The sequence below is a fragment of the Cannabis sativa genome, chromosome 5 (genome assembly GCF_029168945.1).
Source record: "Cannabis sativa cultivar Pink pepper isolate KNU-18-1 chromosome 5, ASM2916894v1, whole genome shotgun sequence".
Lineage (NCBI taxonomy): Eukaryota > Viridiplantae > Streptophyta > Magnoliopsida > Rosales > Cannabaceae > Cannabis > Cannabis sativa.
In genome coordinates, this window is record NC_083605.1 from 51,402,067 (window position 1) to 51,463,014 (window position 60,948).

General features: G+C 36.4%; 2 protein-coding genes across 2 annotated transcripts; one reads left to right on the forward strand and one right to left on the reverse strand.

Annotated features, from left to right (window-relative positions):
- Positions 1 to 23,441: 23,441 nt before the first annotated feature.
- LOC115716542 (heat shock factor protein HSF8) lies at positions 23,442 to 29,042 on the forward strand. Its single transcript, XM_030645354.2, has 4 exons — positions 23,442 to 23,535; positions 23,781 to 24,096; positions 26,830 to 28,095; positions 28,790 to 29,042. The coding sequence occupies exons 1-3, from the start codon at positions 23,471 to 23,473 to the stop codon at positions 28,060 to 28,062; spliced, it is 1,614 nt and encodes a 537-aa protein (XP_030501214.1). The 5' UTR covers positions 23,442 to 23,470; the 3' UTR covers positions 28,063 to 28,095; positions 28,790 to 29,042.
- Positions 29,043 to 57,484: 28,442 nt separating this feature from the next.
- Positions 57,485 to 59,629, reverse strand: LOC115715612 (mitochondrial inner membrane protease ATP23). The gene is made up of 5 exons (XM_030644256.2): positions 59,417 to 59,629; positions 59,154 to 59,275; positions 58,803 to 58,940; positions 58,619 to 58,702; positions 57,485 to 57,933 (listed from the first exon to the last, which is right to left on the reverse strand). Exons 1-5 carry the CDS (start codon positions 59,532 to 59,534, stop codon positions 57,799 to 57,801), a joined length of 597 nt encoding a protein of 198 aa, XP_030500116.1. The 5' UTR covers positions 59,535 to 59,629; the 3' UTR covers positions 57,485 to 57,798.
- Between the last annotated feature and the right edge of the window lie 1,319 nt (positions 59,630 to 60,948).

The following is a 60,948-nucleotide window of genomic DNA, read 5'->3' on the forward strand; positions in this document are numbered from 1 at the left end:
AGGAGTTTGACAAAGATGGAAACAAGAGGGACGGGCCGCTTATTGAATCAGATTGGGAGAATGCAAAGGTCTTTGTGCGATTCTTAGGAGCTTTCCACAAAATCACTATGAAGTTTAGTGGCTCAACATATGTCACTTCAAATAAGTACTTCATTACGATTAGTGGAATACAACAACAGTTGTATAAGTTGTCACTTGCAGAAAATGAAGACCTATTATTAGTGAGCATGGCTAAGAGCATGAAGGAGAAGTATGATAAGTTTTGGGGAAGCATTGATAAATGTAACGAGACACTCTTGATTGCCTTAGTACTTGACCCAAGATACAAGTTGAAGTATCTCCACCATTGCTTCCGTAAATTGCATGACCCAATCACGTCAAATTTGATGGTGAACAAGATTGAAACAACTTTGAGAACTTTGTTCGAGGCGTATGGTGGGTATGAGCAATTACAACAACCATCATCAGTTCCAGCGAGTCAAGGTGAAGACATTACTAGTGTTGATACTACTACTACATTCTCATCAGATTCTTATTCATTTCTTTCGGATGACATGCATGTTGAGTTTCTGCAAGAGAGGAACGAGCAATATGGTGAAGTGTCAAAAGATGAATTAGATAAGTATTTCATCTCTCATGACGTTGAACCTATAAAAGTGGGTCAACCTGACCGCTTTGATATACTGAAATGGTGGTGTCTAAATTCATCCAAATATCCAACCTTGGCAAAAATTGCTCGTGATGTCTTAGCTGTTCCAGTTACCACTGTTGCTTCTGAGGCGGCTTTCTCCACTGGAGGTCGTATTTTAGATCCTTTTAGGAGCTCATTGAATCCAACAACTGTGGAAGTTTTGATTGTTGGAAATTATTTTACCAGGATCTTAGATCTACTCACAAGTATGTTGATTAACACCCTAAATATGAACTTTCTGAAACGATGAAATAAACACATATAAAGTTTAGTAAACCTTACATTGGGTGCAGCGGAATATAATGACTCCTTCCGTTTAGATATCTAGCCCTTGATTCCTTTCTGTAGCAGAGCATTATCAATATCTGAACCTGGATCTCTTTCTCTCCTTCTTTAGTGTTGAAACTCCTTCTTGTTGAAAGTCTTTCTTCACGATCTTCCTCACTATGATTGAGGTATCACTTGTTGTGTGTGGGCACTACTCTAATCACTAAGTATTTCGAAATCTTAAGAAAGAAGAGAGAGAGAGAGTGGGCGGCCAGGTATAGAGAGAGAAGGCTCAGGTTTTTCTGAATGAGAAGTGTAATTTTCCTGAAGCCTTCACTATCTATTTATAGCATTCCACTAGGGTTAGGTTTGAATTATTTGGCATTAAAATAATGAAAATATCAGTTTGAAAAACCATCCCAAGTGGCCGACCATAGAGTGTAATGGGCCTTACTTGGATTTTGTAGTTTTCACAAATTTTATTTCTATTTTCTCAAAAACGCCAATTTTCAAATTCAACCATTTAAATGCCAATTCTAACTAATTAATAACTATAAATAATTATTAAATAATATTGTCATTTATCATATTTATTAATTGAACCATACAAAGTATCATAATTAACAAATATGCCCCTAAAACTCTTTCTTTACAATTTCGCCCTTACTTAGTGAAAAATTCACAAATAGACATAGTCTAATTTGAGAATTATAATTGATTAATCAAAACCAATTATATGAGTCTTACAAGCAATATTATCTCAACTAGTGGGGGGACCATGGGTCTATATAACCGAGCTTCCAATAACCAGATCAAGAATTTATAACCTAAATTCACTGACTTATTAATTCTTCGTTGAATCCACGCATAGAACTTAGAATTGCACTCTCAGTATATAGAATGCTCTATATGTTCCACCATATAGACACATCATTAGTTATCCATTGTTATAATCCTAATTTGATCAATGATCCTCTATATGAATGATCTACACTGTAAAGGGATTAGATTACCGTTACACCGTACAATGTATTTTATCCTTAAAACACTTAACCCCGTATAAATGATATTTCAGCTTATGTGAAATGAGATCTCCACCATTTATTTTTGTTTGGTCAAGCTCGAAGGAGATCATCCTTTACTTACTATTCGCCAGATAGAAGCTATAAATTCCATGTTTATGTTAGCGCTCCCACTCAATTTCACTACCGTGTTCCCAAAATGTATGTATCACCCTGAACCAAAAGTAGGCTTAACTAACAAATCAAAGAACACGAATAGCCTCTTGAGATTGAGCCTAATCATAACAGGATTAAGATCATTTGATCTAGGATCAACTAGGCGATATTGACTTGAATAGATATTACGGTAAGTTTAATAAATCTAAGTCAAAGTTCAATATCGGTCCCTTCCGATGCATACTCCATGCATCCAACCTGAGCTTTACTTTAACCAATGCTCTGGAAAGAACATAGCATTTCTCCAAATGTAAGTAAACTCTGTTGTAGATTATCATATCAGTAAAACCCTGTGTCTGATAAATTTAGGGAACTTTGTCCACATAGTCATGTTTACTTTCCAATATGTTGACAACACAACAAACAGGATCAAGTATGTGAAAAGGGTTTCAGATGAATTCAGAGGCAGTGGGATCATCATATGTCAAATACTTGATCATGTTTATTGTGTTGTCATCACATTGGAAAGTAAACATGACTATGTGAATAAAGCTTCCTAGATTTATCAAACACAGGGTTTTACTGATATGATAATCTACAACAAGAGTTTACTTGCATTTGGAGAAATGCTATGTTCTTTCCAGAACATTGGTTAAAGTAAAGCTCAGGTTGACCAAATGAACATAAATGGTGGAGTACTCATTTCACATAAGCTGAAATATCATTTATACGGGGTCAAGTGTTTTAAGGATAAAATACATAGTAGGGTGTTACGGTAATCTAATCCCTTTATAGTGTAGATCATTCATATAGAGGATCATTGATCACATTAGGATTATAACAATGGATAACTAATGATGCGTCTATATGGTGGAACATATAGAGCATTCTATATACCAAGAGTGCAATTCTAAGTTCTATGCGTGGATTCAACGAAGAATTAACAAGTTAGTGAATTTTAGTGCTAAATTCTTGATCTACTTATTGGAAGCTCGGTTATATAGACCCATGGTCCCCGCATTAGTTGAGATAATATTGTTTGTAAGACTCATGTAATTTGTTTTGATTAATCAATTATAATTCACATATTAGACTATGTCTATTTGTGAAATTTTCACTAAGTAAGGACGAAATTGTAAAGAAAGAGTTTGTTGTCGAGTGAATTTTGCAACACCAAATTATATAATAGTATTAGTAGTGACAAGAAGCAATTTACGTGGAAAGAAAAATGCGAGTATTCAACCTAGAATGGCGAGTACTCAACTGGGAATGAGAAATAATTAACAAAAGCTGGAAAATAACAATAAGACAGAGAATTATAGTGGTTCAGTCAGATTATGGTCTGCTTAGTCCACTGTAGCCAAAGATTCGTAGGTGCCATTTCGCGGGAGATCACCCCTTTATATACAAACCAGGTGTCCAATCAGTTATACAAGGATTGCATTCATTGTTAATCCGTTATTTACACATTGAATTAAATCAAGCAACGTTAACATTAATAAATGAATGACAGTTACTAAGTTCACCAACGTATGCGTCTTTCGTATCTGCGAGTTGTCTGTTCATGTTCCGATGTTAAGCTCGCAGGGTTATCATTACGTTTGGGATGTCTGCATCCTTTAGGTAGTCGCTTCTTGTAGACATCGCATGTCGAGCTGATAGAACCTAGACATGAGAGTCTATATTGCATTATAAAGGCTGCAGGGTTCTTAAGATCAACTCGTATATACAGAGAATCATTCTCCTGGTTTATACAAGGACAAGAGGGGAGTATGCTCGCATATATTCGATATACGCAATCTACTCTCTTGTCTCGGATGCGATTAGACTCCGGTCATGCTCGCTATCTCTCGCTGGTTATATCTTAAGCGAGGTTTAAAACTTCGAGGAGTCCCTCAGGGACATCTCAGCTTTCTGTGGAAAATCTGAGTATACGTGTCCTTTAAGTAGGGGTCTGGTCTCGAGTTTCTAGGTGAGAGAAATCTCACTATAACACATGCCCCTAGTTTCGCGATGTGACAGGTGCGGTCACAAGGGAAACTATATTCGAGAGACAGGTGAAAGGTTGTCACGAGGAGGTGACCTTTGGTTGTCCCTTCGAGGGTTTTCAAAAAATGACGGCTATAATCATTACTTTTATTGCATTTATGGTGCCACGTCACAAAACTCTTCGGAGTCTGTGTAGGCGTGGCCATCTCTGGCCGCTGGATTGGGCGACTCTAGGTATTCCAACTGCCACGTGTCGTGATCCCAATTAATGAGGGATTTGGGTATTTAAACCTCCTGATTCGAACCAAAAATCCCCATTTTCCCTCATTTTCCTTCAACTCCCTTAAACTTCCTTGTTTCTTCTCTTTCAGAGAAACCACCAAAAATACTTCCATAAATTGCCCAGTTTTTTTTTCTCCTCTCTCCGTGGACTTTTCGTTGATTCTACAGTGCTGTCAAGGGCGAATCGTGGGAACAATTTCATTAGAAACAAAAGGTCAGTTTTCGAATCTCCTCTGTGTTTCGTTTTCGGTTTGAGTGGGAACACTGTTTTCTGGGTTTCTGATACGCATGAGGGGGTTTAAGAATGAATGTTTGTAGGGGGTATGTATGAGGCTACGTTTTTTAGGTAAAAAAACTGGGTAATTTCATAAAAAATGACCTGTAAATTGGCATAACCGCATACTGTATAAGAAATACTTGAATGGGCACTGTTTCATGCTTTGAATACTAGCGAGTATTCGGACGAACACTTTGAATACTCGCACATTGACAAAATTTACTTACTTCTGATTATTGGCTAGATCTTTAGGATTTTGTATACTGTGAATTTAGTCGCGAGAACATTAACCGAGTTTCCAAATGGTGGGTGTGTCACAGTATTCTAATGGTCATATACGCGGTTATATGCCCCTTGAGATACTGTGATACACCCAGCCATTTGCGACATGCGTTAATATTCAAATGAGCGTACTCCTTGGCTGGTAGATATTCTCGGAACGGTGGGAGTACCTCAGTAACTTCAGGGTCATGCTTGAGAACGCATGCCCCTTGAGTCACTGAGTTTCTCCCAGCCGTTTCTGGAGGTATATCGCTTGGCCCAGGATGCGGGACTTATTCGCATTTTTAGTATTATCTCTATTCGCATATTGGTGGGGTGGTCAGCATTCGCAAGGATGCTGACCATTCTATCAAGTGCGACTTTATAGTTTTAATGCGGGTGAGATCTCTTATTTTGCTTTCACACATTCACCACGCTGAAAAGAACTTCTATCTTTCAGATGAGCGACCTGTCGGATAGTCAACTGCTCGGCTCGGGAGGCCACGCATTCGATGGTGACGAGGACCAAGAGGAAGATAGTTTTCTCCCAGCTTCGATTTCAGAAGAGGAGATCGCACCTACTGTAGGTATAGAGCTAGGTCCGATGTCTTCTGCGGACATCGAGAGAATGGTGCAGGAGCTCGCTGAACCTGGGACCATCGATATTCGAGACAGCGAGTCTACGGTGTCAGCCCGCGACTACCTTATTCATTCGAGGCATGCTCCTGACGTCGAGGTCGAGGAGATGGATGACGACTGGGCGGCCCCAGCTCACGAATCAGGCGAGGATGAAGAAGAGGCAGAAGGGAACGGAACTGACTCGGTCGATGACGCCCAGCTGAACGAGCCTTTCTCGTGCGAGGATTTGATTTCGAGAGTTACCAAATCAGACCTCACTACCTTTACGAGGCTAAACCTGCTGCGACTTGCTTCTTTGCGACCTAAACCGACTCAGAGGGCGCACCTTCCTTTTACCAATCTTGTGATTATTCCCACAGAGGATGTGGTAATCTCAATACCCATTCTCCGATGTGGGGTATCAGTCCCTTTCCATCCCTTTATCACGGCTTTCCTCAAACGATATGATGTATCACCTTTCCAGCTAACTCCCAATAGTTATCGTACCACCCTGGCTTTTTACGCGATGTATATGGAGTACGTTCATAGGGCTCCCTCGGTAGAAGAGTTCAGCTACTTCTACGATATAAAAAGCGTAGGCCTTCACAATGGTTTCTACTGCTTTAGCAAATGGGTGACTTCTGAAATTAATGGGGTAGAAGGAATGGTATCTAATATGGGAGATTGGAAATCAAAGTGGTTCTACATCTTCAAAGTCCCAGGGATTAGAACTGATTTTAATCGTAGACCTAGTACGTCGCATGTTTTCTAACTTAGATATTTTTTGAATTATTTGGAGATCTCATGCTAACTCGCTCTTTTTGTTTTCGCAGATAGACCAGCTCGACCTGCACTCGACGCAACTCGTAGAGAGACAGCTGAAGTTCTCGGGAGACTTCCGGTACAGGATCGCGACTGGCGATTATTGTGTACGACTGCTAAGCTGCGAGAACACAAGCTGATTCCAGAGAACGCAAGTCTTCAAAGAGAGCCAGTATACAAGGAACCATCTGAGAAACAACAAGAGCGGATAGACAAACGCCTCTCCAAGCAAACTTCTCGACCAGCCTCAGGTAACATATCCCACGTTATAAACTAGTGCCTTGAAATTTATTCATACTTATCTTTTATTTGTCCTCGCAGAGATGACTTTCTTGAAGTCCGCGCCCGTCCTCAACCGCAAGCCAAAAAGTGGAACAGCGACGACATCGCCCGTCATTGCCCAGAAGAGGAAGAGCGACGTTATAACTATTCTTCCCGCGGATTCCTCCAAGAAACTGGCTAAGATCGCGCAAGACAAAGGGAAGAAAGTCATGATCGAGCCAACTATCTGAGCCTGCGATTTTCTGGCTATGCAGGAGAAGTTCGTGGGCGAGGAGTTCATATCCAAGGCAGAGAGGATCCCTACTGAAGAACTTGTTCCGCGCTCTGTGGAGTTGGCTTCGCAGTCGATGACTCTGTTCATGAAAGCCGTTGCCGCTGGTTCTAAGGAAGCTGAACTGCTGAAGAGGCAAAATGCTCAACTCTAGGAGAGCATAAAGAAACTAAAACAAGACGCTGCTGATAAGGACAGGGAGCTTGAAGACCTTCGCAAGTCTAAGGAGCAGGTCGAGCTCGAGGCCAAGAACTCTCAGATGAAGATCGAGGAGATGTCTCGCGACTTAGAGGTCGAGAAGGAGAATGGGAAGAAACAGTATGACCAGGCAGTTTCTGACTATATTTACACCACTCTTTCCAAAATTCCAGATTTTGACTTCTCAATCCTCGGAGCAGAAGCCGCTGAAATGGCTGAGGCTTTTCGCGCCATGTCGCCCACACAAACTCAAGGCGGTGGAGGGAATCTTCTCGAGGAGGCTGAGGTTGCGGATGCTGAAGAAGTCGAGAATGAAGCCGTCAGCAAAGCCGCGGATGGATCTGCTCCTGCTGCTCCCAATGCTTGACTTTTCTCTTCTATGTTTGAACTATTTTTTGAATTTGCTAGTTACTTTTTAATGCGGTACAGGGGTACTCGCACTCTGTACTTAGACATATTTGCAATCTATTTTGGACAAATTCATATCCTCGCGGGGATAATTAATGTTTAACATTTTCGCAGTACACGGGTACTCGCGTTTTTTAATATATATATATATATTCGACTTTAATTACAGCCTGGTGTAATAAGTAGAAAATCTTACAAGACTTGACAAAATTTGTTTAAACTTGAAGAATTAACAAATATGAGGCATTTCCTTTATATAATCAATAGTACATTATGGCATATATACTCCCCTATACTTAGGATTTTTTTTTTTATAAAAAATTTCTAAGTATAAGTACAAAGCGAACATAATTTAATAATGCGAGTACTATTGATAATATAATTTTAAGCTTTCGCCATTCTAAGCTCGTGGAATCGCAGTACCATCGAGTCTGCGAGTCGGTATGTGGCGTCACCTATTTTTTCCGCGATGAGATATGGTCCTTCCCAATTATCTCCAAAGACCCCATGCGTTGGGTTCTTGGTATTTGGCATTACTCTTCTAAGGACCAAGTCTCCTGCTCGCAGGACTTTTACTTTTACCTTAGAGTTAAAGTATCTTGCAGTTCGTCGCTGGTAAGCCGCATTTTTTAAGTGCGCTTGATCGCGTTTTTCTTCCAGAAGATCAAGGTAGAGTGACTGCTTCTCTTCGTTCTGCGAGATGTTGAAAACATCTCTGCGTAGGGAACCTGCCCCAATCTCGACTGGCACCATGGCCTCGCACCCGTAGGAAAGCGAGAAGGGTGTTTCGCCAGTTGTGGATCGAGGAGTTGTATTATAAGACCACAGGACTTGCAGTAACTCGTCTGGACAAGTCCCTTTGCGTTCTTCTAGTCTCCCTTTAATGGTGTGTTTTATTATTTTGTTAACAGCTTCAGTCTGTCCGTTGCTTTGCAGGTAAGCAACTGCGAAGAACGCCTTTTTGATTCCTAGATCGTCACATAGTTGTCGCATCTCTTTACAATCGAACTGTTTTCCATTGTCTGAAATGAGTTTGTATGGAATACCAAATCGACAAATTATGGAGTTATAGACAAACTCGCGCAATTTAATTGCTGTGATGGTTGCGAGTGCTTTGGCTTCGGCCCATTTCGTGAAGTAATCTACTACGACTTCTGCATATTTGACTCCACCTTTCCCTTTAGGTAGCTCGCCTATTAAGTCAATCCCCCATACTGCAAAGGGTCATGGACTTGTGATAGAATGGAGGTTACTCGGAGGTTGGTGGGTATATGTGGCTATTCGCTGGCACCTGTCACACTTCTTCGCAAATGCGAGAGCATCTTGTCGCAAGGTTGGCCAGTAATACCCTTGTCGCATGATTTTTAATGCAAGGGAGTTACCTCCGGCATGATTGCCATAAATCCCCCTGTGTACCTCACGAAGTATATAATCACAATCTTCCCCGCTGATGCATTTGAGTAGGGGTTGACTAAAACTTCTGCGATACAACCTTTGATCATATATTACATAACGGGCGGCTCGCTGTCGCAGCTTTCTTGCTTCTACTTTGTCATCGGGCAAGAGACCCTTTTCCAGATATGCGACGATAGGAGTAATCCAGGTGACCTCCTGAAGGGTATCTATCTCCATGATCATTTCACGATTTATAGTCGGGTGAGCTAACACATCTACCGGAATTACATCGAGCAATTCGGCTTCTCTGGTTGAGGCCAAACGGGCCAATGCGTCTGCGTGTGAATTTTGAGCACGCGGTATTCGAGACACAATTACTTTTTTGAATTTCTGCATTAGCTCGCATACAATGGCTAAATATTTAACCAATCTCCCGCCTCTTGCCAGATATTCTCCATTAACCTGACACACCACGATTTGGGAGTCGCTAAAAGCCTGAAGATACTCGACTTTCATCTCGAGAGCGAGTTTCAATCCTCCAATTAATGCCTCGTACTCGGCTTCATTGTTAGATGCAGAAAATTCAAAACGTAAAGCAGCATGTACCTTAAAATTACTGGGACTGATTAATAAAACTCCGCTGCCAGAACCCTCGCTATTTGAGGCTCCGTCGACGTACAGTGTCCACAGTTCTCTATTTGCTATAGCGATGTCACTTTTGTCCTCTATGAGCGCTACCTCGGTGCTGGGGAATTCAAGGATAAAATCTGCTAGGGCTTGCCCCTTGATCGCAGTTCTTGGTTTATACTTGATGTCGAATTGACTCAACTCCATCGCCCACTTCAATAACCTCCCCGATGTTTCTGGTTTTGCCAGAACTTGCCTTAAGGGGTAGTTTGTCAAAACTTCAATACTGTGAGCCTGGAAATAAGGTCGCAATTTTCTTGACGATGTTATCAAGGCAAACGTGAACTTTTCCATTTGGGGATAGCGCATCTCAGCATCCAGTAATCGCTTACTAACATAATACACCGGGTATTGCCGTCCTTGATCCTCGCGTACTAGTACTGAACTAATCGCATATTCCGACACTGCTAAATAGATGGACAAGACTTCACCGGTCATTGGCTTTGACAAGATCGGAGGTTGCCCCCAGTGCGTTTTTAAGGTTTGAAAAGCCTGCTCGCATTTTTCGGTCCACTGGAACCTTTTGTTGCGTTTTAAAATCTGAAAAAACTCCTTGCACTTATCAGAAGATCGTGATATAAAGCGGTTTAAGGCTGCGACTTTACCTGTGAGGCTTTGAGCTTCTTTTGGCTTGGTTTGGTGATGGCATTTCCACCAATGCCCTGATCTTCGCAGGATTGGCCTCTATTCCTCGCTGATTAACCATGAACCCAAGGAATTTCCCGGAGCCAACTCCAAAGACACATTTTAGAGGGTTTAGCCGCATCTTATACCGTCGTAATATATCGAACATGGCCTGTAAGTGGGCAATATGATCCTTCGCATGTTGAGATTTTACGAGCATATCGTCAACATATACCTCCATGGTTTTTCCAATGAGATCTGCGAACATCATGTTCACTAGCCTCTGATAAGTCGCACCTGCGTTTATTAAACCAAAAGGCATCACTTTGTAACAGTATAGTCCTCGATCAGTAATGAACGAGTTGTGTTCCTGGTCGGGTTCATACATCGGGATTTGATTATATCCCGAGTATGCGTCCATAAAACTCAGGAGTTCGTGACCTGCAGTGGCATCAACAAGCTGGTCAATGCTAGGAAGGGGAAAGCTGTCTTTGGGACAAGCTTTGTTTAGGTCTGTAAAGTCAACGCATGTGCGCCATGAGCCATTAGGCTTAGGCACGAGTACGGGGTTCGCTAACCAGTTGGGGTAAAACGACTCCCGTATAAAGCCGCAGGCAAGGAGGCGGTCGACTTCTTCTTTTAGCGCTTGGTACCTCGCAGGGTCCATTTTGCGGCGCTTTTGTCGGACACCTCGCACCTCGGGGTCAATGTTCAAGCGATGACACATGACTTGCGGAGATATCCCGACCATATCTCAATAGTGTACTCCGCGGTTTGGGCTGCGGTGGTGTGATCGAGGATTCTTGGATCCAAGTCTGGTTCATCTATGTGCGGCACCTCCTCGATTCTGAGGATCTCCTGGCGAGGAGGTGGCGCCTCCAACAGGTAGATAACATTTACCGTCTTTTTCTCGGCGAGTTTAACTGCTGTGTTGTAGCATTCCCGCGAATCTGCTTGGACTCCCCGCACAGAACCTACTCCAGCGGGAGTAGGGAACTTCATTGTCAGATGATAGATCGAGGTTATGATCTTCATCTCCTTCAGGATCGGTCGACCAATCACGGCGTTATATGCAGAGTACTGGTCGATTACTGCGAAGTCAGCCATTGACTTGGCTGTCACCGGGGCAGTTCCCAAAGTGATTGGGAGTTTGATCATTCCTTTTATTGTTATGACGTCGCCTGTAAAACCATAGAAGCTCGACGTCACAGGCCGCAGGTCCTTCTCCTCCAATCCCATTTGTTTGAATGCTTGGAAGTTCAACAGATTCACTGAACTCCCATTGTCGACGAGTATGCGGTGGACATTATCCTCGCCAATATTGGCGATTATAACTAGTGCATCGGAATGTGGGTGATGGACCCATCTCGCATCACTCTCCATAAAAGTGATGTCGTCGCATTCCTTCTTAAATAGTTTCTCGGGCCGCTCACTAAGATTGTTGACATTGGTGAACGACTTTTCTTTAGCTTCTCTGGCATACCGCTCTTGTGACTTGCGAGAGTCTCCTGCGATATGGGGTCCTCCAATGATGGTTAGGATGTTGCGAGGCGTTCTGGAACCACTCGCATTTTGGTTTTCTCCTTTGTCATCCGCTTGGGGATGACTTTCCTCGCCCTTCTTATACTTGTCGAACTTTCCTCTCCGAATCAGCTCCTCGATTTCATCCTGCAAGACCCAACATTCTAAGGTAGTATGACCAATGTCTTTGTGGTACTTACAGAATTTTTTGGGGTCTCTTCTGTCGCGATTTCCCCTGATGGGGGGCGGCTTCTTGAAGACTCCGTTTCTTTCTTCGATTGCATAGATATGGTCTCGGGGTACCGCGAGTTCAGTATAGTTGACGAAACGAGGTCCACCCTTCCTCTTCGGCGAGGATTCCTTCTTTGGAGGAGACTTGGCCAACTTCGGACTTCACTGTCTCCGCGGGCTACGTCTCCTTAGGCTTTGGCCCCTGGAGTTCTTCCCTCGGGGACTGCAAGATCGCGAACGCGGTATTGGTGATTTGCGCTTGTCTTTGCCCTTCTCTAACTCTGCCAGAGAATTCTCGATTCTCTTGTGGGGTTCGGCCATGGCGAAGAATTTGACTAAGGATTCTGGCCTTCGAGCTTGTAACTCCTTCCAGAAGTCGGTCCTCGGCAAAATACCTGTTATCAGCATACAAACAAGCGAAGACTTGGGAGCCTTCTTGACTTTTGTTACCTCTGCATTAAACCGTTTAAAATAGTCTTGTAAAGACTCACCAGGTTCTTGTTTGATGTTGGCCAAAGTCGTATAAGGCGGCCTATAGGTCATTGTAGCCTGGAAATGTGTGAGGAATAAGTCGACGAAAGTTTCCCATGTCCATATTGATGCCTCAGGCAATTGGGTAAACCAATCGTGGGTGTTCTCCTCGAGTGTTGCCGCAAGAATGCGGCATTTTGCAAGCTGTGGTACCTGATCCACCTCCATTATAGTATTGAATTTTTCAAGATAATCTATAGGGTTAGAAGTACCTTTATACTTTAGGGATTCGGATAGACGAAACCCCTTGGGAAGTTGAGCTTGTCGCACTTCTGTAGTGAAGGGCGAGGTACCATGCAACTATGGGCTTCCTTGCTGCTCGAGCATTTTCAAAGCCTGCAGAAGCATGCTCTGGTCAATCCCTCCAGTCGCAGGAGTCGGGGCTGCTACGACTGCGGGAGTTGCAACTACTGCGGCGAGATTTGCTGGGACATTGATCCCAGTGGTCGCGATCGGTGCGGTAGGCGGGTTATTGTAAGTGTTGACACCCTGATCGTCCGCATGGGGATCACGGAGTGTCTCCGTATTATGAGGGGCGCGAGAACGCGCTCTAAAAACTGCGTTGAGGTGATCACCCAGATCACCCCGATGTACCTGGTAATGTCCTCCCTGTTGCGTCTGTACAGAGCCGGACCTTGTATATCTGCTTGGTGTATGACCATGCGATGACGAAGAGGTTGATTCTGCGTCGTTGTCTCTTGATGGTCGACTGTGAGGATTGCGTCGTTTAGGATCTTCATCAACCTGTGTGCTTTGGTTTGGATACCTTGCGGATTGATCCCTCGATGTTGGATGGTTCAGGTCCAAACCTTCAGGGTTGGTTCTTCGTTCCCTGCGTACACGATTAGTATGACGTCTAGAATTTGTTACCTGAGGGTTGTCCGTGCGAGTAGCAGGAACTCGAGGGGGGCGTCGGGCCCGGTTTTGTCCATCTACTTCGGCCTGTAGTGCACGCAGTTGGTCCTGAATCGCAGTGTATTGATCAGTTGTGAGTTGGATGATTCCCTCGGATGCCACTGCCGGAGTGACGGGGGGAAAATGCATGGTTGCTGGTGGTGTGGATGTGTCCCCGACTTGAGGGTCAGTTGTTTCTGGGAACAGATTGAGAGGTCTGATATTGCTTCTCCCTACTCCGCCATTAATGACGTCCACAGATGGCATTCCAGCTCCAGATAATGGTACGTTCATCGTCCCAATGTTGATAGACCCGTTGTTAGCTCCTCCATTTGTTTGATTTCCAGCCATGATGGTATTTTTCTTGAAATGAATAAAATCTTAGTTCGACTTCCCACAGACGGCGCCAAATGTTGTCGAGTGAATTTTGCAACACCAAATTATATAATATTATTAGTGACAAGAAGCAATTTACGTGGAAAGACAAATGCGAGTATTCAACCTAGAATGGCGAGTACTCAACAGGGAATGAGAAATAATTAACAAAAGCTAGAAAATAACAATAAGACAGAGAATTATAGTGGTTCAGTCAGATTATGGTCTGCTTAGTCCACTGTAGCCAAAGATTCGTAGGTGCCATTTCACGGTGGATCACCCCTTTATATACAAAGCAGGTGTCCAATCAGTTATACAAGGATTGCATTCATTGTTAATCTGTTATTTACACATTGAATTAAATCAAGCAACGTTAACATTAATAAATGAATGACAGTTACTAAGTTCACCAACGTATGCGTCTTTCGTATCTGCGAGTTGTCTGTTCATGTTTCGATGTTAAGCTCGCAGGGTTATCATTACGTTTGGGATGTCTGCATCCTTTAGGTAGTCGCTTCTTGTAGACATCGCATGTCGAGATGATAGAACCTAGACATGCGAGTCTATATTGCATTATAAAGGCTGCAGGGTTCTTAAGATCAACTCGTATTTACAGAGAATCATTCTCCTGGTTTATACAAGGACAAGAGGGGAGTATGCTCGCATATATTCGATATACGCGATCTACTCTCTTGTCTCGGATGCGATTAGACTCCGGTCATGCTCGCTATCTCTCGCTGGTTATATCTTAAGCGAGGTTTAAAACTTCGAGGAGTCCCTCAGGGACATCTCAGCTTTCTGTGGAAAATCTGAGTATACGTGTCCTTTAAGTAGGGGTCTGGTCTCGAGTTTCTAGGTGAGAGAAATCTCACTATAACAGAGTTAATATGGGCATATTTGTTAATTATGATACTTTGTATGGCTCAATTAATAAATATGATAAATGCCAATATTATTTAATAATTATTTATAGTTATTAAATAGTTAGAATTGGCATTTAAATGGTAAAAGTGTTAAAATTGCAAAATTGCAAAAAGCAAGGCCCAAATCCACCAAGCCATGTCCGGCCACTTTTGTAGGCATTTTAAACTGATATTTTCATTATTTTAATGCTAAATAATTCAAACCTAACCCTAGTGGAATGCTATAAATAGATAGTGAAGGCTTCTAAAAAATTACACTTCTGAATCAGAAAAACCTGAGCCTTCTCTCTCTCTTCCTTGGCCGCCACTCTCTCTCTCTTCTTCCTTCATATTTCGAACTTACCCTAGTGATTAGAGTAGTGCCCACACACAGCAAGCAATACCTCAATCATAGTGAGGAAGATCGTGAAGAAAGATCATCAACAAAGGAGTTTCAGCACCAAGGATTCAGAGAAAGAGATCCAGGTTCAGATCTTGATAATACTCTGCGACAGAAAGGATACAAGGGTTAGAGATCTGAACGGAAGGAGTCATTTAATTCCGCTGCACCCAATGTAAGGTTTCTTAAACTTTATATGTGTTTATTTCATCGTTTTAGAAAGTTCTTATTTAGGATGTTAATAAACATACTTGTGAGTAGATCTAAGATCCTGGTAAAATAATTCCAACAATAGGCATATTAACTCTTTGCAGAGATTGATCTTGTCAAAACCACTATGAACAAGATACAAATGCCATAGATTAATAAAAATGTAGTTGTGTCGTTTTGATGACTTAGGTTTAGTTACATCAAAGAGTTCTTAGAATAATGCAAGTGGATCCTGATCACAGAATACTAAACTCATATTCCATACAGTTTGAATCCATTGATAGAAAATGGTTATTAAACACTTGTGAAAGTGTAACTGTATTGTATTCTGGAATTAGAAATATAAGAAAATTTCTGTTTGGAATCTAAAATTAAAGTCAAAGACTTAAATTTATACCAAATATAATGAGTAATTCTTTCTTGGACCACCACTACTAATTTAAACTCTAAGTCAGATTTGCCCATACAAGTAGGAGATTTATAAGATTGAGGACTTATATCATTGTGGAATAGAATTTCGGGATTATAATCATATGTGTCAATTAATTTCTAAAGAGAGAAAATAGAATGACATTAAATGATTTATAGACCATTCATCCAATGATATGTTATTGAGCTAATTCGCAATGAATAAGCTAAGAGGAATTAGGATAATTTCGTTTATAAATAAGAATCCAACGATGCTTCGATTAGCGAGAGTCAAAGTAATCTTATTTATATAATCTTCTTGTTTCATATTGTAAAAATACTAGTCTAAGGTGTCATCAATTGATGAACAGATAGATGTTGCATATACAATATTTATCTTTCGAGATCTAACACTATTATGTATGTCTAATGGTGAAAATCCATTAGGAATTTATCTCATTAGATAAACAAACCAAGTTAGACCAACAATGAAGATTCGAAATTAAACTACAATTTAATAACAGAAAATAACATGGTTCAATATAAATTCATACACAATTCAGAAATTATTAAACATATAGCAAGTAGGAATGACCAGTGAAAATACTAAAACATACAATCCTAAATAATTTCCAAGGTTTCCAACAAACTGATACAGTGTCCCGGTAGGCGAGAGTTAAAGTATCATTCATTGAATAGAGTTGTCAGCTCATCTAAAATGCAAACCATTCTAGCAACCTTTTATTCGATCAAAATAAGAATCCAACGTTGTCCCGGTAGGCGAGAGTCAAGATTATTCTCATTTTATGAGCTTCCACCATTGTTTCATGTTTTATAAGTTTATCTCTAAGTAGTCACCGTAGGGGAGAGTCTAATAGAGACGAAAACTTACAAAACACTTATCAAATGAGATCTTACGGTGTTAAATGCGTTCAACGAATAACCATCCATAGGGGGACGAAGTCTAGCGTCTCGAGGTTATATTGAAAACATTTAACTATTGTAAGACCAACAATGAAGATTGAATGTCCTAATAATAATAAAACTCATTATTTAAAGAAAGTTGTATTTTCTTTGATACTTATTTTAATCTATTTATTTTAAATATATATTTATTTAATTAAAATTTCCAATTTAGAATGAAAAATTCTAAATATAAATTTTAATTTAATATTTATAAATTTTACATAGATGGATATGAAAATAACATGAATTTCTTCCATCTTAGTAATAATTTCCAATAAATATTTAGAAAAATATTCAATTTAAGTTGTTACAAAATTAATTTAAATTAATTTACAACTCAAATTTAATTTTCTATAAATATATATTGCATTTCGAAAAATTAAAGTATTTAAGAATACAATTTTCGAAAATGCATGTTAAAATAAAAAATAAATCCTGGAAAAATTATTCTAATTTAATGTTGGCCCAAAATTAATTAATAAAATTAATTTACAACAAAAAAAATATAATTTTCCTGTTTAATTAAATATATAAGAAAAATTTCAAATATTTAAGTATGATGATGAAAATTAACTTAAATATTAATTTTCTATTTAGTTAAATACACTAGAAAAAATACTTCAAGCAAAAACAGATAATATCTATCTAGATTTTCATGGACTAATTAATTCATTTTCTAATTAAATATATTTTACTTCATTTATTTTAATTAATCATTAAATGAAAAAATCATTAATTTAAGTTGGTCCAAAATTAAAATAAATAATTTACAACTTTCATCTATTTTTCAAATAAAATTCGAAATTCCAGCATTTAAGAAATGCAATTTCGAAATTTGATTAATAAAATAAAGAAAAAAAATATATTTTGAAAATTATTTAAATTTAAGTTGAAAAAATAAATTTCAACTTAAAATAATTTTCTATTTAATTAAATGTCATGAAAAGGAAATATTTAAGTATCATGATGAAAATCAACTTAGATATTTAATTTTCAATTTAATTAAATGTATTAAATTCAAGAAATAAATAATTAAGTGTAGAGAAGGCTTAATTATTAATCTCTAGTTTAATACTAGGAAAAAATATACTTAAAATAAATTGTACCAAAATTAATTATTTAAATAAGTAATTTCACAATGTATAATATTTTCCTATTTTAATATTAGAAATAATAAGTAGTCTAGAAATAACTATCTAGAAAATATCTTATTTGACTAAGTATCTTTTCCACAAAATTTGAAAAAGTATCTAATTTAAGTTGTATTAGAAAAAATCTAGAACTTAAATATTTTCAAATTTAAATTTAATTAAATATCAAAAAATTAAGTTGTAACCACTTAATTTGAAAATATTCCATTTTAAGTTAATATTTGAAAAAATATCAACTTAAAAAATATCTAAAGAATCTTAATAACCAATTCCTAAAATTCCTCAACTTAATTTTGAAATTTTAAATCCAAAAGATATTCAGATTTAAGTTGATTAGTTATAGATAACTAAATATCAACTTAAATAGGAATATTTAATGAAAAATTTAAATTAAGCTTCAGAAAGAATCTAGATGGTTATAATTCTATATTTAATTAAATACAAGAAAATACATATAGTTTAGCTTAGAATAAAAATTCTTTAAACTATGGTTTTCTTAAATTAATTTTAAAAAAAATGAAATTAATTTTGTTGCTAATCAATTTTATTAGGTTAAACTAATTTAATTAACCTAGTACAGTTATTCAAATCAGGCAAATGGGCCTTCACAATTGGGGTGGTTCATGTGAGGGGGTGCTGGGTTCAGTATGTCGTACCCACTTCTATGGCTCCCAACTCTCACACAAGGCCCAATAGAGAGGAATTTAACATTAAAATGAACAACTGTTATTAATTGAATAGGCCCAAAACTAAATGTGCCTAAATAAAATCTATCAAAAACTATGATATTTTATTTACCAACAACAACCTATATGCATCTATAACAAAATTAAACATATAGGCTCACACAGGCACACAATTTGGATGGATCCTATCATGTTGCTAGGTCATAAACAGATGAAAGAAGATTGTGAAAATTACCTGTTACAAATTATTTATATGACCAAGGGAGCCATGAGTTAAAATCAGATCATTGGATCTGTCAACAAGTTAACCATGGCTATTTGCAATCAAGCAATAATAGGTTTTAAAAACTTACAAACAAGCTAAAACACATACTCCTGCAACAAGGTTAGCTGGATAGTTGGATGTAGAATTTATTTAATTTTAAATAAATAATTTCGAAAAATTAATTAAATAAAAAAAATTTATTTTCGAAAAATATTTAAATAAAATAAAATTTAAATATTTTCGAAATTAATAAAATAATATTTAAAATTAAACCTACAATTTTGAAAAATTAGGTTTCAACTAACTTAAATATCATTTCAAAATTTGCTAACTACCTTTTTTAAAATTTAATGTTATTTTATAAATTAAATATTCAATAGAAATAAAAAGATAAGTAAATATCCTTTTCAGATTTTATGATTTAATTTAAATAAAATAACAAAATTTAAAAGTTAGCAAAATATCTTACATCTATTTAAAATATCATGATTATAGTTATCTTATTTTAAATTTAAATAAGGTCAAATTATTAAAAAAAAATTAATTTAAAAAATTTGATATCTGACCTTAAATTTAAAAATAAGATAAGATATAATCAAATTTAAAAATAAGATAGATAATTAAGCAAAAAAAAAAAATAGATATTTACTATTTTCAAATTCAAATTACACTAATATCATGAATTAAATTAAAAAATATTAATTAATTTAATTATGATAATTAGAATTGAATTAGGAATAGTAAATGTATAAATACAGAACTACACAAAAAAACGGAAGTTAAATCCATGAAATAGCATGAAAAATCGAAGAAAAACGAAAAAAATGGAGCTGTACGGACGGTATGCTGTGCATACACGTCCGCGCGCGATGGTGGGCTGCTTGGGCGAGGAGACACGGCGCAGGGAGGTGACAGCATGATTTCCGCGCGCGTGTCCCTGTTGCTCAATCCCGATGTTTTTCGAAACTTCAAAAAATCATAACTAATTCAAATTAAATCAAAATTGAGTTCTGTAAAATAGTAAATTGCTTAATTTTTTCCATACTATCCAATAAAAATAATTTCAGAAACAGATATTCAATTATTTTTCACGAAAATTCACAAACATCAATCAATCATCATATAACACTCAATACAACATGATACCATCCAAAACATCAAACAATCGTTTTAAGTCCAAATTTCTTGCAAGCAAATAAATTACCATGGCTCTGAGGCCAGTTGTTGGAAATTATTTTACCAGGATCTTAGATCTACTCACAAGTATGTTGATTAACACCCTAAATATGAACTTTCTAAAACGATGAAATAAACACATATAAAGTTTAGTAAACCTTACATTGGGTGCAGAGGAATATAATGACTCCTTCCGTTCAGATATCTAGCCCTTGATTCCTTTCTGTAGCAGAGCATTATCAATATCTGAACCTGGATCTCTTTCTCTCCTTCTTTAGTGTTGAAACTCCTTCTTGTTGAAAGTCTTTCTTCACGATCTTCCTCACTATGATTGATGTATCACTTGCTGTGTGTGGGCACTACTCTAATCACTAAGTATTTCGAAATCTTAAAGAAGAAGAGAGAGAGAGAATGGGCGGCCAGGTATAGAGAGAGAAGGCTCAGTTTTTTCTGAATGAGAAATGTAATTTTCCTGAAGCCTTCACTATCTATTTATAGCATTCCACTAAGGTTAGGTTTGAATTATTTGGCATTAAAATAATGAAAATATCATTTTGAAAAACCATCCCAAGTGGCCGGCCATAGAGTGTAATGGGCCTTACTTGGATTTTGCAGTTTTCACAAATTTTATTTCTATTTTCTCAAAAACGCCAATTTTCAAATTCAACCATTTAAATGCCAATTCTAACTATTTAATAACTATAAATAATTATTAAATAATATTGGCATTTATCATATTTATTAATTGAACCATACAAAGTATCATAATTAACAAATATGCCCCTAAAACTCTTTCTTTACAATTTCGCCCTTACTTAGTGAAAAATTCACAAATAGACATAGTCTAATTTGAGAATTATAATTGATTAATCAAAACCAATTATATGAGTCTTACAAGCAATATTATCTCAACTAGTGGGGGGACCATGGGTCTATATAACCGAGCTTCCAATAAGCAGATCAAGAATTTATAACCTAAATTCACTGACTTATTAATTCTTCGTTGAATCCACGCATAGAACTTAGAATTGCACTCTTAGTATATAGAATGCTCTATATGTTCCACCATATAGACACATCATTAGTTCTCCATTGTTATAATCCTAATTTGATCAATGATCCTCTATATGAATGATCTACACTGTAAAGGGATTAGATTACCGTTACACCATACAATGTATTTTATCCTTAAAACACTTAACCCCGTATAAATGATATTTCAGCTTATGTGAAATGATATCTCCACTATTTATTTTCGTTTGGTCAAGCTCGAAGGAGATCATCCTTTACTTATTATTTGCCAGATAGAAGCTATAGATTCCATGTTTATGTTAGCGCTCCCACTCAATTGCACTACCGTGTTCCCAAAATGTACGTATCACCCTGACCCAAAAGTAGGCTTAACTAACAAATCAAAGAACACGAATAACCTCTTGAGATTGAACCTAATCATAACGGGATTAAGATCATTTGATCTAGGATCAACTAGGCGATATTGACTTGAATAGATATTACGGTAAGTTTAATAAATCTAAGTCAAAGTTCAATATCGGTCCCTTCCGATGCATACTCCATGCATCCAACCTAAGCTTTACTTTAACCAATGCTCTAGAAAGAACATAGCATTTCTCCGAATGTAAGTAAACTCTGTTGTAGATTATCATATCAGTAAAACCCTGTGTCTGATAAATCTAGGAAACTTTATTTACATAGTCATGTTTACTTTCCAATATGTTGACAACACAATAAACAGGATCAAGTATGTGAAAAAGGTTTCAGATGAATTCATACATTATGTACATATAATCATGAAATAAATCATGTGAACCATGCAACATTAAATGTTATTTCTGATCTATATTAATAAGTAAATCTGATTATATTGAAATGAGTTTTATTTAGGGCATAAAACTCAACATTGATATGTTTGAAAAATTGGTGGAGCCAATCACATCAACCTATAGTTGTTCGTGAATATGAGGAGGAAGAAGAAAGTCTACCGACAATCGAAGACCTTGCCATTGGTATGATTATACTCTATCATTATCTACTATCTAGTATTTTTAACTTTATATTTTATATAGATTATAATTATTAAATTAAATTAAGTCATTAAATTTTATACTAATAGTTTTGTTATTAAAATTACAGATAGTACTCCCACTAACACTGCCGCCACTACTTCTTCAGCGACTGCCACTTCATCAATGCAGTCAACTAACTTCACTTAGATCTAAGTAAGTAGTAGTAAATAATAACTAATAAGTATTGATTGATCATTTGCCCATATCTTCTATATATTTAAGTTGATTTCATGGTTCAAGCTAGCTAAATCTTGTCGTGTGTTTCCATTTTGAAATACAGATGATATTCTGACGGAAAAAGAGAGGAGTCGAAGCCAAGTCACCCAACAACTTTCAAGTCATTATATGGACTTTGGATTTATAAGCATTTTTTTTAGTATTGAGACATTACTATGGACTTTATGGACTTTAGATTTTCATTTTATGGACTTTAGATATGGATATTGGATATGGATGTATTTTGAAATATTTTAGTTTTCACTTTTATCATGATTCATGAACATGAATATGAACTTTGATTTGATGAACAGGTTGTTTGTTTGTTGGTTGGATTGATTAATGCATCTTTTCTTCAATAGTATATGAACAAATTGTTATATTTATATATGCTTAATTTAATAAATAAGAAAATAAATAAAAAATTAATTTTTTTTAAAGAGTTGACCGGGTCAACCTGCCAACCCGGTAAACCCGACCAACCCAAACCCGCCAACCCACTAAATCGTGCCCTATTCGGGTCCGGGTTCAGGTTCATTTTTTTGAACCCAAAACCCGTGAACCCGAAACTCGCCAACCCGAAACCCGGTAAACCCGCCCGATGTTCAGCCCTAGTATTTACCCAAAAAATTACCATATTTTTCACATAATTTTGTAAATAACCTTTTTTTTTTTAAAATGCACCATAGAAGCACCAATAGTATTACCCATCTTAAAAACAAGAAGATAAAAAAAGCTAATTAGGATTTTGTTTCTCTCGAACTTTAAGATGTACCAAATCATGCCCCCTAAACTTTTTTGGCCGTTAAAAATTCCCTTAAACTATTGAGATTGTTAGATTTAAGGACTTTTGTCTAATTACATTCAATTTTACTATTTCAGTGATTGTTTATGTACTAAACCATGCTTCCCAAACTTTGATATCTACCAAATCATGCCCCTCAAACTTTGATATGTACTAAATCATGCCCCCTGTACTTTCATCCATGTCAGAATTTTTTTACTAAAATTAGACAAAAATGCTTAAATTTAACTATCTCAATAATTCAGGGGAATTTTTAACGGCCATAAAAGTTCAGATGACATAATTTGGTACAGGTTAAAGTTGAGGAAAAAAGAACCTAATTAGCAAAAAAAAAAAAAAAAAAAAAAAAAAAAAAAAAAAAAGGGGGGGCTTTCTTTCCCCCGAGAAAAAGAGGAAAAAATGGGTAAAAAAGTTGGGGAGAGGAACATGGTCATATCCCCGAAAGAAATAGGGTCACCTCACCGGTTAGTGTCCGTTCCCAGCCCTTTATACACCGTCTTCTAATCTCACTCACTCCATCCGTACAAACTGTCTCCCTCCAATTTCACTTGGAAACACCTTCTCCTTGATTTCAAATTGAATAGGCCCCTGCGATTTTAGGGTTTTAGCTCTCCCTGTTTCCTCTCTCCAATGGCTTCTTCCATTTCACCACTTTACTAACCCTAGCCAACAAATATTCCTAATCTTTATATTTATTTACTATTTTCAGTTTCAATTTTCCGATTTTGGGTCAAATGGATGGAGCTACTGGTGGTGGCGAGGCGCCCTCGTCGGCTGGCGGAGGTTCTCAGCCGGCTGTTCCTGCTCCGGCCCCGGCCCCTATTCCAAATGCGAACGCACCACCACCGTTCTTGAGCAAGACTTATGACATGGTGGACGACTCGGCGACCGACGAGATCGTGTCGTGGAGCCCTACCAACAATAGCTTCGTGGTGTGGAACCCGCCTGAGTTCGCCAGGGATCTTTTGCCCAAGTACTTCAAGCATAGCAATTTCTCAAGCTTCGTTAGACAGTTGAACACCTATGTATGTTTTGTTACTCATCTACTTTTGGTTTTTGGTTGTGTGGTACCAATGCCGGTTAGTGATTGCTCAAGAATTATATGGCTTATTTGTTTTCCAATTATGGTAGAAAGCCTTGAGTATTATACTTCCATCAGAAATATAATACATAGATAGATAGGTTAGATAGTAGTGATATTGAGTGGAACTGTAAATCATAGAATGGGTTGAGAAAATTGACAAGGTTCTAAGGTACAATTACAAAGTACTATCGTTGAAGTTCTTTAATATTTTGAACGGCCAAAAAAAAAAAAAAGAAACAAGTTCTTTCTTGTTTGTGTTTCTGGAACTTATTTGTATTTACTTTTGTTTGTTAATATTCGAATTGTTTGATTACTTTCATTTAAGTAGTTGCAATTGGGTTTAGTGATAGGATTTTTTTTTTCCCACAAAATTTTGAAAATGTGATGCTTCTTCTTCGTCTTATACTTTCTCAGCAGCCAAATGCAGCTGAAGAAGAAAAAAGGGAAAAGAAGTATGATCACCTGATTTCAAGGTCGAGGATGATTTCTCATTTTACCAATTTCGCTGTTTTTTTTTGTCATACTCATATAATAGGACAATTAACCATAAATTGTTGTCTTTGAAACAATAGGATAGTTTATTCTTAATATTATGTAAAACAAAATAAAACCTGAAGTTTGCCAGTAGAGATGAGCAGTGGTTAGAGTTTTATGGAATTTAGGAATAAATAACTAATTCAATCCAATCATGAGCAGTTCTCAAAGATTATGTCTAATACCGTATAAACCAATCATTGCCTGAACTTCAGTTCAGTTAGGATTTGGGCATAGATTGATATGTATTTTGCATTAAATGTCCAATTCACTTAACATGTGCAAATCAATTCATCTTTGAGATAAATAATTTGTCTAAGGATAATCATTTTGAAAGCCAATAGAAGATTACCTGTGGTTTATGTAAGTTACACATTGACCAGGATTAGCTTGGAATTCTTGGATGATTGTATCTGTGCTATCCATTTAACAACTGAAACCCATCAATCCAAAATACTTTTCTGTTTTAGAAATCTTATCAATTCAATATAAGATAGATGTATAGCCTATGTGAATTGCATTGGATTTGTGGGTTATCTACTTACATTCAACATTTTGTTCACTCTACTTAGGTGTGCTTAAACTTAATGTGGCATGCATCTTTTGACTTCTGCTATTGTAATTTCTGTTATTTCATTCCTGGAAGCATTCCTTTTTCTAGACTCTGCATTCTATGAAAATGCCTTTGGGTGACCATATTACTACATTAAAAATTTACCAGTCCAATCCAATCTACTTAAGTTAGATGGGAAGTTCAGTCTAAATTGGATTGGTTCAATTCAATCTAATTCAAACTATATGAGAACTGATTATAGTTATTTCACTGGAAAAGTAATGTGTAATTGATGTTGCTATAAATGCTTAGTTTCCATTCCAATAGACATGTATTCTTGTTCTCCTGTTATACCCTACAATCTTTTTGGCGCAGGAAACTTTAGTAAAATGCTAGATCTCAGGAATCAATCTTAGACCTTATGAGCAAACAATGGGCTTGGCTACTCAGGCATAACCCTTTTGTGTGTTGTGGAATCATATTGGATTTATTTTAGCTCTTCTTATTCCTTTTCTTTGTATATGTATATTTATATGTTTACTCTGAACATATGATTGATTGGATTGATGTTTAAAATTTTAATCATTTAAGGTCACCAACATCAAATTAGATTAGTACTTTGTATGGGATTGGATTTAGTTTCTAGATTCTAACTATGATTGAATGATATTGGTTATTGCTGAAAGAGATTGGATTTTAAATATTTGTCGTGATAGCTGCTATGGTGACCAATTTAATTTCTATGACTATTATGCTGTGAATTCGACTGCCCTTATTCATTCTACATTGCATTTAGGTTGCTTAACTGTCGTGGTTTTCTATTTAGGGCATTGGGTTGAACCTGAAAATTAGTTGGTCCCATGTGTTTTTCACTTTTTAATTCGTTTGGACCTTTTAAATCTTGATTAAATTTCACTTAAAGTAAACAAAACCATAGAGGACTAGAACATAAAGACAGATCTTCCTCAGGAGTTGCACGATATGTTGATGTTTCTTCAAGAGATTACAATAGTAATAATAATGATAATGAGAATGAGGACTTCTTAGACCTTTGAGCTAAGAAAATTGTTTTTGCATTCTATTCTTGGTTCTACTCCTATGCTAACAACTCAAGTTGATGGTTCCGAACTTTTGATGGCTTCATTAGGTAGTTTTATGAATCCAGTTATTTGTTTTTTCCATGAACTAAATTATAACTATTTTTATTCTTATTGCCTTTTACTTTTTTCCCTTTTTGTTTCCATCAGTAAATAATTTTTAGGTGTTTGGTTATTATGGCTGAGGTTTTGTGCCTTGATCTGCCTTGCTGAGATAAAGTCATAAAGGAACATGTGCTTTGTTTTTTAATTAAATTTTTAAAACCTTGCTGGCTAGATATAAAGTGTATTATATCACGTAGAGGATCTTAAAAGCACTATATGACTAATGATGATTTTGTGATAACATTAGGCATAAACTATCTGTTTATTTATTTATTTTTTTAACTGCAGAGATTTGGTAGCTATTTTGTTTTTCTTTCTTTGCAGAAATGTTTGTATGACCCTTCCATTTAGAAATTTTTTTATAATATATGCTGTTTGTCAATAGGGTTTTAGAAAGGTTGATCCTGATCGGTGGGAATTTGCTAATGAGGGATTTTTAAGGGGTCAAAAACATCTTCTTAAGAGTATTAATCGGCGGAAACCTGCCCATGGACACAGTCAGCAACAGCCACAGCCATCACATGGACAGAATACGGTGGGGGCATGCGTAGAGGTTGGGAAGTTTGGTCTTGAGGAGGAGATTGAGAGGCTTAAAAGGGATAAGAATGTTCTTATGCAGGAACTTGTTCGGCTGAGGCAGCAGCAGCAATCTACTGATAACCAGCTGCAAACCATGGTACAGCGTCTGCAAGGAATGGAGCAGCGGCAGCAGCAAATGATGTCATTTCTGGCTAAAGCTGTGCAGAGCCCTGGTTTCTTGGCTCAGTTTGTTCAACAACAAAATGAGAGTAGTAGACGAATATCAGAAGCAAACAAAAAACGGAGACTAAGACAGGAAGTAGTTGCTGAGAGTAATCTTTCTGCTGCTTCTGATGGACAGATTGTTAAGTATCAGCCTCCTATGAATGAATCTGCAAAGGCAATGCTCAGGCAGATGGTGAAAGTAGAGCCTTCTTCTGGGATGGACACTTTCAATAACAGTACAGATTGTTTCTTGATTAGTGATCGTTCATCATCATCATCATCTGCTGCAGTGGACAGTAGAAGCTCATCTTGTCGTGTATCTGGAGTTACGCTTCGAGAGGTCTTACCAACCTCAGGGCAGACATCTTCTGTTCCAGTGTCTTCAGGAGTAACTGCACCTGCTGTTTCCGAATCTTCCCCACAATCTTTGACTTCGGAAAAAGTTACAACAGCTCAATTTCCAGATATAAGTATGCTGGTTGGATCACAAAATGCACCTTCACTTCCTATTTCGCAAGGAGATGTTGTAATGCCTGAGCTTTCTCAAATGCCTGAAATGGTTCCTGAAGACAATTTCTTGAGTAATGAGACAGGTGGATTTTTAGACCCAGAGTCATTGGGACTGGATGGGTCAATGTCAATAAATCTTGATGATATTGCCCCTGATCCTGACATTGATGCACTGCTTGAAAGCACTACATTCTGGGATGATCTTCTTCTGCAAAGTCCAATGGCAGAGGAGTTATCTCCTGAGGGAACTACCAAAGATATTGATGAAGTACAGCCAAAAGAGAATGGATGGAACAAAACTCAGAATATGGATAATCTTACGGAGAAAATGGGGCTTCTTACATCAGATGGCAAGGAGGTTTGATCTTTGATTAATAAATGTACATTACTTACCGAGGTAAACCCCACAAATATTCAATACAATCATCTTTAGTCTTTTTGTCGGTCTCATTATGGGAAATGGTAGAAGGAGCTAGTGCATTTTCCATCAGTGCAAGCGCACTTTTGCTTGCACCCATGTTGGACAAAGTCTTATATTTATGGTCTTTTGTCTCACTTGATTTAAAATGTCCACAATTTTCATTTTATGATATTTCTTTTCAGTTGGTCAATTTCTTGATAGACAAATTTCATTCTTAAGAAAAGACTACTGGTTGGAATTTTTTGTGCCTTTTCTTGAGTTTTCACATTTTCATCATGCACTCTGAAGGGTTTGGATGCATTACATTTGCCATCTTGTTTTATTGATGTTTCTCCCAAAGCATTTTTCAGAGGCCAAAAGAAGAATAAAAATCAGTATTTTATATTTCAATTATTGTCAGGTACAGGTACCCATTCAGTAAGAAACAGATAACATATTATTATGCTTCGGTCACTCCTGATGTGTGCTGTATATGTGGGAATATATGCTCAGAAATTGATGTACTAAGTGGTGAATGTGCTATATTTGGCTAGGTTATCTTAGTGGGGAATTGCACCTATTAGTTAGTTAAAATTTTACTAAGCTGGTCGTAAATGTAGGTATATTGTCTATCCATATATTTGTATCTTTATTCATACTTCTCTGAAAACTACTCATGATTAATGTGCAGCTTATCTACGAGGGATCTTATTACTAAGATAATCCAAGGTCCACAGCCCCACAGCATGTACATGCAGACTGCATAAGCAATTGTAGTTCCACATATGTACATTGTAATTTGGGGAAAATTCTAATCTCGGGTGAGAAATATTGGACTACAAAATTAGATGAGCTGTAAAGTTATACACCAAAACATCTTTCAACTAATATATTAATATCCTGACTTATATTTGAATGTAGTAGTTTAATGTTCAAGCAGAAAATAAGTGCCCAGCAGTTACTAACATTTTGTTTGTGAAAGCTATATTTTGTAACAGTGTCAGGTTAGGATACATGTAGGATGTCTTAAGATATACAGACATATATAAATATATCTATATATATATTTATATAAAATTTCCATTTGTATTACCTTTGGCTAGATGTATAACCTTTACAAGTATCGTGTGCTAGCCATTGTAACTTTTTCTAGTTGCGCGAATATTATAACAATAATAATAATTTCCCTAACTTTTGTTACTTAATAATAAACTTTGTGGTCAACAAAATGACATGCACTGAACCAAATTTAAGTTCTGTATATATGTTTTTAGCCACGTGCTTAAGATATTTTGTTGCGGGAGAAAGTTGAAATTATTAAAATGTTATTTCTTGGTGTGAGTTCTTTACCACCACCTCTGCCATCAAAGTTCTGAGTAAGTTTCTTGAGAGGAGACTTCTTGTGTCTCAAGAAGTAGGATTAAGTACTTATGCAGGTGTTATTAGTATGGAATATTTTTGACAAGATGTAGTGAACATTCTTGATGAGAGTACTAAAAGGTACACATGAGATGGGAGGATGACTATATTTGAGAGAGGTAGAGGCGACATGTGCGCTACAGTTATGCGTAGGCTCAAACTCAAGGGTTTGCTAACCCATTGATGGAATGGAAAAATAAATTTGAGACCGTACAAGAGCTATTATTTAGAAAGTATCGAACCAATGATGGCATGCATGATGGATTTGCTTCACGAACACATGCACTTGCTGCTATGAGTACTTATGAAGAAAGAATGCTGGCTAGAGTAAGCATTCGTATCAACGTGAACGTCTTAGCTATTGTGTAGAGAGATTTGGTATTCAGATGAAATTTTAATTAAATGCGAGAAAACTAGACTCAAGTTGTTTTAGAGATAAGTATGCACAACATACATGAAAATGCAAAAAATGTTGTTACACTAGTGAACATGTGATGGTATCATAGTCTTATTCTTCTCAAGTAATAAGGCCAGGGCAACCTTAGTTATCACAAAGGGTCATCAATATGGTCTATATGGTTGATCAGCGATGAAGAATTAATTTTTCTCTCTCGGTTGCTTGGTCTCCTATTTATTTCTTGTAGGAATTGAAGTCAACATCTCATATTATAGGTAATATATAACAGGCACTTCCTGCCTTTAAACAGATTCTTACTCTCTAGATTTCACCTTGTAACGAATGGAAATCTACATATTAATATTAAATTTGTATGTGAAAATATAAATATATATATATATTGTGTTAGTAAGTAGTAAATAAAAATAAGATTTGTGTTGTTAAACTAGTTCTTGCATGATAATTGTTTACTTGATATGTAATGTACCTAAGCATCCATGTTTTGCAAGCATGCATACATGTAGATTAAGGTACACGTGTGCGTGTATGGTGCATGTGTGGGCATGTGACATGCAATACATATTATTAGCTAGTTAGTTGTTATTGATTTAATTATTGTTATTTTTTTTTATAGATAACTATTGTCATTTAATTGCTTATAAAAAATTAGTCATTTGATTAATTATTAAATTTAGAGCTTAAAAGTAAATATGTGATACCTATTAGCTTATAGAAAGAATATTCTAAAATAATTAAATAAGGTATTATGTAATAGAAATTTTTACACCAAAAATACAAATTACACACTTTATTACATATAAACCTATACACGGTTAAAGCAACTCTTTTACCTTTTCTCTATATTTTATTACACATATACCACATACACATCACATCTATGCACCAGTCACGTCAACTCCCTATCAACCATCATGCATCCCTCAATCACTTCCCTCTCTCTTTTTCTTTTGTTTTCCTTTGATTTTTTTATTTCATTTCAGTTTTTTTTTTTTTTTTGAAATAACAAATAACCTCCATTGTTGAACCTTAACTCCCCACGATTCCTCAACCATTTTCCCTCTCATTTTTGTTCTTCAAAATTTTTTCAACTCACACTAAACCATCCCATAACCTTTTTCTCTCTTTCTTTTTGTTTCCCAATCATAAAATGGATGTGACCCGTTCTTCTTCATCTCCTTCCCCTGTTCAAAAAAAAAAAAAATTCAAAATGGGTTTGAAATCACTAGCTAATAAAGCTAAGGGAAAACGTCCTTTTATTGAGGAGGAAGACTCTGATTTTGCTCCTCCATTAACGAAGCGTGGGAGAGCTCCTCCTAAGAAGAAAACAAAGGTCCGTGTGCAAGAAAAAATGGCTGAAGATGTTTATGGGAAAAACAATAATGTTGGTCTTTGTTGTTCGGGCGAGGTTTGTTTTCGGTTTCATTTTCGTTTCCCCCCATTTTAAATATTTTCTTGTATTTCCATTTCATCGTTTTGGTTTTTTCTGGTTTGTGATATTTTAGGTTTTTCATTTTAAAATTTCGTTTGGTTTTCTTTGGATTTTTAGGACTTTAATTTTGTTTAATCAATTTTATTTTGTTCTTGGGTTTGGCATTTTAGTTTGTTTCTTATTACTTTCGTTTCATTTTTGTTGTGTTTTATGTTCTGTTTGTATTTCTAGTTTTTTTTAGATATTTTGAAACATTTGTTTTTGTTTTAGTGTCTCTAATCAGTGGGTTTTAGTTTTTTTTTTTTTTTTCTAGTTTTTTAATAGTTTAATATGTTTATGTATGATGTGTTTTGGGAATATTATTAGGTATAGTTGTTTGCTGTTCTTTTTTAGGTAACAATTCGATTTAGATGTTTGTAGTTTATATTCGTAGAGTTGTTTCTGCTTGTCAGTTTGTTTTTAGTTTTTTTATAGTTTTATTATAGTTTGTATACTTGTTTATTTACAATTTATATTTATTGTTGCAAAATAGTGTTTTTTTAGTTGCATTCCAGGACCTCTTTCAGCTTCCGTTGTAATTCTTCATAGTTACAATTGACTGAAATGTAATGTCCACTAGCTTCATAATTTTCATAATTCATTCGATCATCAAATTGTCCATTGCAGAAGACTAGGAATGGAATGTCTTTTTTTCCTGTGATTTTGAAATTGTTATTAGTGCAAGGCAACGATATTGAAACTGGTTTGATTCTGTTATGAAATAGAGTAGAAACTTACTTCTATTTTCTTCCCTTTGTTCAAGTCTTATATTTCCTGTTCTGATTCCTGCTTTTGTCATTTTTATTTATTTTATTGCTGTTAATAAACTATAATAAAACTAAAATGAAACTATTAAGAAACGTTTAAATTTATTTCAGAAACTAACTATTTCTCAAAGTGTTTTCTCCTTTTCTTATTTCCAAAATAAATTCTTGCAAACAATTGAATTAAACTAATATAAAATAATGATGCAACTGTAAATCAACTTGAAAAACCACAACACTTAATTCAATTTAATATAGTTGTGGTCATTGTGCTTTTCCATCAGTTTTATTTGAATCAGATCAATTGAATTAATAGTTGTATTTTTCTCGTTTTGGTTTCATTTTGGTTGTTTTGCAGTTTTGAAACGAGCGCGTATTTTCATCTTCATGGTTCGCTCTGTACAGCTGAAGGCTTAGTGCATGTGGTATTTTTGTAAATATTTGTATGTGGACTGTATAAATGTTTAATGGGCCGGCCCAAAGTATTTTTGTAATTTTTTTTCCTTTTTTGTATTTTTCTATTTTTTTCCCTATGTAATAATTTCGAATAGAATAAAAGAATTTAAATGTATAGCTTTGTTGGTAATCAAAGAAACTCAAAAAGAAAACAAGCTTGGGTGATGGACAACTTAGGAAATTTTAAGAATAGAAAATTCGTAATTAGTGAGGTAACTGTAATAAAACTTCCCTAACTAGAGCTACACTACACAGAATATCACATATAATATAATGTTGAAAGATCTCGATATCTAAAACTTTCATGAAGGACTTGAAGTCAAATTCGTAAGGTTATATGGTCAAAACAATGTCGCAAGGTGAGCCGTCTGAGCAGAGTGCGAAAATCCTAACTAGTTTCTATATTAGGTGAAATTATAAACCTGAACTAGATGCTTGGTCTTAGTGTATTGTGTGTCTCTGGTGGTAGGACAACCTGGGGTCGGTTTAAGTGCAGTAATAAGAGACTAGGAGGGCTTGCTTGTGGTGGCAGAAGTTGAATTCACTCCTGCTTGCAGCTCGGTTCTGTTGGCCGAAGCTGCTGCAATCATTCTTGGCCTGCAGTTAGCAATCCGATGGTCTATTTCCAGAGCAAAAGTTTGCTCAGATAGTCACACCATTATCCATGCTATTCAACAGGTTTCTCCTAACTTTACGGAGTGGGGACAATTGGTTCAAAAAGCCATTCATATGCGTGATTCTTTTCAATGTTTAGAGTTTGTTTTTGCTACTAGACAGTGTAATAATGTAGCTAATAGTCTAGCTAAGTGGAGCCGTTTGGCTCAGAAGTCTGCTATTTGGACTGATTGTTTACCTATTTGTGTTGCTGCTAATTTACTAGCAGATAAGCCTAGTGTTGCTTAATAAAATTTTTTCTTTCAAAAAAAAAAAGAAGAAAAGAAAAGTGAAGTGTGTGAGTAGGAGTCCCACATGGGATAGAAACACTTCATTTGAAGTGTAAAACTAGTGCAAGTTTGAGATATGAGTTTGGGCCCCAAGGGGTACCCAATTTTATGTGCATGGGTGAGGACTCACACACTGGACCACCACGCGCGCCGCTGTCGACCTGGGTTGGGTTGTTTAAAGAAAAATTATTTAATTAAATAAAGATTATTTATTTATTTATTAATTTTAACACGTGATCAGAATTGGTAAAACACGATCAGTTATTGATCCGCTTTTTACTCCCACGATCCAACTCATTACCGTTTTTTCTTGGATCGACTTTTATATAAGTCGTATCAAAACAACGTAAGAACATATCTTTTCCAACATTAAAAAAAATCTTTTTCTTTCTTCCTTGTAATTTTTCTCAGAGCAAATTTTAGGGTGTTATAGAGCGATACAGTTCGGTGCAGAACGTATCGTACGTTTAGAGAGGCTGTTTTATCCTGGGGACGCCGTGGTCGCTAGACTGCCGTGCACACTTCGGCCAAAGTCGCGAAATGTCTTAAAGAGAGTGACATTGTCCGCAACTCAACCAGATTATTCTATCGGTAATTCGTTCCAATTTCATTATTTTTTAATTTCGGTCTAACAATTTTAAGACGATTGGTTCTGCTATGGCTGCTACCGATGAATTTTCTGGTTTTGCTTCTAACGATATTAACAAGCCTTTCCGTTTTGAGGGATTACATTTTAAGTGATGGAAACAGAAGATGCTCTTCTACCTGACGATGAAGAAAGTTGCTTTCGTTCTCACTGCTTTGAAGTCGATCGTCTCTGAAGCTTCTACCGACAAGGACAGAGAGGCTGAACGCGAGAAGCAACAAAAGGATTTGGACTCTTGGGTCGAAAACAACTTTCTCTGTTCGGTGCAGAACGTATCGTACGTTTAGAGAGGCTGTTTTATCCTGGGGACGCTGTGGTCGCTAGACTGCCGTGCACACTTCGGCCAGAGCCGCGAAATGTCTTAAAGAGAGTGACATTGTCTGCGACTCAACCAGATTATTCTATCGGTAATTCGTTCCAATTTCATTGTTTTTTAATTTTGGTCTCACAATTTTAAGACGATTGGTTCTGCTATGGCTGCTACCGATGAATTTTCTGGTTTTGCTTCTAACGATATTAAAAAGCCTTTCCGTTTTGAGGGATTACATTTTAAGTGATGGAAACAGAAGATGCTGTTCTACCTAACGATGAAGAAAGTTGCTTTCGTTCTCATTGCTTTGAAGTCGATCATCTCTGAAGCTTCTACCGACAAGGACAAAGAGGTTGAACGCGAGAAGCAACAAAAGGATTTGGACTCTTGGGTCGAAAACAACTTTCTCTGTTCGATGCAGAACGTATCGTACGTTTAGAGAGGCTGTTTTATCCTGGGGACGCCGTGGTCGTTAGACCGCCGTGCACACTTCGGCCAAAGCCGCGAAATGTCTTAAAGAGAGCGACATTGTCCGCGACTCAGCCAGATTATTCTATCGGTAATTCGTTCCAATTTCATTTTTTTTTTAATTTCGGTCTAACAATTTTAAGACGATTGGTTCTGCTATGGCTGCTACCGATGAATTTTCTGGTTCTGCTTCTAACGATATTAACAAGCCTTTCTGTTTTGAGGGATTACATTTTAAGTGATGTAAACAGAAGATGAAGTTCTACCTGACGATGAAGAAAGTTGCTTTCGTTCTCACTGCTTTGAAGTCGATCGTCTCTGAAGCTTCTACCGACAAGGACAGAGAGGCTGAACGCGAGAAGCAACAAAAGGATTTGGAATCCTGGGTCGAAAACGACTTTCTCTGTAAGAATTTTATTCTTAACGGTTTATCTGACGATCTGTATGACTATTATAATTCAGATAAATCGGCAAACAAAATATGGGATGCTCTACAAAAGAAATACGATACTGAAGAAGCTGGAACTATAAAGCATGCTGTCAGTCGCTACCTCAAGTATCAAATGTTGGACGAAAAACCTGTGGAAGCCCAATCTCACGAGCTTCAAAAAATTGCACATGAGATCATCTCAGAAGGTATGACATTAGATGAATAGTTTCAAGTTGTTGTACTAATTGATAAGTTACCCCCTTCCTGGAAGGATTTCAAAAGTACTCTCAGGCATAAGACTAAGGAATTTTCCTTAGAAAGTTTGATCACCCGCCTTCGTATAGAGGAGGAAGCAAGAAAATAAGACCAGAAAGATGAAGTGCTTGTTGTTTCAAACAACAACACTAAGAAGTCCACACCAGTGGTTCTGAAGCCTAATGGCAAAAATTTTAAGAATCAGAACCGCAACTCGAATTCCAATTCTAACCGCAACAACCCTCCTTGTAACAATAATCAGAGTTGGAACCATAATAAAAACCAACATGGAAGGCAGCCACCTCCACACAAACAGAATGACCCCGCACAGTTTTTGTGTTACAACTGTAACAAGCCGGGTCATATGGCACGAAAGTGTCAGAACAAGCCTAGCACTGCTCCGCAAGCTAACTTGACTGAAGAAGCTTTTACAGCTATGATCTCTGAGATCAACATTATTGGTGGATCAGAAGGGTGGTGGGTAGACACTGGCGCCTCTCGCCATGTCTGTTATGATCGTGCTATGTTTAAGACATACACTACTGATGATGACAAGAAAGTGTTGTTGGGAGATTCCTACACCACTATTGTTGCTGGAACTGGAAACATGGAGCTAAAATTTACCTCGGGAAGGACCTTATTCCTGAAAGATGTAATGCACACTCCCGAGATGAGAAAGAATCTCGTTTCTGGTTTTTTGCTTAATAAGGCTGGATTTACTCAAACAATTGGGGCTGATTTGTACACCATAACTAAGAATGGTACTTTTGTGGGGAAGGGTTATGCTACTGATAGAATGTTTAAATTAAATGTTGAATTTAATAAAGTATCTTCTTCTGCTTACATGCTGTGTGATTATAATGTTTGACATTCTAGACTTTGTCATGTTAATAAACGTATCATTAAGAACATGAGTAATATTGTCTTAATCCCGAAAATGTCAGAAAAAGATTTTGAAAAATGTATCTTTTGTAGTCAAGCAAAAATAACTAAGACACCACATAAATCAGTTACTAAAGAAACTGAACCTTTAGATTTGATACATTCTGATGTATGTGAACTTGATGGAACGCTAACCAGAAATGGTAACGTTATTTTATTATTTTCATAGATGATTGTTCTGACTTTACTTATGAGTACTTAATGAAAAATAAAAATGAAGCCCTTGACATGTTCAAATTATTCGTAGCTGAAATTGAGAATCAATTTAATAAGAAAATAAAAATGCTTCGTAGTGATAGAGGAGTTGAATATGAATCAAATTCGTTTATTGAATTTTATAATTCACATGGTATGATACACGAAAGGACTGCACCATATTCACCTGAAATGAACAGTAAAGCTGAAAGAAAAAAAAATAGAACATTTACTGAATTAGTTGTGGCTATTTTGTTGAATTCTGGTTATGCATCTCACTGGTGGGGTGAAATTTTATTAAATGTTTGTTATATTCTGAATAGAGTTCCTAAATCTAAGAGTAAAATTTCACCTTATGAGATCTTGAAAAGTAGGCAACCAAATGTGTCTTATTTTAGAACCTGGGGATATTTAGCTTATGTTAGGACTCCTGATCCTAAGAGAATAAAACTAGCTAGTAGAGCCTATGAATGTGTATTTATTGGATATGCGGTGAATAGCAAAGCATATAGATTCTATGATCTGAATGCACATGTTATAGTGGAATCTAATGATGTTGATTTTTATGAACATAGATTTCCCTTTAAATTAAGAAATAGTGGGGGTACATCTACTAGCAATGTTCCTACCATTAGGAATAATGAGCACACTGAGAGTAATGAAATATAACCTAGAAGAAGCAAGAGAGCTAGAGTAGAAAAAACCTTTGGTTCAGATTTTTATGCTTACACCTTAGAGGAGGATCCTGCCTACCTCCAAGAAGCCTTGTCTTCCATAGATGCTGACCTGTGGCAAGAGGTCGTTGATGATGAAATGGACTCACTTATTAAGAACAAAACCTGGCATTATACAAACTTACCACCTGGGTGCAAAACTATAGGTTGTAAGTGGATTCTGAAAAGAAATTGAAACCTGATGGAACTGTTGACATATACAAAGCTCGCTTAGTAGCAAAGGGTTTTAGACAAAGAGAGAATGTAGATTTCTTTGACACTTTTTCACCTGTCACTAGAATAACATCCATTAGAGTTTTAATTTCTCTGGATGCTATACACAATTTAGTTGTGCACCAAATGGATGTTAGGATAACGTTCCTTAATGGTGAATTAGAAGAAGAAATATACATGGATCAACCTGAAGGGTTCGTTATCCCAAGCCAGGACATAAGGTTTGCAAGTTAGATAAATCTTTGTATGGTCTTAAGCAGGCACCTAAGCAATGACATGAGAAATTTGACAATTTAGTTATCTCAAATGGCTTCAAAGTGAATGAAAGTGACAAATGTATTTACTATAAATCTGATAATGATGTTTGCACTATTATATGCCTATATGTGGATGATTTGCTTATATTTGGTTCAAATTTCCATTTTGTGAATGCTGAGAAATTATTATTATGTGCTAACTTTGATATGAAGGACCTCGAAGAAGCTGATGTAATCCTTGGTATTAAGATTACTAGGTTTGAAAAGGGAATTTCTTTGGATCAATCTCATTACATTGAGAAGATTCTCAAGAAATATAATTACTTTGACTGTAAACCTGCTTGCTCACCATATGATCCAAGTGTAAAGCTATTTAATAATACTAGTGACGGTGTGAGACAATCTGACTATGCGAGCATCATTAGCAGTCTTCGATATGCCACTGATTGTATGAGACCCGACATTGCCTATGTCGTGGGATTATTGTGTAGGTTTACTAGTAGGCCTAGTATAGAGCATTGGCATGCTATTGAGAGGGTAATGAGATACCTTAAGAGAACCATGAACCTTGGATTACAATATCAAAGGTTTCCAACTGTCCTTGAAGGATATAGTGATGCAGACTGGAACACTTTGTCATATGACTCCACAGCTACAAGTGGCTATATTTTTAGCATAGCTGGTGGCGCTGTTTCTTGGAAGTCAAAGAAACAGACTATTTTAGCATAGTCCAGCATGGAGTCTGAAATGATAGCACTAGCCTCTGCTAGTGAAGAAGTAGGTTGGCTTAGAAGCTTGCTAGCTGAGATCTCTTTATGGGAAAAACCGATACCAGCTGTGTTGATCCATTGCGATAGTACCGCAACTATTGCAAAAGTTCAGAACTGTTATTACAACGGTAAGAAACGACAAATCCGTCGTAAGCACAACACTGTTAGAGAGTTCCTCTCAACAGGAGCTGTTAGAGTGGATCATGTAAGCACTGATGACAATTTAGCAGATCGTTTGATGAAAGGACTAGCTAGAGAGAAAGTCTATAAAACTTCGAAAGGAATGGGACTATTGCCCTTAGAAAGATGAGTCACTCATAATGGTAACCCAACCTAATGACTGGAGATCCCAAGAATTAGGTTCAACGGGTAATAACAAGTTATGAGGTGATATGTGTTGATCATGCTATTGTTATATGAGAGGCATGAAGTCCTGAAGCGATAAGAGGATGAGTTAATAGAAATTCTTAATGAGATCTATACTCTATGTGAAGTGGAGTACCGAGCTACAACAGTACTCTTGATAGACTCACCTATGTGAATGTGGGAGTGGGGCCGCTTCCTATGGAATTTGGGGCAAAATTTCTAGAGTGTTTACTATACTGGGATAGACGTGCATGGCCATTAACGCACGGGCTTATTTGAATACACCCTTGAAAGATTGGTGTGTGGTACGACGTTAGAGATAGAGTTCAAGACTTCGAGTCACTCTAGTAAAATCTAAATCTTATTCACTACGCAAGATTCAAATCGAAAGATATCTTTGCTGAAGCACTGTCTTATAGTTGTTTGATGTTGCTCGAGAAAATATTTTTAAAAATTTCAAGTGGGGGATTGTTGGAACTTTTTATGAAATTATGTAAAAATAGAAAAGTGAAGTGTGTGAGTACGAGTCCCACATGGGATAGGAACACTTCATTTGAAGTGTATAACTAGTGCAAGTTTGAGATATGGGTTTAGGCCCCAAGGGGTACCCAGTTTTATGCGCATGGGTGAGGACTCACACACTGGACCACCACACACGCGCGCGCCGCCGTCGCCGTCCGACCGACTGATCCGAGCCGGGTTGGGTTGGCAGGCGAGTGAGGTGTCACTTAATTTTTTAAAGAAAAATTATTTAATTAAATAAATATTTTTATTTATTTATTTATTTATTAATTTTAACACGTGATCAGAAGTGGTAAAACGCGATCAGTCAATGATCCGCTTTTTACTCCCACGATCTAACTCCTCATTACCGTTTTCTTACCGTTTTTTCTTGAATCGACTTCTATATAAGTCGTATCAGAACAACGTAAGAACATATCTTTTCCAACATTAAAAAAAATCTTTTTCTTTCTTCCTTGCGATTTTTCTCAGAGCAAATTTTAGGGTGTTATAGAGCGATATAGTTCGGTGCAGAACGTATCGTACGTTTAGAGAGACTGTTTTATCCTGGGGACGTCGTGGTTGCTAGACTGTCGTGCACACTTCGGCCAGAGCCGCGAAACGTCTTAAAGAGAGCGACATTGTCCGCGACTCAGCCAGATTATTCTATCGGTAATTCGTTCCAATTTTATTGTTTTTTAATTTCGGTCTAACATATTGTGATTAGGATGTAGGTATCAAATGGGCAAATTAGGAATAAAAACTAATGATATTAGGTTAAGACAATTAATTGATGACTCATTCCTGTACCCCAAAGTCTTGAAATCCTATAAATAGAGAAGCAAGAACTCTCATTCTCACACCACCTTCGAGTATTCAGCCAGAATAGTGTAGGGAGAGCCACAAAATTTTTGAAAGAAAAAAGTAAGAAAAAAAAAATTAAGAAAGAAGAAGAAGAAGGAAGAAAAGTCATTGCGTAAGCTTGTTTCTTCGAGATTTAGTTCCTATTGATCTTATTCACTTCTTCTCCTAAGGATTTCATCATTTTCTTCATGATATTTACATAATTTTTGGTATGGTATTTAGGTTATTAAGAACACCAAGAACACTCCTACAGGTTCTATAGGTTTTGGGATAAGCGGTTAGCAAGGGTAAGGAATTTTGTCTCTTTGTTTAGATGATACTAAACATGTAGGATCAAGAATGAATATTTTAGGCTTTATTTTTAAGATTATCATGCATGCTTTTATAATTTGGATATCAGGATTTCATGCTTAGGTATTTATATAGAATTGTCCTTTATGATAAAAGCATGGTAAATAGGGTTTTGTCCTATAGTATAACTAAGTAATATAGCTACGCGCAACAAAAAAAATAATTGTTTATCAATGTGATAAATACTAACTTAAAAAATTATCTAACATATAATAATAATTAAAATTATATTTTCTAATTGCTTATTATTAATAATAATTTTAGTTATTGAAAATATAAGTCTATTTACCGTATTATTAGTTATATTATTTTTAATCAAGAAATTTAAAGGTTATACAATTAAATTATATATAAATTTTAAATTGCTCGTTCCCCATAATGTATCATCATCATCATAGTATTTATATGATTATTATTTATTTCGAGGATTATCGAAAATTTCATTAGAGTATTTTATTATTGATTTATTAAAAAATTTAAAATTTATATTATTAATATATATATATAGAATTTTAAATTAATTCGTTAAAAAAGTTGTTATTATAAAAATAAATAAATAAAAATTATTATCTCTAATCAATTTAAATTAATTAATTAAATTTTAAATTAACTAGTTATATTTTGTTAGTTATTATTTTAAAAAATTATAAATAAATCAGTAACAATTATTTGTTTTACACATTTTAAATTAAAAAAAAAAATGATTAACTAATAAATAATAAATATATCACGAATATAGACAAAATGATTGACTATCACATAGGTTATTTAAAGAAAATTGATATAAAAAATAATAACTTAAAAAATTATCTAACAAATTATAATAATTAAAATTATATTTCTAATTGTTTATTATTATTATTATTATTATTATTATTATTATTATTATTATTATTAATCTATTCACCATATAATAATAATAATAAAAATAATTATAGTTATTGAAAATATAAATCTATTCACCATATTATTAAGAAAGTATATTATTTTTATCAAAAACTTTAAAAGTTATACAATTGAATTATATAAAAAATTTAAATTGCCTGTTCCCCATATTATAGAGAAATTTACAAAAATATTGGAATTTGAATTAACTTTTACAAAAATACTATCACACGAAAATCTTTTCAAAAATACTGTGTTTTTATAAAATACCAGTAAAACACAAAGCAACACAACTCAAATCAACAGTAGAGCAATTAAAAAATAACAGTAGAACACTAGTGAAAACTTAATACAGTATACTGCAGTATGAAACTTATAAAAAAACACATTAAAAAAAATAGGCAGTATTTTTGTAAAAAAAAATGACAAAATTTAGTATACCATATAAATTTTCAAATTATATCATCATCATCATCATAGTATTTATATGGTTATTATTTACTTGGAGAATTATCGAAAATTTTGTTAAAGTATTCTATTATTTATTTATTTATTAAAAATTTTAAAATTATATTATTAATATATATATAGAATTTTAAATTGATTCATTAAAAAAATTGCTATTATAAAAATAAATAAATAAATAAATAAATAAAAGTTATTGTCTCTAAATCAATTTAAATTAATTCTTAAAATTAAATAATTAATTAACTAATTGTATTTAGTTTGTTATATAAATGTATATGGCTAAATTTTTTATAAAATTAAAAATAAATCAGTAACCATTATTTAATATTAGATTTATCATGAATATAAACATACAAAATAATTAACTATCACATATGTTACTTAAAGAAAATTGATAATATATCTTCTTTTTTTTTTTTGACAAAATGTTATTAAATGGAGATATTTTTATTGTATATTTTATTGTTATTTTACTTTTTTAGTATTTTATTTTTATTTTTACTAATTAATTATGGAGAAAAATTAAAAAAAAAAGTAAGAACAACACAATTTAGAGAATGCTATATCAATTACCTTAATAAAATTATTGTCAACGTGGATTTTCGTTAATAATGAACCTTTTTTGTAATAAATTAAGCACTGATATGTATAGGAAAGTTGATAAGTATAATAATTATAATAATAACACTAAGAATTTTACGTGGTTTTGCAGTTAAAATCTGCATATTCCACGAGTTTATTTTATTCAAGATAATTCTGAGTGTTCGATACAATATTACAATTAATGATCTCCTTCTCTCAAAGTTTTTCCGTCCCTTTCTCTGTAGAATCTGTTCCTATTTATAGGAATATAGGTTGGCAGTTATTTACATTTAAATTTGAATTATATAACTGTTTCGTGAAACGTGGGCTTGATCACGTTTCATTTAAACACGTGTAGATAACAATTGATAAACGCACAACCACTTATCATTCCTATCTTTAAGGCGGTTAATGCTGACGTGGGTAGAGGCATCTCGCTTTGCATATAGATGACCAATAATAACTTGGTTTAATCATATGCCTTCCAACAATGGCATGAGCTCTAGTGTACTGAGCAAACTTAAGAATCGCTCTTTGACCATAAGGCCTCACAGACTGGACAATCGTGTCCTACATGTTTCCAAGTTGTTACGCTTATTATTATAATGTGGAAAATATGCTAACTGTTAAACAACCAATTCGCCTCGTCAATATTCTCTGATGTATAGCGAGATAGACGTCTCACTATACACTGTCCGAGTTTGATTCGAATAACTTTACTTATAAACGAGTCTTATTCTTGGGATTGTGTATTCCAAAGTAGGTTGGTGCCTCGTCAATATAGGAATTAGTAGTTTGAGTATCCTTGTCTCTCCTAAGACTATACAGACAGCGAGCTATGAATAAACTCTATTAATTCTATATTTAATGAGTTATTTCATTTTTCATTAAATGATATAATCGTTATTATATCTCAGTCAGGGAGGCTGCAAACTCCCACATCTGCGCGCGCATCATGCTGCGTGCAGCCTTCCTGGGCTGCACGTACAGCCACCCACCAAACCCGATTTTTGTGGGATTTATTTCAGTAGACCATTCTAGTTAAGATTTCAATTTAGAATTACCTTCAGAATCTACCACAACAGGAGGAGACCATCTTGAAAGAACCATCCTCCATGCTTTCTCATCTTGAGACTTGATAAAAGCCCTCATTCTAACTTTCCAATATGGATAATTAGAATCATTGAGCAACGGTGGACAAGAAATGGAACTTCCTTCTACAAAAAATGACATATTGCACAAAAACACACAAAAATGTTAAAGGACCACACTAAGAGTTTGGTGTCCTGCTTTGATACCAATTGAAAAACCGGGTTTTTACAAAAGATAATAAATTTTTAAACAATAACAGTAAAACACAACTACAACAGTCTGCAGCAGCAGAATGTAATTCTGCCACTGCAGAACACAGCTTTGCAGAAATAAACCAGATTCAGAAATAAAATACCAGAATTAAAATACCAGCAGAAAATAAAATCACTTGACACAAGAGAATTGTACATGGTATTAGTGTTCTTTCGAACACTCCCAGTCCATGGGGCCACACCTAGAGAAATAAATTAATTAGTAAAGTCTCAAATAATTACAAAGACAATTGACTTAAACAAGTTTAGACTCCCCCTAAACCTTTGCCGCAATCCTTTGTAATTCACTTCACGACTAATTTCTAAACCACATCAAACAACGAACTCCCTTCATCTTTGATGTGTGAATGCATACTTCCTCCTGAAGTAAGGCTCGTATAAGTCTTCTCCCGAAGACCTTTCTCTTGTTCAATCAAGTTGTTCAAACCGACCCTAAGACCAGTATAAGAAAAAACACATAAGTACTAAAATCTACCTGAACCACTAGGTTTTTACAAAAAGAACTCTCTCGTCACAAAAGAAAAATATGCAAAAAAAAAAAATGAAAGCTAGAAGAGTTGAACCGATGGGTTGCTCTCTAGGTTCTATTTATAGAACATAGGAACCCTAGAGACAGCCACAAAATCGATTCCACAACTGTACAAACTTTCCTAAACAAAACCTGATTTGCAACATCAGAATCAGATTTCTGCAGCAGCAAACCAGACCAGGAAGAAAACTTGCCAAATAGGTGCTCGATCATGAACATGGAATTTATACCTGCCAAAAACAAAGTGCTTGATCTGAACATATCAAGACACAATCGAACACAATAAAGAGAAAGAGCAATGGTCAAAGTTTCTAAATAAAATTAACTTTCCATAAGAAAATTTCTTCTCTTACAAGAAGTTTCCAAAAAAAGAAAATGGGCAGCTGAAAAATAATTCTTTCCCTTGAAAGAAAAGAGCAATAAAGACACAATATCAAGGAGACCAAATCGTTTTAATTGCACAAAGAAATCACACAATAAATAAAAAATACTTTGACACCTAAATTTCCAAAAAAAATGTAACACCCTAACTAGCATAGGCGTGTTGACGTGATTTTAAACGTACTGTGCAGCTTGTTGCTAATCAACGAGGTTAATGAAAATCGCGATTAATTAAAATTTTGCTATTTAATTAAAACTTATAATATTACATACAAAATATTTCGAGATCCCGTTTGCAAAACACCTTACAAAAGTTTGCTATTCAATACAAAATATTTGTCCCCTAGCGACTAACTACAAAAGCATTATTGTTCTGAGGATCGTACGCTCCAGGCCTAACCGCCCCGACATGTACAATCTTCATCTGCTCGTCCTCACAGTTCCTCAGCTTTAGCCTTGCCCTTACCTACACATAAACATAGCACTGTGAGTCGACAGACTCAGTAAGAAAAGCATAATATAATAAACATACTGAATCCCGGGTTATAATCAAGCGCCCATACACCTGACCATAACCCTAACTGAATCAGGAACGTCCATGACAAAGTATGATTAACCGCGAATCCAGCCTATACTCGGCACTCTAGTCGTACCGATGTGGTAGCAGTTAATCCATACTATCTGATAGCCTAGCATATATCTGTTGGCATCTCGGTGCAACTCTATGTACACCTCACTGTTGCCCTGATATGCTAATCTAACGGCTATATAAAATTTGCCTAACATATATCTAATATGTTAATCTGATGGCAACTGACATGTACGCTAAACATGTATAAGCATATGCATGACATTATACTAATCTTACCTCGATTCTGAATTCAGGTGTGCCGGTCAACCTGAGTGGAACAATCTGCTCGGCGAATTACAGGCTCCTAAATCATAATAATCACAACACTGGTAAGTGACACGCTAAATCACTTCCCGGGGACTTAAACTCGAAACTAGAAGTTTCCCTATCGATAAATAGCATGGCAATACCCTAAATAACACAAAAATGGGAAAAACTAGAGTTCCCAAATTTGCCCCAACCGGTAGACCGGTTCCCCAACTGGAATTCCGGTTCTGGGAGGAAATCCTGGAAGCCAATCGGAACTTTGGTTCCTACAGGCCTCTCTGAACCGAAATTCCGGTTCAGTGCAAGAAACACTAAAAATTCCATAACTCAACCAATTCAACCCCAATCCACTCCAAACTTTCCAGACCTGTTCTAAACATCCTAGAGGTCAATAACAAAGCAATAAAACACAGCTTCATGCACCATTACAAAAATCACCATTGATGACTCAAGCTTGAGTTCAAAAACTCAAAGCTTGCTCATCTAACAAACTAGCTATCAAAACATGCTCAATTCACCATATATAACCATAATATAACACCAGAAAACAAACCCAAACACAAACAACAACCACAGCAGCTAATTCATCATTTTACCATACAAGCCAAAGTTTTGAGTTCAAAGCTTTTCATAAGGTTAAATCCAACTAACTAACAACAAAACTAGCTTGAATCCACATAAAAACTCATAACTAAACCTCTAAATATAACTACAAACAACTACAACAACCACAACATCAAAATCACCAAGCATGCAACCATTTTCTTTTTCTTAAAACTCAAGAAACTTAAGAGAAAGCTACAAGAATCTTACCAAGAACTTGAGATCACAATTCCTTGCAAAAAGCAGCTTGAAAATGTAGAGAAATTGTAACACCCTAACTAGCATAGGCGTGTTGACGTGATTTTAAACGTACTGTGCAGCTCGTTGCTAATCAACGAGGTTAATGAAAATCACGATTAATTAAAATTTTGCTATTTAATTAAAACTTATAATATTACATACAAAATATTTCGGGATTCCGTTTACAAAAATACTATACAAAAGTTTACTATTCAATACAAAATATCTGTCGCCTAGCGACTAACTACAAAAGCACTGTTGTCCCGAAGATCGTACGCTCCAGGCGTAACCGGCCCGACATGTACAATCTTCATTTTCTCGTTCTCACGGTTCCTCGGCCTTAGCCTTGCCCTTACCTACACATAAACATAGCACTGTGAGTCGACAGACTCAGTAACAAAAGCATAATATAATAAACATACTAAATTCTGGGTTATAATCAAGCGCCCATACACCTGACCATAACCCTAGCTGAATCAGGAACGTCCATGACAAAGTATGATTAACCGTGAATCCAGCCTATACTCGGTACTCTAGTCGTACCGATGTGGTAGCAGTTATTCCATACTATCTGATAGCCTATGATATATCTGTTGGCATCTCGGTGCAACTCTATGTACACCTCACTGTTGCCATGATATGCTAATCTAATGGCTATATAAAATTTGCCTAACATATATCTAATATGTGATGGCAACTGACATGTACGTTAAACATGTATAAGCATATGCATAGCATTATACTAATCTTACCTCGATTCCGAATTCAGGTGTGTCGGTCAACCTGAGTGGAACAATCTGCTCGGCAAATTACAGGCTCCTGAATCACATTAATCACAACACTGATAAGTGACACACTAAATTACTTCCCGGGGACTTAAACTTGAAACTAAAAGTTTCCCTATTGATAAATAACATGGCAATACCCTAAATAACACAAAAATGGGAAGAACTAGGGTTCCCAAATTTTCCCTAACCGGTAGACCGGTTCCCCAACTAGAATTCGAGTTCTGGAAAAATTCTTGGAAGCCAACCGCTAGACCAGTTCCTACAGGCCTCCCTGAACTGGAATTCCGGTTCAGTGCAGGAATTTTTCAAATATTCCTTTCTCAACCAATTCAACCCCAAACCACATAAAACTCTGCAGACCTGCTCCAAATATCCCAAATAACAATTCACAAGCAACCAAACAACCCAACATGCACAGAAACAAAAACCACCATGTGAGCTCTAAGTTTGAGCTTCAAAGCTCAAAGCTTGGCTAACACCACAACTAGCCATCACAACCAACTAAATTCAACCTAAAACAACATATCTAGCATCCCGAAAACAAACCCAAACACAAACAATAACCACAGTAGCAAAAACACCATTTTACCATTAAAATCCAAAGTTTTGAGTTCAAAGCTTTACACAAGGTTAAAACCAACTAGCTAACAACAAAACCAGCTTGAATCCACTCAAATAAACATATCTAAACTTCAGAAAATAACAACAATCATACACAACAGCTACCATCATAAAAATCATCAAGCATGCAACTATTTTCTTCCTTAAATTACATGAAACTAAAAAGAGGGTCCAAGAGCTATACCTAGAGCTTGGATTCCCTCAAAATTTTCTTGAATTCACAAAGAAAAATATCAAATCCTTGCTGCTCAAAAGGGGCCGAAAGAGAGAGAGAGCTTGAGAGGAAGTTTTGCTTCTTTTCTTATTTTTTCCAATTTTGTAAAATGAGTGACAAAATGATTTTTAATTACTTACTTCAACCATATAAAAATAACATAAATCAAATAATCACCAAATACTAAGTCCACTAAAGGACAAAGGCTTATGGGGAAAAATGACCATTTTGCCCCTCCCATACTAAAAATATTTAAAATCACTAAAGGGTATTTTGGGAACACTCTAAATTCCCGACTAATCCCGACATTCCCAATGTCTAACCATATCGCCCTGCTATACTAAAATATTAGATTGTGATTCTACTGAGCCATACACCGCGTTCCATGTTGCCGGGCACCAAAAATGCAAAATTATGAAATCTCACTATATGACATAAAAAGGCATTCTAAATTCAAATAAATCAGCATAAATAATTATTTAAATATCAATAAATAATTTTCATAATTAAACCCTGATTATCAGCTAATTTCCAAATTTAGGCTAAGCGGTCTTTACAACTATTTCCCCCTCAAAAGGATTTCGTCCCCAAAATCTAACCTGAACAACTCCGGGTATTGAGCTCTCATGTCTGATTCTAGCTCCCAGGTGGCTTCCTCCACCTTGCTGTTCCTCCAGAGTACTTTGACCAAGGCTATGGTCTTATTCCGGAGGACTTTATCCTTTCTATCCAGGATCTGTACTGGTTGTTCCTCGTATGACATGTCTGGTTGCAGCTCAAGGTCCTCATAACTAAGTATATGAGTAGGGTCTGAAACGTATTTTCTCAACATAGAGACATGGAATACGTTATGAACTACTGAAAGAGCTGGAGGCAAAGCTAACTGATATGCCACTTGACCAACCTTCTCGAGAATCTCGAAAGGTCCTGTAAACTTAGGGCATAACTTGCCTCTTTTCCCGAAACGTTTGATCCCCTTCATTGGAGATACTCGTAAAAACACATGGTCTCCTACTTGGAACTCAACATCTCTGTGTTTCGGATCTGCATAACTCTTTTGTCTACTCTGAGAGGCAAGCATTCTAGCTTTAATTTTCTCAATTGCCTCATTGGTCCGCTGTACTGATTCCGGACCTAGATACTTTCTCTCCCCTGTCTCATCCCAATGGATGGGAGATCTACACTTTCTACCGTATAACAGTTCATAGGGAGCCATCCTTATCGTACTCTGATAACTATTGTTGTACGAAAATTCTATCAGCAGTAGATACTTACTCCAAGAGCCTTCAAAATCCATAACACATGCTCGTAACATATCCTCCAATATCTGAATCGTCCTTTCAGACTGCCCATCTGTCTGAGGATGGAATGTTGTACTGAATTTTAGTTTTGTACCCATTGCTCGTTGCAAACTCTGCCAAAACTTGGAGGTGAACTTCAGATCTCTATCCGAAACTATAGACTTTGGTACCCCGTGAAGCCTTACCATTTCTTTAACATATAACTCTGCCAACTGATCCACTAAATAGGTTGTTTTAACTGGCAGAAAATGAGCAGACTTCGTGAATCGATCTACCACAACCCAAATAGAATCGAACAACCTTGTGGTTCTAGGTAACCCAACCACAAAGTCCATCGTGATGTCCTCCCACTTCCATTCAGGTAGGGTTAAAGGCTGTAACAACCTTGCTGGTCTTTGATGTTCAGCCTTAATCTGCTGACAGGTTAGGCATCTCGATACGAATTCTACCAAATTCTTCTTCATTCCGCTCCACCAGAAGTAAGGTTTAAGATCCTGATACATCTTGGGGGTGCTGGGATGCAAGGAATATGGGGTGGTATGAGCCTCTTCAAAGATTTCATTCCTGAGTTCCATACTATTTGGAACGCAAACCCTAGCTTTATACAATAGCATCCCGTTGTTTGACGCTGAAAAATCCCTGGCTTGACCAGCTGAAACCTCTTCTCTGGTTTTTACCAACTCTGAATTAGTCATCTGAGCAATCTTAATTCTTTCTAACAGATCAGATTGCAGCGTCAAGTTGTGAAGCTTGCCTACCACAAACTCAATGCTAGATCTGACCATGTCCTCTGCTAACTGGGGTGGGATCTGAATCATGCTAGCTATCTGCCCGGGACCCTTCTTGCTTAGGGCATCGGCCACTACATTGGCCTTCCCAGGGTGATAAAGAATCTCACAATCGTAATCTTGTACTAACTCCAACCAATGCCTCAATCTCATATTCAAATCTTTTTGAGTAAAGAAATATTTGAGACTTTTATGGTCGGTATAAATTTCACACCTTTCCCCTTAAAGATAATGCCGCCAAATCTTCAAAGCAAATACTACTGCGACCAATTCTAGGTCATGAGTTGGGTATCGCTGTTCATACTCCTTTAACTGACGGGAGGCATAAGCGATAACCCGAGCAGCTTGCATTAGTACACACCCCAGACCCTGTCTGGATGCATCACAATAAACCACGAACTTTTCTTTGTCAGAAGGCAAAGCTAGCACTGGGGCTGTAATCAACCTCTGTTTCAGCTCCTGAAAGCTAGCCTCACATTTGTCTGACCATATAAATCGCTGATTCTTTTTTGTGAGCTCGGTTAAGGGTGTTGAAATTTTAGAGAACCCTTCCACGAACCGACTATAATAACTGGCTAGACCCAAGAAACTTCTAATTTCTGTCACTGTTTTCGGTCTAGGCCAATCCCTGACGGATTCTATCTTTCCTGGATCCACCTTGATCCCATCATTACTAACAATGTGCCCTAAGAAGGACACCTGAGATAGCCAAAATTCACATTTCTTGAATTTGGCATAAAGCTTGTGTTCCCGAAGCCGTTGCAGAACCATTCGATGATGTACCTCATGCTCCTCTTCTGATCGAGAGTACACAAGGATGTCGTCGATAAATACAATTACACAGATATCGAGGAAATCCTTGAATACTCTATTCATCAAGTCCATAAATGCTGCAGGAGCATTGGTTAGTCCAAACGACATAACCAAGAATTCATAATGTCCATACCTAGTACGGAAGGCTGTCTTCGGAATGTCCTCCTCTCGGATTCTCAACTAATGATAGCCCGATCGGAGATCAATCTTGGAGAAGACCATCTTCCCCTGGAGTTGATCAAAAAGATCATCGATCCTAGGTAATGGATATTTATTCTTAACTGTTAGCTTGTTTAACTCCCGATAGTCGATGCACATTCTCATAGAACCATCCTTCTTCTTGACAAATAATACGGGAGCTCCCCAGGGTGACACACTAGGCCGGATAAACCCTATGTTAAGTAACCCTTGGAGCTGAATTTTCAATTCTTTAAGCTCAGCCGGAGCCATTCTATAAGGAGCCTTGGAGACCGGTTCTACTCCAGGTGCCAAATCTATTATAAAATCAATTTCTCGCTGAGGTGGTAAACCTGGAAGTTCTTCGGGGAAAACATCTAGAAATTCCCGAACCACCTTGATATCTTCTGGCTGAACAGAGTCTGGCCGAGTGGTGTCTAACACCACGGCCAGAAACCCTAGGCCTACCTCACACAATAATTCCTTAGCTGATAGGGCCGAAATCACCGAGATTCGAGATCCCTGAACTGAACCGACAAAAACAAACGGTTCTTCTCCTTCTGGTTGGAAGATTACCATCTTCCTCTTACAGTCAATACTGGCTGAATATTTAGATAGGAAATCCATCCCCAGTATGATATCAAAATCTGCTAAGCTCATTTCTATTAGGTCAGCACTTAACTCCCTATCGCCAATTCTGATCGGCATAGACCTAATCCACCTTTTGGAGATAACTAAATCTCCGCCAAGTAATAGGGTTCTAAACCCTGATTCATATTTATCATGTGGTCTATCCAATTTACTAAAGATTCTGGCTGCCACATAAGAATGTGTGGCACTAGAGTCAAACAATACAGAGTAAAAAGAGTTGTTGGCCGAGAGCTGACCTGTCACCACTGAAGGGCTGGCTTCTGCATCAGCCTGAGTAATGACGAACAACCTAGCTGGAGTGGGTCTCGCTGGAGCCTTTGGTGCTTCGGTTCTAAGTTGAGGGCAATCCCTCCTGTAATGCCCTGGCATGCCACACTAAAAGCACCCCTGCCCTCTACACTCACCCAGATGGTGCCTTTTACAACTGGGGCACTCTGGGTAAATAACAGGTCTCAAAACTACCTTGACGACTGCCTCGACCCTGGTTCCCCCGGAACCTCTTGTTCTGACCCGAGCCACCGGTTGCAGTGGATGCCTTCCTTTTCTGATCCATGGCTGAACCACTACCTCCCCTGCTAAAGCCTGATGCAGGAGGGGTAGGAGCCCCGCCAACCGCTGGAGTCCTAGCAGACTCAGTCATACACCCAACTGCGCCCTCAGCTCGCAGTGCCTTTTCCACCATTTCAGCATAGGTGGTTAGCATAGGTGGTTTTGTCGTCTGTAGTAATCATCAGGTCATGTTGAATCTTTGCACTCACCCCATCTAGGTATTTTTCCTTTTTGCTAAAATCGGTTGGCACAATTCCCGAGGCCAACCTCGCCAACCGGTCAAACTGCGTTGTGTACTCAGTAACGCTCATATTTTCTTTCTGGGTCAAATGAGTGAACTCTTTCCTTTTGGCACTTCTAACGGCCTCATTGTAGTACTTGGCATTGAAAAGTTCTTGGAACCTTTCCCAGGTCATCGTTGTGACATCGTGTATCATGGACACCATGTCCCACCAGACCAATGCATCTTCTTGAAACTAAAAACTGGCACATACCACTCTATCATTCCCGGTGACGCCCATGAAATTCAATATCTTGGTGATCACAATTAGCCACTGCTCGGCTTTCATAACATCCAGACCTTTCATACAGAGGTTCCATCCGATTCACTGGTATCACTGGTTTGGCCTAGACAATAGGGGCAGATGCCACTGGAATTTGTGGTACAGGCACTGCAGGAGCACCATGCTGTCTTAATCGTTGGATTTCATTATCTTGTTCCTCAATTCTGGCTTGCATTCCTGCAAACTTGTTTTCCCAATTCTGGGCTTCCTGAGTAGCTTGGGCAGCCTGTGGCGGGTTAGCATCACCCCGGCCACAAGCCCAGCCCCTGGGACCTCTACCTCGGCCCCAAGCATTTGGGGGAAATTGAGCTCCCTGACCTTCATTTGATCCGACTGAATTGCCCTGACTCCTGGTATTTCGCCTGGCGTCCATCTAGTCTGAACAGCCTGCGTAACCAAGAGTTGGCATATCAGATCATGATCCACGAGATCTTACTAATGCCGCTTATTTGAAAATTAAAAACATGCGTCTATTCTACTATCAGGCTACTAACATGCTTCCTAACATGCTTTTCTTAAATCATACTATTAAAATAAACTACTAAAGCAATAAAAGCTTACGGAACCGTAGAACGAGCTAACTGCTGATGATGATTGTACATGTCGTGACGATCTTCGAAAGACAACCTGGCGGCTCTGATACCAAATTGTAACACCCTAACTAGCATAGGCGTGTTGACGTGATTTTAAACGTACTGTGCAGCTCGTTGCTAATCAACGAGGTTAATGAAAATCGTGATTAATAAAAATTTTGTTATTTAATTAAAACTTATAATATTACATACAAAATATTTCGGGATCCCGTTTACAAAATACCTTACAAAAGTTTGCTATTCAATACAAAATATTTGTCGCCTAGCGACTAACTACAAAAGCACTGTTGTCCCGAAGATCGTACGCTCCAGGCCTAACCGCCCCGACATGTACAATCTTCATCTGCTCGTCCTCACGGTTCCTCAGCTTTGGCCTTGCCCTTACCTACACATAAACATAGCACTGTGAGTCGACAGACTCAGTAAGAAAAGCATAATATAATAAACATACTAAATCCCGAGTTATAATCAAGCGCCCATACACCTGACCATAACCCTAACTGAATCAGGAACGTCCATGACAAAGTATGATTAACCGCGAATCCAGCCTATACTCGGCACTCTAGTCATACCGATGTGGTAGCAGTTAATCCATACTATCTGATAGCCTAGCATATATCTGTTGGCATCTCGGTGCAACTCTATGTACACCTCGCTGTTGCCCTGATATGCTAATCTAACGGCTATATAAAATTTGCCTAACATATATCTAATATGTTAATTTGATGGCAACTGACATGTACGCTAAACATGTATAAGCATATGCATGACATTATACTAATCTTACCTCGATTCCGAATTCAGGTGTGCCGGTCAACCTGAGTGGAACAATCTGCTCGGTGAATTACAGGCTCCTAAATCATAATAATCATAACACTAGTAAGTGACACGCTAAATCACTTCCCGGGGACTTAAACTCGAAACTAGAAGTTTCCCTATCGATAAATAGCATGGCAATACCCTAAATAACACAAAAATGGGAAAAACTAGGGTTCCCAAATTTGCCCCAAGCGGTAGACCGGTTCCCCAACTGGAATTCCGGTTCTGGGAGGAAATCTTGGAAGCCAACCGGAATTCCGGTTCCTACAGGCCTCTCTGAACAGGAATTCCGGTTCAGTGCAGGAAACACTAAAAATTCCATAACTCAACCAATTCAATCCCAATCCACTCCAAACTTTCAAGATGTTCTAAACATCCTAGAGGTCAATAACAAAGCAATAAAACACAGCTTCATGCACCATTACAAAAATCACCATTGATGACTCAAGCTTGAGTTCAAAAACTCAAAGCTTGCTCATCCCACAAACTAGCTATCAAATCCTGCTCAATTCACCATATATAACCATAATATAACACCAGAAAACAAACCCAAACACAAACAACAACCACAGCAGCTAATTCATCATTTTACAATAAAAACCAAAGTTTTGAGTTCAAAGCTTTTCATAAGGTTAAATCCAACTAACTAACAACAAAACTAGCTTGAATCCACATAAAAACTCATAACTAAACCTCGGAGTATAACAACAAACAACTACAGCAACCACAACACCAAAATCACTAAGCATGCAACCATTTTCTTTTTCTTAAAACTCAAGAAACTTAAGAGAAAGCTACAAGAATCTTACCAAGAACTTGAGATCACAATTCCTTGCCAAAACCAGCTTGAAAATGCAGAGAAATCAACCAAAACCTAGCTGCCTCTAGGTGGGTTCGAAAGAGAGAGGAAGATTTTGAGAGAAAATGGAATTTTTTCTTTCTTTTTCCAATTTTTATAAAATGAATAATAAAATGGTTTTTAGTTAATTACTTCAGCCAAATACCACTAATAAAAGCTGAATAAAAACACCACTAAGTCCACTAAAGGACAAAATACAAATGGGGCAAAATGACCATTTTGCCCCTCCACACAAAAATAACATAAAAGGGGTACTAATGGTATTTTGGGAAATTCTAAATTCCCGACTAATCCCGACATTCCCAATGTCTAAATAAACCGTCCCACTATACTAAAATATTAAATTGTGATTCTACTGAGCCATACACCGCGTTCCATGTTGCCGGGTACCGAAAATGCAAAATTATGAATTTTCACTATATGACATAAAAATACATTCTGAATTCAAATAAACCAACATAAATAATTATTTAAATATCCATAAATAATTTCATAATTAAATCTTAATTATCTGCTAATTTCCAAATTTAAACTAAGCGGTCTTTACAAAAAAAGACTTTACAAAAAGTGTGTAATCTGAGTGGTATTATCTCTCAAATCAATAGAACTAAAAGGGGAGTAGATCATCACTCATTAACCAAGGGGGCGAACCTCTACAAATTTCCGTGTCCATTTCTTTACTTGCTTTAATTATTAACACGTGATGATTTTGATCATAAATAAGGTTCCGCTGTCAGTTGACCAAATCTGAAGTCAACATTTTGAATCCAATCCAATTCGTACAGTAGCTCAAATTCAATCCAATCCAATTTACAAAAGTGCAGATTGGATCAGTTATTTTAGATTGGTCTTTTTAATATAAAGTTATTTAATATTTATTAAAAAAAATAAAATCACATAACTAACAACAAAATAAAACAAATTATTGTTGTTTTATGTCTCCAGCAATAAATTAAAATAAATGAACAAAATTCAAAAAATTTAAAAGAAGAAAAAAAAAATGTATGTAGAAAGAAATGTTTAATTTTTTAAAATTATATTTTTCTTATATATAAGAATGAAATATGTATTTGATCAATTAAGTTTTAAAATATTTTTGTATCATATGCATTAGATTTTTAAATTATTATTTTTTTACATTAAAATAATAATTGTACATATAATTTTCTTTTTTAAAAAATATAAATATGTGTGAATTGAATTTGATCAGTTACTTTAACATGTCAATCAATATTCAATCCGTACAAATATATAAATTTTAAATTTTTCAATCTAATCCATTCTGCATAAGTATGAATATCCACATTTTACAAATTAGATTAGATTATGTAGATTATATTGAATTAAATTTAATTAAATCTGGGTAAGTATGAATATCCACACTTTATAAATTAAATTGTGTAAATTATATTGGATTAGATATTTTATAAACTAGGGTGTCTTTTTGTTACTTTCTACAGCTTACGGGTATCTAATTTCAAAAGATTACAACCAAGACACATAAATACTTGATAAAAACATATCCATAATCACCTCCTTTTATGTAATGCCCTCCACACTTATATATCCTCCATCTTAATATGGAGACCCTCATACTTGATTTAATTTAAAATTTGATGTTTCACTAATAAGAAATGACATAGTATCAAGAAAAATATAGTATATTTTATTGTATAATATACTATTCGTTCCTCACCATACGTAAGACTTCAGACCACTACACTGGTCCAACGTTCAAATACCAAGTTCACATCATGACTCAATCTTGTGAAATGTATTCTTGGTAATGAATAATGAATATTGTTTCTTTTTGAGAATAATGAATATAGTTCAGTTAATACTTTCATTGTTTCACAAATTTTTCAACCAACACATTTTGTATAAACATAGATGGAATCATAAACTATGTAATGAATCATCACACACCACTTAGATAATAACAGCATTGCTGGCAAGCCAGAAATTCATTTAGCTGCAAGGAGTTCGGGGCATAAAACCAACAAAAGAAAATAATTCTTATTATGATCAACAAGAGAGAAATCTTAAATTCTCTAACAATAACCTTGGAGAAAGAATATTAATGACCAGCATACAATTAGTATTATGGTTGAAAGAATGGCAAAATTTCTTGTTGGAAGGATTCTGAAGATATGAAGCAAAAGTTTTACACTTTCTAACTTCCAATTTATCAAGGGAAGAATCTAAAATGTCTAGCTGCCACTGATTTGGTTTATCTTTTATGCTTATGGAGCTCTGTCAAAGGGTTTTGTGTCATTATAACAAATATCCCAGACTGCCTCCATGGCATCCTTTGCAGCTGCTTCTGAGCAGTAAGGATTTGCAATTACTGACTTCATAACCCTTCGTCTTACACACTCCTTCAAACATTGCAATGAGAATCCAGTTTAAGATTGAATTGCAAACAACAAAACGATGTAAGAAACTAACTCATACAGAGCTTCATGTGAGAAAATGGACAAAGAAATAAATTACGTACGCAAGTAAGGCATGCAACATCCACAAAAGGAATAAGATGAAGGTATAAAAGAAACACTTCACAATTCAGAGTAGAGTAACATAGATGACAATTTCATGAACCAGCTACTACTATACCCCTCCATAATGACATGCAAAAGATGACCCAAAAATGTAAAGATGACCATTGAACAAATTAAACTAGTCTAAAGCTATTACAATTTTTTTTTGACAAATAATACAAAATTAATTCAAACAGGTAAACATGAGAAATTCAATACGTGATCTTTTTGGCTTTTTTTGGGTCCCTGTTTGCATATAAGTTTATAATCTTAAAACTCATAAAAATGGCGGGATGCAAAAAATGGGTGTGTTTTCTGTCATCCAGTACATGTTTTTATGCTAAGCATTCCGTTTATCCAATTTTTTCTTGCCTTTCATCCTTCAATTTCTCCACACTTCTTAGGAAGCAGAGGAACACAAATATCTAGATAGACAGAAAACTAAACAGAGAATTTTTCTTTTACCCCAGAATAAACACAAGATTTCAGTTCTAGTTTTTAATCCAAAGAGGTATAATCCACTCACTTGTTCATGACCTCGTATCTTTACAAAACCCCGCAGAAGTTCCCGTTTGTAGTGACAATCGCCGCTGAGATGGCCGGCGCGTATCTGCTCAGGGGAACAGTAAAAACATTGTATCTAAATCTATAGAGAAAGAAAGAGAGCAAAAAAATTAGGTCTAAAATTCAATACAGTGAGTGATGCACACCTCACTACAAGCATGATGAGCACAATTAGCCCAGTCCAAGTTTGCCCCACGACAATCATCGTAAGCATGAATCAGTTCATGTATCACAACTTGGTTCACCTCGTCTTGTATGTTCATGTGATTACTACAAACCTGAATCTAAAAGACATAATGGAAAAAAAAAAGTGTTTTAAGATATTAATCATTTAATTAAACAACTTTAAAAACAATCCCAATTTGTAGAATTAGGGGACTAACTGAAAGGATTTGCCTAATTTCAGATTCCAATCATATAATGAGGTTCTTAGTTTTCACAACTTTTAACAATAAAAGTACATAAAACGAGACGAGAGAGAGAGGATTGAATTGTACCCCTTCGCCGCGAACGTAGCCACCAGCAATCTGTTTGTTACAATGAACGGCCTTAATAAACCTTTCTCCAATGGCGCATCCAGATTTCTCCAAATGCTCCAATAGAAACTTCACCATCGGAGCTGCACCACCCAAGAGTATAAATCATACAATCACACACTTTGATAACACCACCCATAATCCTAAAACCCTAGTTCGTCTTTTTACACAATTTATTGGGAAGAAAGAGAAGAAAATAAAAGAAGGAAGTTAAGAGAGATTACTCCGTAGACTTCTGCGAATCATATCTTGGCATTCGTCAATGGTTTTCCCACCATTGGAGGCGGAGGTGGAGGTAGAAGTGCTGGTTGTCCCGGGATTCTGGGCGGGTTTCTCTGCCATGGTTGGTCTCCGCCGAGTTGTTTGTTGGTTTACTTGGGTTGGCGCTATCAAAGTGTAGACGGCTCTCTTCTCATTTCATGTACACACCCCTTTCTAACTTTTTTTTTTTTTTTTTTTTTTTTTTTTTTAATTCTTGCTAGCTTTCATTACAAAACTAAAACAGGATTATTTTTTTTTTTTGAAAAAATTTATCATCTTTATTAATTGCAATTTATAGTGATTACTTGATTAAAATCTATAGTAACATCACTACTCCTCATAACACGATCAGCAACTAAATAGGATGCTCGAGCTAAGAAATGAGCAACACTATTTGCAGAACGTCTAATGAAATTGACATAAACATCTCGCAAGTCATTCAACAACATCTTACAATCAGAAATAATACTCCAAAGTATGAAATCATAGGAATAGAGCTACGTAACGCTTGCACCACAGTAAGACTATCAGTTTCAATGACAACCTTCCTCCAATCTTTCCGTTTAACCCAACTCAGTGCCTCCTTAACACCCAAAGCTTCCACCATTTCGGGTTGCAACACACCTGATCGACAGCAGGTAAAAGCTTCCACCAATGCGCCAGTTTCATCCCTAAACACCCCTCCAAAGCCATAAGTTGCAGTTCCTGAAATAATGGTAGCATCTACATTAATCTTCAAGGTGTTTTCAGTTGGTTTGGCCTAAGTTTCAACACCATCGACATCAGTAAGGAATGCAGCCGTATGATTAAATGTTGAATCTTGAGCCCGAGTCCAATCTGCGAGTAAAGCTTGAGCTAAGTGAGCAACACTCGCAACAGTAGGGGACTTATCAGACCATACTAGCTCATTTCGATGTTTTCAAATTGCCTAACATGTCATTGCGATCAACCTCCTTTTCTCCCCATCCGCCTACTGTAGAACCGTAGCAAACCAGTTGGCAAAAGAACCAACTACCGTCAAATTAACACCAGCAGCCAACTGTTGCCAACACGATTTGGCAAAAGAGCAATCCACCAAGCAATGGTAGATGGTTTCATCAGTTACTTTGCACACAGGGCAGATGGTATCAATAGGCACATGTCTAGAACGAAGTCTGGACTTCGTAGGCAGACAGTTAGTAGCAGCACGCCATAACAAGTCTTTCACTTTCGGAGGAACACTTAGCTTCCAAAGAGTATTCTAAAAGACGGAATTATCATGCCGTGCACCCAACTCTTTGCTCAATTGTAAGAACTTATAAACCGATTTTACTGAGAAATGGCCCGAGCTCTCCCAACTCCAATACCAAACATCACATAAACGACTTGAAGACAAGGAAATACTAAGAATTAAATTAGCATCCCTTTCATTAAACATATCATGCACCAAGTCAACATCCCAAGCCAACATATCAGTTTCCATAAGTGTTTTAACATTTTGATTAATAAGAGCAGG

What these genes read in the sequence shown, in the direction of transcription:
- LOC115716542 (XM_030645354.2), top strand. Translation starts at nt 23,471, where the DNA reads ATGGGTAAAAAAGTTGGGGAGAGGAACATGGTCATATCCCCGAAAGAA. An exon ending in GAAATAGGGTCACCTCACCG is followed by an intron (nt 23,536 to 23,780) that starts GTTAGTGTCCGT and finishes TACTATTTTCAG; the next exon opens with TTTCAATTTTCCGATTTTGG. An exon ending in TTAGACAGTTGAACACCTAT is followed by an intron (nt 24,097 to 26,829) that starts GTATGTTTTGTT and finishes GTTTGTCAATAG; the next exon opens with GGTTTTAGAAAGGTTGATCC.
- LOC115715612 (XM_030644256.2), bottom strand. Translation starts at nt 59,534, where the DNA reads ATGGCAGAGAAACCCGCCCAGAATCCCGGGACAACCAGCACTTCTACC. An exon ending in GATTCGCAGAAGTCTACGGA is followed by an intron (nt 59,276 to 59,416) that starts GTAATCTCTCTT and finishes TGGGTGGTGCAG; the next exon opens with CTCCGATGGTGAAGTTTCTA. An exon ending in GCTACGTTCGCGGCGAAGGG is followed by an intron (nt 58,941 to 59,153) that starts GTACAATTCAAT and finishes TATGTCTTTTAG; the next exon opens with ATTCAGGTTTGTAGTAATCA.